The following is a 72,089-nucleotide window of genomic DNA, read 5'->3' as shown; positions in this document are numbered from 1 at the left end:
ATATGGATCATTGATCCCTATGAAGAGAGGACAACCAATCAGATGAAGGGGTTAAAGGGAAAACATCTAGAAGACTCTACATATGTCTTTAAATAGGCATATCCAAACCATATTTTAATATAGAGACAAAGAGGAGAAGTGTATGCAAAAAGTGAAGCAAAGTATTATGTGAAGGAGTTATGTTTTGGATGTTGCAAGAGAGAATTGTGAAGTAACAAAGTTTAGCGACCTAATGAAGCAGTGAATTTCAAAGCAAGATTATATTAGAGATTGGAAGGAGGAGATCCATAATCAACATTATAAGTATAGACTAAAGTATCAATTAATGAATCAGTTTTGACAGATTGAATCAGGGAAAATCTCTTAACAAAGTGGTTTTAACAGACCTTTGTAAATCTCTTAACCGAGTCCTCACTTCAATGTAATTATAAAATGCTTTTTAATCAAGGTAAGACCTAACAGTCTTGTAAATATTTTAAAAGAGTAGACCCCTCATAGGGTAGATCATCAGAAGTGATCAAAATTGTAGTCCTAATAGGCTAGCTTTGTTACTATAGTAGTGAATATTTGTGGGTGTAATCTCCACCCCAATTTTACCTTCACCTTGAAGGGTTTTTGGGTTACCAAATTTTTGTGTTATGTGTTTACATTGCATGGACGTGATACTTGGCTAGATTTATTTCAACATTTAATATTTCAAGTTATGTTATGCATAAACTAGATATGAGATGGTTAATATGGTGAATACAGTCAAGTTTTTTTGAAGTATGCAAGTTTTATAGATCCTTATTTACCTACCCCCCCCTCAATATCTCAGTTTCCTAATAAACTTCCAACACCTACCTCGAGCTTTATGCTATGAAAATGGGGGCTTTAAAGAGAATCTATTATGTTTTACCACAATTACACCTAAGAGGAAGGCCTGAAAAGGGAAGAAGGAATGAAAAACATAAGGAGATTCATGATCTCGCATTAAATAGGTGCTAAAAATTCATTAAAATGAAGTGCATCCAATTTAAAATGGTAGAGGATTTGACCACTTAGGTTTGCCTTTTCCTTCATCTAATTACTTGGAATCTCTTATTTACACTAAAATGGCTATATCTTGGATTTCATACCTAATTTCTAGAATCTAGGACCTATTTTAGGATCTTGAAGGAATCGTGGAGGTTCTAGACCCTAGTTGACAGAGACAGAGTGTACCCCTGTCCATTCAGGGACACATTGGACCCCTAATGGGCCAATCAAGGACACAGTGCATGCCTTTTTTGGCCCTATTTTGGGTCCTCTGCTTGGATCTCGTGTCTGGATAGTTTTGAGGTGTTAGCTTCCAAGTGGGTTGGCTTGCAAGAATTAATCAATTTTGTTCCCATTATAAACCCATCTCTTTCCTCATTTTCACATCATGAATCTACAAGATCAAGAACTCACGCTCAAGCACTTAAGTCTTCAAATCTTCAAGAATTCAAAGTGTTCAAGCATTCAAGTTTTCCAACATCCTTCAAGAAACATTCATTGAAGATCAAGGATTCAAGAATTCAAGCAATTGAAGGAGTTTATCTAGAAATATATTCTTCAAGGTCATTTTTCGCATCTTCTACACCCATTCATCTTCATCTTCTTGATCCAAATCAATTGGTGAAGTAAGCACATTACATTTGATTCGAGAAATCCTACTATTGTAAAGTGAATTTGCATATTTAATTTATATTTATTCAGTTCAATTATTTCAATTCAAGGTTAATTCCTAAATTGGTGTTTGACCAAGGTAAACCCCCCATCAATAACAAAAACTCTTTTATTGCAGGTTGAGGATCTCAGATTGGCAAATAGGTTGTAAATCAAGACACCCTTTTTTACTTTCTTCAGAATTGTGAAATCAAAATCAATGTTGCGCACAGTTTGACAGGGTTAAAAGAGGTCACACTTGAATTCAGTGTCAATGGAAGTCACCCCTATTTGATCGTCAAATGATTTCTAGGTTTCAAAGATTTTTGCATTTCAAACCTAGATTCGACATTATTTATTAGTTTTGGGCGACACAACAATCATAAAATTGGGTCTAAAAGGTGTCTCTTTTACCTTCTTTATCATTTCAGCATATCTACTTATTTCATTTACATATCCAGCCCTAGCTCTTATTATCTCTAGGTTTTCCAAGGACTTTTATATCTTTTCCCTATTTTTCCTCCACTAGATCTAGCTTACATTGGTGCTCCTTTATCGCTTGGCTACCACTAATCTTTCTAGATCTAGACCTTTAGAATTGGGATTGAAAGGATCAATTTCCTTGATTCCCTCTTTGAGTTGTGTAAAGTATGGTTATGTAATGAACTTAGGGCTTTATATCCTTGATTCACATTTCCCCCTTAATAAGCACAAGTCCAAATTCCACAGCCTAAACCAAAATGAGATCAATGGAACATTTTATGAACATTCATCAAAACATTGAAATTAGAGTATCTTTTGTCAATTGTTGTAGATGGTGTCTCTTTAGTAGAGAGATTTTGTACAATGTGAAAGCATAGACAAGGAATGTGAGTTGTTGGCAGCAGTCAAAGTAAACTACAAATTCAAGAGATCTTTATAAAGTCGGAGAAATTGGCTCGACAATGATTCAAGATATTTAGTTATGCTTTAGAAGAGGAAGAAAATATTATTTAGTCATCACACGATCATTATTTCCTCAAGTGAAAATATTTTACCTAAAATTATGAATAAATTTCACAAAAGATCTTAGTAAAAAAAATGAAGATTAAAGCACACTTAAAAGGAGGAAATCATTTTTCACATTTAACTAAGTAGAGAGTGTAGACACCTAAAAATCCTTTAGAAAATAAAGTATTTTTATTTTCTGAAAAATTCCCGATGACATCATCATTTATTAATTAATTAATTATTTAATTAATTAATTAATTAATTTTTATGCCATTAAATCCTTTTATCTTAATTAAAAATATTTAATTAAGGAATCCCTCCCAAAAATGTTTAAATCTTATTTAAACATTATTTCCTTATTTATTAATTATTTAATTAATAAATTGACCAAAAATCCTAAAATAAATAAAAAATTTATTTTTTTCCCAAAAGTTGGCCAATTTCCTTATGACCAATAACCTCTTCCAAAATCTTCTAATCCTTCTTTAATTTTGATTAAAGGCTAATCCCATCATTTCCTACCCCTAATCCCAACTCAAAATATTTAATTAAAATTAAATATTAATCCTCATGTTTATTAAAAAAGTTTTAATAAATATCTCCTCAACCCAAACCCTTGAAATAAATAAAACTTTATTTATTTCCTAAAAATCTAATTTATCCTCATCCTAAGAAGTTCTAGACTCTTCTAAAAAGTCTTCATCCTCATCCTAGGAAATTCTAGACTATTCTAGAAAGTCTTTATCCTCCTCCAAAATCTAGACTCTTCTAGAAGATGTCTTTAAACCTAATCCTAATCCCCTCCTAACCTTGTCACATTCCCTAAACATGGGTTAAGACTTACTAACCCAAGCCAAAGTTAACAAATATCTCCTCCTTCACCCACCCTCATTAAATGCCATCCACTTGCCTATCCCTAAGCTAATCCTAAACCATCCTAATCCATCCTCTAATCATTTGCACAAGCCTAAGCAAGCTTAAAACCTTCCTAATCAAGTCCAAGTCGAATTTGCTCTCATCACCCTCAAAATATCTCAACCATAAAACTTTATGAAGTCCACTAGGTCATAAATGACTCTTACAAGCCCTTTTATTGCTCTTACAAGTCATTATGAGGGTCTTTATGAAGATTTTATCTCTTGAGCCTCCTTTGTTGACTCATCCTTGCCCTTTCCTCCATCCTCTCACCATGTGACATGTGTCACTCCTTGATTGGCTATAAGGAAGCACAATCCATGTGCTCTCCTCTCATGCAATTTGAGCCTTCCATAAGCTTTTTCCCATCCTTGCATCTTAGCCCTCAATCCCTCAAGCCTCTTGCCTATAAATTGGATCCTTCCCCTTTGCAAAATAACACAATCCATGAAGTAAAGTTATAATGCTATTTTGAGAGCCAAATCCATACTAAAGCCATCTATCCACACCAAAAATCCACAATCATCCATTGAAGCCTTTGGAAGCATATTGAGCATACATCTTATCTATTTAGACAAAGCTACTCAACAAGAGAGCTTCTTATTGAGAGAGTCCATTAATGGCTCATATTCTCAATTGAGAGCTCATCTTAGTCTATCTTGAAGTTTATGAATTTTGTTTAGTTTGTAGAAGCTTTATTTAAATTTGGTTTCTATTAGCATACTAACATTGCTCATATACATTTTGGCACGCCCGGTGGGACCCCGCATGGGTCATCTTCATTAGCTTTTTTAGTCAAGTTTTGTATGTCATTTGCTGATTTTGGCTAATTTTTCTTGTTTTTGTGATTGGTAGGATTGTATAAATTGGTTTTGTAGGTCCACATGAGCATGAAGAAGACAAAGGAACTCATAATCTATCTCATAGTGTTTGCAGATTTTTCAAGCTTATAGGTGGACAAAGAACTTGAAATTTTTCTTCTTCTTCTTGTCTATATTCTTCTTATTCCATCTACTTCTTCTTCTTCTTCTTGTGGGAGATCTTGGCCATTTTTTTTAAGAAAGCAAAATCATACACACTTCTTTTTAGTGCTTAAAATGAACCCCCAAATCATACTTAAATCCATTGAAAAATTAAAAATTTGCAAAAAAGAAAAAATCTTTTAACAAGTGAAACTAAACCAATCTAATCATTTGCATCCTTGCAACATCAAGGTTTTAGATACATTCATGCAAAATTAGGAACACTTCATTTTTGGGAATTTAAAAAGAACTTCAAGTTTCCATTTCAAAAGGTTCAAAATCAACACTAAGTGCACACTAAAGTTTTTTTTAAAAATCTCATAAAAACTAAGAGTCCTAAATGGTTGCCAAAAATTGTCCTAAAAGCTTTGTTATTTTTTCCAAACAAATGTCTTATTGCAAAATCTTGAATGTTTCTTAGGATTTTCATGCATCAAAACAATCTAAGAATATCATTTTTGGGCTTAAAATATGAAAACTAGAACACAAAATCTTGAATGAAAACCAAAGTCCAAAGAGTCATTTTCACTTTTGAGTCCAAAAAAATCTTGAATGATCTAAGGTTAAAACAAAGCACTTCAAAGTTCTTAAAACAACACACAAAATCTCAATCTTGAATGCTCAAAAGAAAACACTTGAATGTTTAACCACTTTTCTTTGAATGCATGTTGCTAAAATCACTCTTGAATGCCATGGATTAAAATCAAATTTTCCTTGAATGCATGGTTAAAACAACAAATCCAATCTTGAATTCTAAGGATCAATTAACTATTGCAATATCAAACACTTCATTTGGAGCTTCTAAAAATTGAACAAAACAAATCTCTTTTCCACATGCAATCTAGGTAAAGTTTGATTTTTGGACATTTAAGAAACCTTGTTAAGTTAAAATACAAATTTGCAAAAATCAATTTGAGTAGTTCCTTGGACTCACCTCTTTTCTAATCACCCATCAAATATTAACCATTGGTTGCAATCTCAGCGCCATTTATGGGGATGGGTCTACTTGAAAAAGGTGTTAAATGTTCCACAATCTAACTCACTCACTTGGTCTTTGAATTTTTGCTTTAACTTTATCAAAATTCTTAAATGATCAAAACTCTAGATTAAATCGATCACACTTCAAGTTTGGGCACTAAAATTGAACAACAACTGACGTGGAGAGCCTCCGGGCGCGCGCTTGAAATCGAATCTCACACACTTTTGTTTTGGGCTTAAAACAAACTCACACTCAATCTTGAATGCCTTAAAGAAAATTAATCGATACTTGACGTGGAGGGCCTCTGGGCGCGCGAGTTTTCTTTTGTTGACCCTAACTCTTCTTATTGTTTTCATTCTTCGATCGATTTACTTTTGTTGGCGCTTCAAGTTGGAATAAACATTGTATCTTAAACATGAGTGCTTGCAAAGTCTAGATTAGAAAACTTAAGCGTCAGTTGGTAAAAGAACAAATGTGTTTTTTAGCCCAAGGTCATCCAAGTCTTCTCTCCCCTTGTCGTCTTTCGAGGCCATCTTGGGTGCATAAGATTAGGATCCAAAACCTTGTTTCTTTTTAGGAGGCCTGCTTGGGGATTTCATCACCCCTTGGACGACCTCAACTCCAGCGTTCTGGTGGAGTATAAGAATCGGAAGGTGAATCGAAAGACACCTCTCTTGGGATCAAGATTTTGTCACTCGGGCTAAGCCTCAAGGAACTTTATACCCTTGAGAAGTGAAAGAGGAGAAGTGGGTTACCGCTCCTCTCTGCTGTGTGACATCTTTTTGGTCTCATCTACGGATTTGGGCCTCACGTACCTTGGGTATATCGAGGACTCCTTAGCTAAACCAACTGTCAGCCTTGTAGACAACCATCTAGGATGTTAATGTGTTTGAGGTGACTGATCGAAACATTTGTAGAACATACACACTCCTTGGCGCAAGTATCACTTTCTGAGAATCAAAAACTTCTATCTGGTTGTTTCTATCTATTGCTTGATCTTTTATTTGTTGAATGAATGTTTGCCAAACTTGGTCAATCCTAGCTTAGGGCATACTTAGTGTAGTCACTGCCTATTCCAGAAGTTGAATGAGTTGAAGCAAAACAACCAAGATCTCTCAAAGCCAAGCAAATTCAAAAATTGATGTCAGAGCAACCCAAACCCAAACAGAAGTTCCACAAAGTTAAACTCAAACCATCTCTAGCATACCAAGAACTTTCAGCCAAGAGAAAAGAAATAACACCAAGCCCACGAATTGCCAAACTCCACAAAGTAGAGGCAAAAGCTACCGACGAAGCACTTCAAGAGGCCTGGTTAGAGCGCACCATCAAATTTAGCCAACATCCAGGAGTTAATCCTGCTTATGCCTTACCAACTAGGCATGATTTCTATGATTAGACACCCTTGTTTCTCCACATCTTCTTGGATAAGCTTCACTTTAGAGTCATTTTTGTAGAAAAGCCAGCCATCTTAGGTTATCCCCTTAAGCATTATTAGCTCATCCATCTCATTTAGAATCAAACCATCTAGCCAGCAACCAAAACCTCACATCCAAGCCTTCACAATTGTTGTCACTTTTGCCAAAAGTTTGCCACTCCTAAAATCTTCCAAATCCATCAATCTCACCAAGGTTATCCCTTTGACAGAGCTTTGTCTAGGGTGATCCAGCTTTGTCACTTGTTATCCCTCATCACCTTGAGCTAAAGGTTGGGATCCACAAGTGGTCAATCTCGTGTTCTTCCTAAAGGATCATCAGTCTATCCTTAAGTTGACACAATCACCACCAAGCTTACACATAGGAAAGCAGACCTTTCGTGCTTTGGCAACATATCTTTGAAGTTAGAATCTCCAACCCAATCCTCCTTAGGTTTTGTCGTATAGCTTTGCCTTAACCTAGGAAATCATTTGCATAGAGAAGCCTTCCCCCTTTTGCATCCATCAGCATTATTGCATCTCATCCCTAAGAGCATTTTTCATGCCACCCGTCACTCGCTTAGCCAAGAAGAAAGAAACAATGGAGCCCTATCATTTGGATCGAACAGCCTCACCCCCCTTGAGCACTCAACCATCCTTTAGCACAGAGAAAGCTATGCCATCACGTACTGACATTGAAGCTTTCATGAACCAACCAGGAAATGCAGTATTGGTAAATGCCATTATAGACAAGAACAAAGAGACAATCATGGCTAATTTTCGAAGGGAAAATGTAGGAACCTTTGACTTTGGAAGACCCCCTCCATTATCAGATCCATCTCACCCATTGTTTGGGCAGCTACCACCACCCATAGGCTCTTATGATCCAAATTATCCTCAATATATGCCAAAAGAAGAGCCTCCAGCCAATCCATATGATCCAACAGACCCAAACATACCATCATCCACCCAAGTTGAAATCTCCATGCCGCAAGCCAACCCAGCCACCACCACTCCATCCTTGGTTCATACCTCTCCGCTCCAAACCCCCTTTACCCAAAACAGCTCACCGTTCACCCCCTTCACTATTGCTGCTGCTGCTCCCCAACCCAGCCTTCCAAATCCACCCATCTCCCAAATCAGTGCTAGCATCTTTGGCCAACCTCAGCAATATACAACAGGGATGCCACCCATGGGGCCAAGTAATCAACCTTTCATCACCCCCAGCTTGTTCACTGCAGCCCAACACACAATCCCATCATTTCCATTAGGTCTTGGGAGCTCAATACCATTAGCCACAAATCTACAAGCTACTACCCTCACTCCACAAAGCTATCAAATCCCACAAGGTACTACCAATTTTCTACCAAGCTCCCAAGTGACCCCAGCCCCTGCCACCACTCTACCAAGCTTCCAAATCCAACCACAAAGCTATCAAACCCCATCAGTTCCATTCCCAAGCTTTCAATTCCCACCACCTCCACCACCAACTAATCCATTACCTCCAATTACCAACTACTTTTCAATGCCACTTCTAGGAGGTAATCCACCACCCCAGCCAACCACCAATTATTTGCAGATACCATCCCAAATGGGGGCACAACCCACATATATTGGTCAAACCCCACAAGCCCCCCGATCCTTTCCCCAAGCCTCTCAACCATCTTATACCTTACCTCCACAAAGCAATCCATTTATCCCACAGCCAGCTTATGTTCCTCAATCCCAACCTCAAATCCCATATCAACAGCAAGCCTCGCAGCACATGCAGCAATATGCGCCACCTCCCCCTCAGCAACCTGTCATCCACCATGCAGCTGCCCAAACAATGTACAATCCCTATCAGCAAATCCCTCATAGCCATCCATATTCAGTGGCCTCATCCAGCACATACCTACCTCAAGGCACTCCTACATTGGGGGCACCCCAACCATCACCTATCAATTCAAAATGGGAGCAAATGAAGATAGCTCTGAAAGCCATCCAAGAAGGGAATGATCCGAAGACATTCAAGTTTGAGAATGTGTGTCCTTACCCATTTGACAGAGCCATTACCATGACACCATTTCCCAAACACTTTGAGGTACCCAAATTTGACAAATTCAGAGGAAAAGGAGACCTTGTCACACATATCAAAGAATTTTACATGCACTGCCAGGATGTAGCATACAATGATGTCTTCCTCTTGCGCCTTTTTCCCAAAAGCTTAGCTGGACCAGCTCTTGAATGGTTTTATCGAATCCCCTATGGTACAATTAAAAACTTTGCTGAATTATCTGAGGCATTTGTAGCCCAATATGCCCATCTTGTTGAAACAGAGCTATCAATAGTTGATCTTGTCCACACCAAGCAAAAAGGTGGAGAAAGCCTTGCCGAATACCTGCAAAGATGGCAAACCCTTACCACCCGCATATCCTGCACCTTGCCAAAACGCCATGTTGTGAAAATGTTTATTGATAATGCCCATCCTAGCTTGGTTCACCACATGACCATGAACTGTTTGCAAACCTACAAAGATATCAAAGAGAAAGGAATGATCCTTGAGCAAGGACTCATTAAAGATGGTGTGGTCAAGCTTTACAAGGAAGCCAACCAAAATCAATCACATTCCAATGACAAGTCTAGGTATTGGAACAAAAACAAGCACGTTGCAACAGATGGCGTCACTGACACCAGACATGTGAATATTGTTGGTCCTTCTCACAACCAGTCCAACCCACCATATCAACCAAAAAATCAACACGCTATCAACTACCAACAACAGAATAACCAAAGCTATCAAAACCACACTCCAAGAACCAACTTTCAAGGGTCTAGCAATCAAGCTAATGCCATCAATGTAGCTGCAGGACAAAAGCCTAGATTCCAACCTACACCTAGAAACTATACACCCCTTGGTGAGCCATTGGATGTCATTTTTGAGAAATTAGTCAAAGAAAACCTCATCAAATTTCCTCCTACCCAACAAATTGACCCAAGCCAATCCAAAGCTGCATGGTACAAAGATAATGAGTACTGCAAATTTCATAGGGTAAAAGGTCACACTACCCTCAGATGCATGAAACTGAAAGACTATGTGCAGGACCTCATTGATCGGAAGGAAATCACTGTTGGTGCCCAAACCTCTCCCAATGCAGGCTTACAGATCTATCAAAATGCTTTTCCTCCACACCACAACCAAAATCCTGGAAAAGCACCTATCCAAACCAACAACAGCAACACCAACAACCGTCAGCCAAACCAACAGCATGGGAAGAACAATGACCACACTTCATCCTATATAGACTATGGTAGCCTTATAGGTTGTATATCCGAGAAAGAGCCTTCCGTCAATGTTATCAATATCCAAGGACCAAACAATGAGTGTGCAGTCACCACTCGAAGAGCGCGATTTAACATCGCAGGCCCACCTGTTACACCAACACCATTAGCTCCATCAAAAAGCCAGTACAATATCTTGGAACACCTTGGGAACATGCCAGCCCAAATCTCCATTTTAGACCTTCTTCGCACTAGTCCTGTGTACAAGAACATCCTTGACAGTGCTCTCATAGAATCTCGTGTCCCTTCTGATATCAATGCTACTGATTTTCGTAATCTTGTTGGACACCTCTCATCCTCATGTGCCCTATCGTTCAAATCCACCGACATACCCGTGGTCGACCCAGATCACACCCTTCCGCTTCGCATAGCCATCATGGTATCCAACTTTGCTGTAAAAAGAGTAATGATAGATAATGGATCAGCCTTGAATATTTGCACCCTAAAATTCATAAAACAAGCTGGGTATACTGAGGCAGATATCATCAGTGAGGTTATCACCATCAAAGCTTATGACAACTTGGAAAGAACCACAGAAGGAACTATTTTGCTGCCAATCAAGGTTGGGCCAGTCATCCAAGAGACACTCTGCCATGTTATTGATCTAAACCTACCATTTAACATCCTCCTCAGTCGCCCATGGATTCATGCCATGAAAGCCGTTCCATCCACTTACCATCAGTGCATCAAATTTCCGCATCAAGGCACTGAGGTAACCATCCATGCCGATCCAGAACCCTTTGCTTACTGCAATGCGGTTGAAGCTTCATATACAAACCATTGCCCTGGAATTGATATCGGCACATCCATCGCCAGCTCATCCCACACTTATAATGACCCAGAAACCATCCTTGCCTCTACCCTGTCTACCGTGAAGATCAATAACAAAGGTTGTGGAGAGTATAGTCTGTCAGATGCATTTGTTGTCGGGGCACTCCCACTTGATCCACATGCCCATGGACGACCGACATATCACAAAGCTAAGGAAATTCCACCTCCTCGATACAAACAGTTTGGCCCAACAACCTTTGTATCCTCGAAAATCCCTCTTCATGAGGAGCTCACTCCAGATATCAACAAATGGTTACATAAGGATGCACCTCAAAGAAATCAAGCACGCCTTGATCACTTCAGCCAAAAGTATCCCCAAGAACATAAGCTCATCACTGACAAATGGAACTATCAAGGTGGTGGTCTAGGACCAGAAGAAAGAGGCATGCATTGCCCCATCGACGCACACAAGTGGGAATCAAAGTCAGGTCTTGGCTTTGGCATACCCACAACTGGGGGCACCAATGAGAACGGTCACGCTTTTTCAAACATTCACCGTGACCTTGTTGAAATTGAAGACATTCCTGAGGAAGTTGAAAAGAGAGCCTACGACGATATCCTAGACCAAATCTCCCTCAGAGACTCTGTTCTCCAAGAACTATCCATCCACCTCATTGACCTACCACTCGCCCATCCACAACTCATAGATTGGGACCAACCAAGTGTCATACACATCGATGAGTTCACATCAGAGGAGGCACTTCTAAGATTCATGGGAGCTAAAACTTCTCACAAGAAAACAAAGCCAGATTCTGCCTATATCTACAAGCTAGATCCCAAGGGGTATTTTGGAGAAAATCCCCAACCTAGTTCCGATACACCCAAAACTGGAACTAAGGTGAATCTGAGACTAGCTAAGGCAACGAAGAGAACCCCTCAGCAAGAAAATCCAGAGCCACAAGAAGAACATGAGGATTTAGCATTGCCTCCTCAAGATAATCGACCAGAGCTGTCTTCTATTCTAATTGAGGATACTCGAGAAGTCAACATTGGTTCTTCAGAGATCCCCAGACTTGTTCACATTGCTGCATCCCTATCACAAGACCAAGCTGACCTCCTCTTTGAGGTCTTAAGAGAGAATATTGGCCGATTTGCATGGTCATATCAGGACATGCCAGGACTTGATCCAAAGCTTGTAGTTCATCATCTTGCAGTTGATCCAAAGATCAAGCCCGTCAGACAAAAGCTTAGAAAAATGCACCCCAAGGTGGCATTATTGGTCAAAGCTGAATTAGAAAGAATGTTAGCTGCTAAGGTTATCCGACCTATCGACTACTCAGAGTGGATCTCCAACATGGTCCCTGTCACTAAACCTTCCGGTGACATCAGAATCTGCACTGATTTTAGAGATCTTAACAAAGCTTGTCCAAAAGATGATTTTCCCTTGCCCAACATAGATATGATTGTAGATCTTACAGCTGGACATGAAATTTTGTCCCTCATGGATGGATTTTCTGGGTATAATCAAATCAAGATTGCAGAAGAGGATCAGCATAAGACAGCATTCACTACCCCTTGGGGAACCTTTTGCTACAACATGATGCCTTTTGGCCTAAAGGATGCTGGGGCTACCTATCAAAGAGCTATGACAGCCATTTTTCATGATCTCATCCATAGCATTTTGGAGGATTATGTGGATGATATCTTGGTCAAGTCTCATACCTTCATGGATCATCTTGCTGACTTGGAGAAAGTCTTTGATAGGTTAGCCAAATATCATCTCATGCTGAATCCCAAGAAATGTGTCTTTGGGGTCACATCTGGCAAGCTTCTAGGCTTCATAGTTTCTAAACGAGGTATAGAGATCAACCCCAAGAAGGTCAAGGCTATCTTAGACATGCCTCCTCCCCAGACACTGCGACAACTTCGCTCTCTTCAAGGAAAGCTCCAATCTGTTCGGCGCTTCATCTCCCAGCTTGCAGATAAGTGTACACCATTTTCACATTTACTAAAGAAGGATGAGAACTTCAAGTGGGATCCTTTATGTCAGCGCAGCTTCGACCATCTCAAGCAGTATCTCGTCAATCCCCCTATCTTGGTTCCACCAATTCCTGGTCGTCCCCTAATTTTGTACATATCAGCAACACCTACTGCTCTAGGGGCACTTCTAGCACAGCTTGATGACTACAAAAGAGAAAGAGCCATCTACTACATTAGTAGAACCCTAGTTGGTTATGAACTCAATTACACTCCTATGGAAAAAGCTTGTTTGGCAGTTGTCTTCTCAACTCAAAAGCTTCGCCATTACATGCTAAGTCATACCATCCAACTAGTCTCCAAGATTGACCCTCTCAAGTATATGCTCTCTAGAACAGCACTTACAGGCCGTTTGGCCAAATGGGTTATGCTCCTTAGTGAATTTGACATCCAGTATGTGGATAGAAAGGCAATCAAAGGGCAAGCTATAGCAGATCACCTAGCTGATGCACCTCTAATAGATGCTTATCCGTTGATCACAGAATTTCCAGATGAGCATATCTATCTAATTGAAGAACAACCCCCATGGAAACTTTATTTTGATGGCTCATACACATCTCATGGATCAGGGGCAGGAATATTGTTGGTCACACCTCAAGGAGATTACATTCCAAAAGCCTTCAAGCTACAATTCCCTAGCACCAACAATATAGCTGAATATGAGGCCCTCATAGCAGGATTAAAGATAGCTGTAGAATGGAACATTGTTGAGCTACAAATCTTTGGCGATTCTCAGCTCATCATCAAGCAAGCCCTAAATGAATATCAAACCAAAGATGACAAGCTATTACCCTACAAAGAGCTAGTTGATCAGCTAACCCAACATTTTACAAAGCTTCAGTTTACACAAGTGCCTCGAATACAGAACATATCAGCAGATGCTATGGCTACTATAGGCTCGCTCTTGGAAATTCCCCAAGCAGCTACACAGTATGAGTTTTTAGTGGAGCAGCTCCTCACACCCGCCTATGCGAATGAGGATTCAAACCATGTTTGTATCTTGGTTGGTTCCCAATCCCCTTGGTACCATGAGATTCATGCTTACCTTAACGATGGTATCATATCCCCTCACCTCACACGTACCCAACGCCAGAACCTCATCCGAAAATCATCCCGCTATGTTATCATAGCCAATACCCTATATCGTCGGGGTTATCACGATACTCTCTCTCGATGTTTAGACCAAAATGAGGCCGCGATGGTGTTAAAGGAAGTACACTCTGGACTTTGCGGTGCCCACACGAGTGGTATTGTCCTAGCGCGACAAATCCTTAGAGCAGGCTACTATTGGCCTACCATTGAAGAAGACTCCTGTGACTTTGTCAAAAAGTGTCTCCCATGTCAGCAACATGCAAATCTTGTGCACGCTCCAGCACAGGATCTACAACCTATTGCACCACCTTGGCCTTTCGCTTGTTGGGGCCTTGATCTAGTTGGAACTATCACACCCCTCTCATCTGATGGACATAAATGGATAATAACAGCTACAGACTATTTCACTAAATGGGTGGAAGCAGTCCCCCTAGTCTCAGCTACAGGAGTTCAGGTCTCCAAGTTCATCTTGTACCACATTGTTTGCCGCTTCGACATCCCATCCACCATCTTCACTGACCACGGAGGTAACTTTGAAAATCTCAACATGGAAGAATTATGCACTTCCCTCCGCATCCATCACCGCTTTTCTAGCCCATATTTCCCACAAGGTAACGGCCAGGCAGAGGCAACTAACAAAACCCTCCTCAAAATTCTAAAGAAAGTTGTCAATGATTTCGGCCGTGATTGGCACCTACAAATAAATCCAGCCCTATGGGCCTATCGAACTTCCTTCCGTACATCCACAGGAACAACTCCATACTCCCTAGTCTATGGTGTCGAAGCAGTACTACCTATAGAGGTTGAACTTCCCTCCTTGCACATATCTTTGCAAGGGCAAATATCAGATGAAGAATATAGAGTAGCTCGGCTCACCCAGCTAGATCTCTTAGACGAGAAGCGACAACAAGCCTATGATCATCTCACAGTCTATCAAACTCGTCTCAAAAGGAATTTCAACAAGAAGGTGCTTCCACGAAACTTTCAGCCAGGTGACATGGTCCTTAAAGAAAACATGAAAGTCCAAGCAGATCGAGAAAAGAAAGGCAAGTTTGAACCTACATGGCTTGGTCCTTATGTTGTCACTGCTTCCTTTGGCTCTGGAGCTTATCAGCTATCTACACCAGAAGGAGAACTCTTGAATGATCCTACTAACATCATTCATCTCAAGAAGTTCTATGCTTGAAGATCCTTGGTATACCAGGCTTTTGAAAAATACAAAAGAAAAAAATAGTAAAAAGAAATAAGCGTCCAATGGTGAAAACTTGGCAATTCAAGCACCTTGGATAGGTACCTTGGTGAAAACCTGGTAATTCAGGCGCCTTGTGTACTAAAGACTAATCCATTATCTATCACTATCCTATCCCTCATCCATTTACCCACCATCCCATAAGACACACTTGCTTGTTCCCTTGGTGTTCCAACCAAATATCCAAAATCTGATGAAGCTTGTAAATACCTCCTGTACAGCTTGTAAATCTTGTACCAAAGCTTGTATTATACCTTGTAAATCTTGTACCATACCTTGTCTATCCGAATCTTGTCCAAGGTTTGTACCATATTCTAGCCTATAAATAATCTTGTATCCTAGCTTGTATACTATCATGTGCACACACAAAACCCCATTTTCACTTAATCTTTTCGCAAACCATCTACCTATCCACCTATCACCTATTATAGACATCCCATCCTTCACAAACATTTCCATCTCACAAAAACCAAAACATGAAAAAACTTGTAGATTTGTAACATATCTTGGTCCATCAGCTTGTACATCCTCTTTAGCTTAGTACCATTGTATCTATCCAGCGTTCCTGTCAGTTCATCCTTGATCAGCATCTTGCACCCATCACACATCTTGGTTAGCTATTCCAACGCATCCTTTAGCTAGATTTCCTATCACCAAAGTGTTATCTTTCTTAGTTCAGCTTGCCAGATGCATCACTCATCCAAATCCACCAGCTTCGGTGCTCTCCAATAGGTCCTTGCAGGCTATAGCTTTCCTCATGTCTGATCTTGGTCCGTTAGTGCCTTGTCCTACCCATCTCGTTGGCAAACGGCTCTCTTTTGGATTTTCACTTTCTTTTGATTTGGGATCTTCCCTTTTGGGTCTTGAAGTATCTTTTCCAAGCAATCTCCTTGTTCCCTCCTCAAGGTTGCCACGATCTTCCATATCATGGTATGCTGCGAATGGGGCAATTAGAGCGTAAGGTCTTGATCAGGTCTTTTGTTTGTTTTTCTTTTCTGCTTGTGGGTTCTCCAATGTCGTTTCCACGCTACTTCCTCTAGGATTCATGTGTGATGCTGGGGCAATCCTTGTGTGTTTGTTTTGAGTTAGTTTTTCAGTCCTTTGGACGGTTGGTGAAAAGGCCTTGATGTTCTTGGTAACCTTGGCAATTAACCAATAGTCCTATAGCAAATCTAGTGCTCAACTACATGGTGGTACTTCTCTTTGAAGTATCCCCCCGCTCAAAAAGCTTCAATGGTTTTCCTTCATCTCCATTATCCCCCATCCATATCCAGCATCCGTCTCTCCTACCCCAGCTGATGCATCAGTATCTCTTTGAATCACTCATCACTCTTAGCTTTATTGATCCACAATCCTAGTCTTAGGGATCCACCAATCCAAATCAACCCACCAAGCCTCATCTTTCGAGATCCACAATCCTAGTCCTAGGGATCTCCGAAACCCATCTTCCGCCAATCTAACTCTTTGAAATCCTGTTGCATCAGCTTTATAATCCCCTCATCCATCTCCCTATCCTGGATTCTTTTTTATAGCGCTCCGCTCCTTCATCCTCTACAATCCCTAAGATCTTAAGCTTGCTTCCTCTTGTGCCTCTGATTCTCCCTTTATCATTCTCTCATAGTAAGAGTTTGAGCTAACTAAACCTCTTCTCTTAATCCAATTTGAGTCTCCTTGCTCATCCCAGATTCTTGTATTTTTCAAGAAGCCACCAAGCCTTGCTTTCTCTCCCCGCTGCCTTCTTGAGGGGGCATCTCATAGTCCATTCTCTCCTCTTCTGCTCTAGCCTTGGGCATCTTATTTTCTTATCTTTGATGTCATGCCACTTGCGGCATCACATCAAAGAGGGGCAAAATGTAGACACCTAAAAATCCTTTACAAAATAAAGTATTTTTATTTTCTGAAAAATTCCTGATGACATCATCATTTATTAATTAATTAATTAATTAATTTTTATGCCATTAAATCTTTTTATCTTAATTAAAAATATTTAATTAAGGAATCCCTCCCAAAAATGTTTAAATCTTATTTAAACATTATTTCCTTATTTATTAATTATTTAATTAATAAATTGACCAAAAATCCTAAAATAAATAAAAAATTTATTTTTTTCCCAAAAGTTGGCCAATTTCCTTATGACCAATAACCTCTTCCAAAATCTTCTAATCCTTCTTTAATTTTGATTAAAGGCTAATCCCATCATTTCCTACCCCTAATCCCAACTCAAAATATTTAATTAAAATTAAATATTAATCCTCATGTTTATTAAAAAAGTTTTAATAAATATCTCCTCAACCCAAACCCTTGAAATAAATAAAACTTTATTTATTTCCTAAAAATCTAATTTATCCTCATCCTAAGAAGTTCCAGACTCTTCTAGAAAGTCTTCATCCTCATCCTAGGAAATTCTAGACTATTCTAGAAAGTCTTTATCCTCCTCCAAAATCTAGACTCTTCTAGAAGATGTCTTTAAACCTAATCCTAATCCCCTCCTAACCTTGTCACATTCCCTAAACATGGGTTAAGACTTACTAACCCAAGCCAAAGTTAACAAATATCTCCTCCTTCACCCACCCTCATTAAATGCCATCCACTTGCCTATCCCTAAGCTAATCCTAAACCATCCTAATCCATCCTCTAATCATTTGCACAAGCCTAAGCAAGCTTAAAACCTTCCTAATCAAGTCCAAGTCGAATTTGCTCTCATCACCCTCAAAATATCTCAACCATAAAACTTTATGAAGTCCACTAGGTCATAAATGACTCTTACAAGCCCTTTTATTGCTCTTACAAGTCATTATGAGGGTCTTTATGAAGATTTTATCTCTTGAGCCTCCTTTGTTGACTCATCCTTGCCCTTTCCTCCATCCTCTCACCATGTGACATGTGTCACTCCTTGATTGGCTATAAGGAAGCACAATCCATGTGCTCTCCTCTCATGCAATCTGAGCCTTCCATAAGCTTTTTCCCATCCTTGCATCTTAGCCCTCAATCCCTCAAGCCTCTTGCCTATAAATTGGATCCTTCCCCTTTGCAAAATAACACAATCCATGAAGTAAAGTTATAATGCTATTTTGAGAGCCAAATCCATACTAAAGCCATCTATCCACACCAAAAATCCACAATCATCCATTGAAGCCTTTGGAAGCATATTGAGCATACATCTTATCTATTTAGACAAAGCTACTCAACAAGAGAGCTTCTTATTGAGAGAGTCCATTAATGGCTCATATTCTCAATTGAGAGCTCATCTTAGTCTATCTTGAAGTTTATGAATTTTGTTTAGTTTGTAGAAGCTTTATTTAAATTTGGTTTCTATTAGCATACTAACATTGCTCATATACAGAGAGGATGACTTATAATGTACCAATGGATTGATTATTTCCATGAAGGATATAGATGCAATTCAAGTGAAGATGGTTTTTCAAGAAAGAAAGGCAAGGGAGGTAAAAAAAAAAAAAAATCCAAACAAATGGATGACAAGGTGAAATATTTGTCAAATATGGCAAAGTATTGCAATGAAGCACGTGAACCAAAAATAATTTTATTTTCAGCGGAATGATAAAGGGAAAAATAAAATAGAAAAATATTTATGAGTTGAAGACCAAAGGTTTATTGATGCAACAATTAATTGTTTTCACTTTTAATTTTGGGTAGTAAGTGAATAGTTTTGTAACCAAAAGTTTTTAACAGTATGAAGTGCTCCCTTATACTTATAAAAGGAAAATCATGACCGCAAGGGAAAAGAACACCAATAATTGTAATAACACTATTATAGAAATCTTGTGTATAATATCAATCTACTTCCTAATATTGTCTTTGATTAACTGTCTCTAAATTGGTTGCACCTCTTATATTGGCTAAAATAGCCAAAGTTATTTGATGATTCTTGTATGCAAAGATTTTCTTTATTATATTACTCTAGATACCAAGGGCATGTCAGATTAATTAGAGACTTTCAAAAAATATGTGTGATCTATTTTCTTTGTTCAAGAAGAGATTAAATTCATCTAGATAAGTCATAATAATAAGATTAATTCATTCAATCAATGAGGAGTCAAATAATTGACATATTCATATAAGATGCGGAGGGAAGCAATAGGATATTTTCTCTCCTATTGCAAAATTGGTTTTCGTTGAATTCTTATTATCACTTGCAAAAACTTATGACTTAGAATTCAATTAGATGGATTTGTAGACAAAATTCCTTCATGGTGATTTGGAGAAAGAGATTTGCATGACACAACCAAAGAATTTTATTGAAAAGGGTAAAAAAATCTCATTTGTAAGTTAAAGAAATATGTGTATAATTTGAAATTATCGCCTAGAATGTAGTATTAAAAAAATTGGCACCCATGTGCTATTTTTGGAATTTTTTATATCTAAATCTAACCATTATGTCTGTTACAAATTTGAAAAATAGTGACATTCTCATAGTAGTCTTGTATGTTGATGATATATTATTTACTAGGGATACCAAAAGAATGATTTCAAGTTTGAGGTTTGAGTTAGCATCAAAGTTTGAGAAGAAATATATAGGTGCAGCTAGGTATGTTCTTAGGATTGAGATTATTAGGGGTAGAGTTAGGAGTAATATTTGAATGATCCAATGTAATTATGTTAAGTCTATGTTAGATAGTTTCAAAATACAAGCAATTGGTTTCTCTTGTATTAAATGGGCAAAACTTAATGTGAAGGATTGTCCAAAATCTCTTATGGGGCTAAAGATCATGTCTAATGTTCTTTATGTGAGTTATTTTGGCACCTAGATGTACATTGGGGTTTGTATGAAGTTGGGCATTGCCCAAAGAGTGGGAGTCCTTAGTTAGTTTATTGAAAATCTTAGAAAGGTCCATTAAGATGTGGTTAAGATAGTTTTTTTGGTATTTACAAAGAAATTTTGAATATTTTGTATTCTTTCATGGAAACCATACTAGACCTTAGCACTTAGTATCTATAATAATGTGGATTTGAGTTGGGCAAGTGGTATTAACAATAGAATATCTACTGATGTATATGTGTTTACGATATTTGTTGATGTTATAAGTTAGATGAGTAAGCATAAGGTTTTAGTTTCTTTGTCCACTACAAAAGTAGATTACATGGCATTTACTCGTGTTTGTAAAGAAGCCATTTTGTTTAAGAGATTATACTCGTGTATTGATTTTTATATGAGATAGATTACTATCTATTGTGACAGTTAGAGTGCCATTTTCTTAGCCAAGAATCCTACATTGTATTTAATAACAAAGCATGTTGATGTACAATTTCATTTCATTTATGATATGGTTGATGTGGGGAAGGTTGATACTTTGGTGAATGTTGATGCACTGATGTCAATGAGCACTAAGAAGTTCAAATATTATGTCAATCCTATAGGCCTTGGGGCCTAATTAAAGCCTATCAAAAGATAGAGTTTTGATTCTTGTAGGTTTTCAACAAGAGGAGAATGTTGAGATTATTGAATCTCAACTTTAGAATAATTGTAGCAGCTATTTAATTAATTAATTTAAACCCACGATGCACACTTTATACATTATATCCTAAGAGTTATGTTTCTCAATTGCTTACTACTTTGTGAGGCCCATTTTAGTGTTTTTTTTTACTACATGTGTAATGTGAAGCATATAATTGTGCCACTTGACACTTTGACACACTTTTGGAGAGAGTTATAAAAAACTCTTGAGGGTGTGCTTGGGTGCATCTATCCTCGTTATTTGAGATAACTCTTGGCTTGATGTAGAGTTGTTATTATAAGACTTGGGAGCTAAGAGGCATTAGTATAGGGCAAAATATACTTATGGTGAGTTCTTTTCTTCTTGGAAAGTAGCTTTACACATGTTGGTTTGGCAAGTTTCAGCCAGACATGACAAAAACTATTGCCAAGGCTTATGCATTAAATTGTGATTAAACCAAATAAGACTAGTCAAACAAATTTCAAATTTTCTCAACATTCATATTTGAGCTTGCTTCTGTTTTAATGAAGTTGCATGTTTTTAAAGGTAAATGTTAATAAAAATACTTTAATTTATATTTTATGTCAATCTCATCGGATTTGAATATGGCAATGTAGATTCTCAGAAAGGAAATACAATTTTTAACACAAGAGAAGGCAAAAATATCGAGGAATCTAAATGTGAGAAGACTTGGGATTACCATTATGCAGAGTATTGACCGAGATTAAACAACCACCTGTATAATAGCAGCCTTGGAAGATTCTCATTGGAAAAATTGGAGGTACTACATATTCTTATCGAAGAGAGCACTGAAATACATAGGAAGGAGGGCTAAAATTAAAGTTTTGGGGTTGCCATTTTGTAGAGGCCTAACAGTTGGCCATTAGGATCTTGCTCGAACATTACCTATTACAATGGACCTTATGGGATTATTAGGGGAAGCATTCTAGTATCCTTGTTTCATTGCAAGATACACCTATTTCTAATCTACAAAAATGCTAGTGCTTAGTGTGTATAATGTTATACCAATTAAAAGTTGATTGTGAAGACAATATTTAAACTGGCTTTGATATTTGTAATCAGATTTGTACTTTTTCCAAATTAAAAAATTATGATAATGCAACTGAAGATGCCAAAAAGAAATTTGGCATTCAACTACATGTTTTTTTTTTTGGCTCCACAAAATTTTTGCAACATGTTTTATTATACAAAAGATCAAAAAAATTATTTGCACATAGAAAGTGTCTTACAAAGTGTTTGTGAGTTGCTAAAGTTGGTATTATGAAATGATAATCCTCCTTAGGTGTAATCTTTGGTGGAAATTTTGAAGGTATCTTATGCTTTATTAGGTGTGCCTCTCAAACATAGAGAGCTTATCAAAGCTCAATACAATTTGTTGATATTCAGTTTTTTCCATCTTGTACTTCAAAATTGAAAAGCATCTGCAGTTTGTCAATCTTTACTGTCAAACATTTTCATTTATTCTTTTGTTTCTTAATATTTTTGACTAGTTAAATTTTAGATTAGATCCCTATATTTTGAATAGGTACAATTTTCTTTACTTCTTGTTGTAAGTGCCGCAAGTGGGTTTCTTCTTCTATTACCTTTATAGTTAAAACATCACAGAGATTCAGTATTTTAATCTATATCTATGCCCTGCTTTTAGTATCCATGATCAAATTATATAATGATAGATCCAAGTAAATTTGCTCCAATCTTAGACCATGGATTTACTCAAATTGTCATTGAGAATAAGACTTTTCATGGATCTTATCAATTAATAGGGATTTCTGTGTGGGGATTTGGAGTGTTTGCCTACACTTGATTTTTAAAAAAATCTAGAAAGTGATTGTTTTTTAATAACATGAGCTATAGTTTTACAAAGGTTGTAATGAGTATAGTTGACCTTATTGGATTAGTAGATACAAGGAAAATAAACCATAAACCTTAGTAGTAGGTGTAACTTGCTTAGCGTGGACTTCTTTAGCAACATTGTTCAAGTAAAGAAGAATAAAATAGAGGCAATTTTTTTTATAATTTTTCAAGATATGAAGCTTACTATGGACAAATATGTATTGCTATATATTTTAACGCTTTGGATATGGATGGGCTTGTTCATGTTTTTAGAATCAAGAATTTTGTTAAGCCATCACTATTGACCAATAGCAGTGTTTTCTAAATTTTTTGATAAGACGTGCTTGTTATGCACATCACATTGTTTCCCACCTCTTAGAAAATTCATATTTATGATAATTTTTAATATCTTTTTAATTTTTGATATAGATCAATTATCCCAAGTTTAAAAATTATGATTCATGTGATGCATGGCATTGAGGTTTTTGGGTCTGGTGTTATGTGTAGGTTGGAGGCCAAGGATTCAATGTAGGGTTGAGAAGAAGAGGTGATCTCATATCCCAAGTAGCCAGAGTAGTAGGAAATTTGGCAAAGTCTTCATTGAATTTCAACCAACCAACTTCTCTTTCTTCAAGAACAAGGGTTTAACTCATATGGACTTGATTGCTCTCTCTGGTAACTAATTACCCCAGCTTCCAACGATTGCTCAACTAAGGATCTATTTTAAACAACACTCCATGTTTTATCTTTTTATTAACTTCTATTGGGTCTCTTTATCTCACCAACTAATTGCAATGAAATCCAGTCCTAATAATGTGAAGAAATCACGTTCTGAGATATTGGAAAGAAAAATAGTAATTAGTTTATTATAATTCTTCAAATCTGCCAAAATTGCATTTAGATGTCAGCAATCAAAAGTGTTTAATGGAATTTTGAAACACAAAACATGCAGAATGGTACCTATATTAATTTTGAAAAAAATATGCTTAAACAAACAACCAAATATTAACTACTTTGTTGATTTGTTAGTAGCCACTTCAATCAAGATATTCTTGTATATTGTGAAAAAGACAATAGAATCATTTGAGGGGCTTTCATACACCATAGCATTCGAAGATGTTTGAAAGCAAATCAATTTCAATTTTCCTAATTGTGAAATAAATGTTAAAAGCAGAATTGCAATGATTGAATTTACATGTCTTGGAAACAACTTTTGGTAGAAATATAATGTTAAATTAACTATAATTGTTATTGATTCATATGAATTTTTTTTTTTTAAAATTATTTTTAGATTGAAAATTTAGATATAATTAAAATAAAATGTTAGCATACATCTCTTGTTTAGAATTCATTCTTGCTAATTATATATGAAATTTTGTTTTCTTGAAATTAAGAATCAAATTCTATGATATACTTTGAGCAAATAGAAAATAAGAGAAGAAATAAAGTAGTATATGTTAATATCATAGACTAAAAAATAGTAAAAAAATAGATTGAACCAAGCAAGTTTGGAATAAATTTACTTCCAAGTGCAATTTTTTCATGTGGCTAGTGGCTCACAACTGCTGTCTTACATGGGATAATCTTTGTAAACGTGGATTTCAGGACCCCTCTTATTGTGTTTTGTGTGGTAATGGGGAAGAGTATGTCTCACATTTGTTCTTCCGTTGCTTCTTTTCTACTCATTTAAGGCACCTTTGGTGGAGTGCTTGGGGTTGCTCTTGTAGGCATGCTTCCTCTTTGTCTGAGTTTTGAGATCGCTTGGGCAGTGCTCCCTCCAAGTCTTCTCCTCTCCATGCTTCTTGGATTGCTGGCCCATCGTTCATTCTTTGGCATATTTGGCTGGAGAGGAATCGTTGAATCTTCCAAGATGTTCAGATTGGTGTTATGCATTTTTGGTGGAAGATCTCACATTCTCTTCAGGAAACTATTCAAGCGAAGTGTGCGCTAGATGGGGTTATGGATCCGATTGATCTCGCTATATGCAATCGTCTCAATTTTCATCTTTGGGATGGGGTTGCAGCTCAATGGTATCAAAGAGTGCCCAAACAACCTCGGCAACAGGGGAAAGGATGGGTGAATTGGGGGGGGGCATTGAACTCCTCCTCCTCATGGAGTTCTGAAAATTAACACTAATGGTTCTTCCCCGGCGAATCCAGGCCCTGCTAGTATTTGGGGAGTGGCTCGTTGCAATTCTAGTGAAGTTAAATTCTTTTTCTCAGTGCATAAGTGTGCCCATACTAACAACCTCATGGAGGCTTAGGCCATTTTATATGTTGTGGAACAATGTTGTTTGCGGGGATGGTGCAAGATAATCTGTCAGTCTGACTCCCACGTGGTGGTGAACTTGTTTACCTCACAAGAGCTTGAGGATGTTAGTTGGTAGTTGGCTATTGTTGTTAATCAGACTCTTCTCTTTTGTAACTCTCTTGAGTTCATCAAGTTTACTTACATTCCTCATGAATGAAACAAAGCTGCTAATTGTTTGGCCAAATGGGTGTCTATTCATGCTTCGGGCTGGAATGTTATGGATATGAGGCAGCTGCCTCTTGATCTGTTACAAGAATTTGATGATCTTGTTGCTCAGGACAAAGCTCCTTGTTGAGCTCTTATTGTTGTAATCCTTTCTGTCTTAATAAATTTTTACCCCTCTTTTTTCAAATTTATAAAATTATTTCTTCATTCACTTTTTAAAAAATTGTCATTTCTATATTGGTATTAAACTATCTAATCTAATATACCCAAAACAAAACTATTATTTTTTTAATGAAATTTCAATGTAAATAGAAATCCAACAATATGACATCTTTCCAGCATTTTTTTAAAAAAATTATATTTTTATTTCACACTCTTAAATTAAAAATTACTCATTTATGTTTTCTTCTAACTTGTTGGGCTTGTACCTGACACGCTGATTAAAAAACACCGATCTTTTAGTTCCATCCTTTTTCGTTATACATTTGGGACCTAATTCGAACTAAAACCTGCTTGTATATAAATAAAACGGTTGCCGTATGAAAGTCACCGTATTCCACATTAACATTAGTCATCTACTCTATTCCCTTTTAGAACAATGCTTTGTTTTTTTCCTTATTGATCATTGTCTTTCATTCTTTAATACTTGTGGCTGAGGATTTAGACCTACAGATTTTGTTATTAATTTTGATTTTACTTATGAAATCTTTACAATCTTTCAATTTCTCTCCCTGTTTTATAACTCTTGAAGTGCTTTCCCATCCCATCATTGGGTGCAATCCACAGTACTTAGCTCAAAATCTTCTCTTCATATAAGAATGAAAAATATTTTGATATCTAAATATTTCAGTACTTTCCAAGCTTATTAGTTTCTGTCAGAAACTATAGGAAAAGCACAATTCATTAAACACTGATAATACTTTCTCCCTCTAACCTGATAACCTGATGCAAGAGTAGAAATTAACGTATTTCCTCACAATCTTTTCTAACTTATCCATTTTCTCCTATTTCCCAAAACCACCTGCCAACTCTTGGCAGGAACTCTGCTGTCCTGCAGGTATTGTTGTATTTGGAAAGTTATAAGTTCGAAAGGTGTCTTGGTGGTTAAGAATGTTATGTTTGCAATGTGTCAAGAACACGGAAAGTTTGTTTTAAACACCACTAGTCTTCCTAAGTGTAAAATGTGGTTTTGGTCTCTATAATATGTGTGTGCCTTAGTTGTTTTGATAAGATACTTTGCTTTTTTGTTCGAGATGTTATATTGTTGAAATCACTCAAGTGATCCATATTGTTGTAACTACACGTGGAGTATAAACACTAAACACTAAACACTGTATTATAATCTTATTATTATTGATAATTAAATTTAGTTGTGCTTTGGTGTGTGGGTTTTTTTGCTAGAGTTTCATATGTAAATTGGATACTCATCGTTTTGTGTGTTTTATTTTGAAGCCACTTTGACTGTGCATCTAAATCTATTAACTAAACAAAGATTTGTAAGAACTTTTGCTAGTATTTTTTGTATTCACTCTCGTATAAGGTTTCATTAAGAAGGTTGTTTCCACACTTTGCTCTCCTTTCAAAAGGATAAGACAATTAAAATGTGTATATAAAATGATATACTATTTACTTGGCACCTCTATTTGTCAAAATTTAACTTTTCTTTTAGCCCATAGCTTGAAATGGAAAGTTCCCTTAGATCGTGAATTAATTAACTTAGTTTAAAACATTGACAAATAATTACACCATTAAAATCTATACCGAATGACCTCAAATATATAAAATACCCATATTTTTTGACAATCTACCTAAACTCTCAATTGGAGATGTTATCCAAATCATTGTAGCTAACTGCTGTTTTTGTTTTAATATAAACATGGTATGTTGAATGAGAGTTATAGCCTAATTACTATTGTTGCAACTAAATTCTTTCTATTTTTTATAAAGTTATAAAATTAAATTTATGTATTGCAAAAGATTTTAATAGTTAATACAAATATCAGAGACATTAATTGTTTATCTTTGTTATACTTTGCCATCTCCTATCATTGGATGGAAAGAATTTGCAGATGTAAATTTCCAAATTATGAAAGAACGCTTAATAAGAATAATAGAGTTTTAACAATCGTTTAACCATGCTATTGTAAAATCACTAATGTTTGTTTTTAATTCTTGATAGCACGAGTGAAGATCATTATGCACAGTAATAACCCGATTCTATTGGCCATTAAAATTCCGAGAGGTTGAACTTTATTGATCTTTGGATTTCATTATTGATTAGCAATGTCGATTCATCCTTGCATTCTCTTACGAGTCATTTCAAAAAAAATATATCGTTTTTGAAAAACGTTTCTCCACTTATTTGATATGATGTTATTGTTCCATGAAATGATCATTAATTGTTGCCAATCTCAGGAAAAATAATTTATTTCTTTAAAAAACACAACTGAAATTGTCATCTTTCAAAACGATGCCATAAAGCTAAGTCACAATTTTGGCTAATGCAATTCTAATATTTGTGCAAAGTGGTTCCGAATAGAAATTTATAAAAATGACAAGCACTTATAACCATCACTGAAATTGGACATAAACTTTTCAAACCCCACATATTGTAACAGGGATTTTCGTAAAGCAAAAGCTATACGACAATTTCAAATCAAATCTCAGTGCAATTGTAGAATTGTTGTACCCCTTGTGTTCTTTTACATTGTTGCAAATGTGTTCTTTCCGATAGTACGCATTGATAGACTTTTGATTCCTCTTCTAGATGATTGATGAGCAATTGGGATGCACATTTTAGATGCATCTCTATAACCTTCAATATTCCCTCTCGACAAAAATCAACTGCTCAAGATTGTTTCGGTCTAACCAGAGGTAGTGTAGATACTCTACATAGCCATATTTCACAAAATGATTAAGCCATGGCCACCCCACACTAGCTCATTGCTCTTTCTGAATGGTATGGAGCATCTGTCAAAAGTTCTGCAATTGGTTCAGGCATCTGTTCTTAACATGCCATCTAGACATTTTCACCCCACTTATTGTAGATTTGAGGTGTCTTTAAGTTAATCGGGCACCCAAGTCAACCTGTTTACATCATTCATAAAGAATTTGAAGTCCTGGCATTGTCTTTCAGAAAGTCACCATCAGAAAGATTCAACTACAATTTAATATCAATTTAACTGCACGTCTATGCCAGAAGATACTAAAACTCAATAAACAAGGCAATCATTCACAGCACTGTTTGTTTCATTAACTTGAAGCTCATTCAGAGAATGATTCTCCCAAAAACAAAGGACAATGTTAAGAAAGAAAAATGTAAGGATAATTTCAGAAATGATCAAGAGTTGTCAAATGAAGATCATTTGAAAATTATAAAATTTCGGATCCAATTAATTTCTTAAAAAGACATACCATGTAACACTCATTCCCAAATGAAATAACAGGAAAAAAGAGTTGTTCACAGATGTCAGAATGTGCATGCCTTTTCCTATTAGTATTAAATGCCTTAATAGGTTTTAATCAAATCTTCATCTGTGAGTATCCTTCTAATACTTCCCTATGAATTTGGCATATCCATATGTCTGTATTAAGAGTCACATGATAGAAACAATAAATACACATCATATATACAAAGAGGACCTGAAAAAATGTCCCCCTTTTGTGGATTTAGTTCACTGTATTATCCATGGTAAACTGCCGTGTAGAGGAGGCTTCAAGAGACTTATGCAGATGTACCAAACGGAATCAAAACGCTACACTGTTTCTCACAGAGCCCTTAGAACAACTCTACCTGATTTGACTACAGCCTTTGTTGCTGCTTTTACAATATGACGCTGTGTATATAAACTGCAAAAAAAGATAACTTGAATTAGAAACATCTACACTGTAGAATATCAACCAATCCCCAAAAAGAGACACAATATCCTTCCTCAAAAAGGAATAGATATAAATTCATAACCAAAACTTACCCATACAAGGCAAGACCCCATGATGCAACAGTGTATGTGACCTTGCTAGCGGCCAATAATTTGTGGATTATGCTTGTTTCCTTCATGTTAGCAAATGTACTAGAAATGGCTGCAAAAAGAATCAAATATAATAAATTGGTAAGCAATCTTCTACAGCTGTGCCTCTCATATCCACATGTCAACATGAGAAGAGAAATAGATAGGAAAAAGACTACACACTACACCTACTTGAACGCAGCTGCTCTGGTGACAAGTTCTGCAAATGCAGACAAAAATTCAAAGTTTTAAATAGGGCACCTGAGTGACATTTGCAAACATAGAATAAAAATCCATGCAGGCAATATTATCTAATAACAGATAACAATAATAGTATAGATTTTTGAAGTCATAAAAAGGCTTAAGGAGTAAAAATGAAACCTTTGACTCTGGATTTGTTGCAACAATCTCAGCCATGAACAGTGCAATGCCCTCCACTACATCCTCCTCAGTTACAATGATATAGCTTTCAGCATCTAGTTTAGACTTCTCTTCTGTTTTGGTTGGTGCGGCATCTTCCGTAATCCAAAGCCAACGACATGTATCATCAAGGTTTGAATTCACCAAAATGTCCCCTAATTACATTATTGCCCCAACAAATATGCTCAATACACCAAATACATTTCCTAATTAAACATTTGCATACATTTACCCCCTTATATTACTGTTAGTATTATTCTAAGGAACTCTTTTTTCTTCTAAGCCATAAATATATGTTGTGCTAAATAAAGTCCAACGTGCTATATATTCTTGAGATAAAACATGTACAAACCTTTCATCTCTGTGGTTGTAGGTTCCTCCTTTTTAAGATTCTGCTGAAGAACTTGCATCTTTTCTAAAAATGCTGGAGAATCAACAGTCTTCATCAATCTTTCATACAGCTGTAGAAAAAAAATCAAGATTCAAATGGCTACCAATTTCTCAAAAAAACAAAAAATTCTTATCAGCTCCAAAAGAACAAAGATTAGAGCAAGAATACATGCCAATTGTACTATCCACATCTGTCATCATATATTACAGTCTCAGTCACATCTCCAGAAGGAACATGAGTTGGGCCAGATGAACAAACAACATTTCAACTCCTCCACCACTGGCTCTTGGTTACAGTTCACAGATTATAAGAACTTGCCCAAGAGATGCTTTTTATATAACCAGATTGGACACAAACTCGACTTCTACTTGGAGGATGCATCATAACTTATAAGAGCTCATTGCAGAAATGAGTTTCTAAATAGAAGAAGCCTAACAAGGATTTCATTTGAGAAATCCTCGAAGCTTCTTGTCTGAAAGGAAAGATATATCCTTTGGAGGCCTTCTGAGGAACCTGAGTAACCTCCGGGTTGGAAAAAGAATAATGATCCTGCTGCTTTTGGATGTGCTTCTTGGAGGTGCGGCTCCATTAGGTAGAGCTTGTGTTCTAGTTCCTCAAGGTTTTCTGCTTCTCCCTTGTGATTTCTAGCTTTTCTAAGTTGAACTGTTCATTATGAATCTTTTGTTTGGATCAGGGTCCATGGATCATAATAGATCCCTAACAGATTACTCATATATATTTAATCAGTGTAATATGTATATTGATTAATAAATATTATTAAATATTAAATATTTAAAATATATTATACAAATATTCTAGTGATTACTATTAGTTTATTAAAGAAATAGATGTATATAAAGAAACCTCAGTGAGTCGACAATTAATCATGATTGGATTTTGAATGGAGGAATTCCAAATACCCATCAAGTGGGGCTTGGTGCTCAAGAGTTGGTAGAAAGCCTAGCTTTGAATATGGGAAGATCTTTCACAAGCATTCTTGGCTTAGTTCTAATCTTGCCAAGGCTCTCCAAATGCACCTCTATTCAAAAAGGTTTTGGGCTGGCTTTTGGAATCCCAACAGTCATCCCTGTGTAAGATGGCCTCTTGTGCCAATGCAGTTCCTTAAGGCATCTAAAGGACTTTTTATCCTATCCCTAAGGCAATCAAGGTGCACCATAAAGTCCTCTTGGGAAGAGATTTGAATGCTAGAGTGGGTCACTCAAATAAAAGAAGCGTTATTTCTAAAAAATTGGTCCCAGTTGGATTTCCAGGAGTATTTGGAGATGCGAGCTTTTAGATCTTATCCTGAAACAGAGTTCCTTTACCTTGAACAACAGAATGAAGGGTTTTTCACTAGATTTTGGAGAGGCTGGACAGGTTTTTAAGTAGGCTACGTTAGCTTCAACATCATTGGCTTTCAGAAAATATCATTCTCTCTGCAGCAAGCTTTGATAGCTTACCCTTTAAATAAAGGTTCTTTTGGATTTTCAACTTGGCAGAGAAGGTAAGGTACGTAAAACACTGTTTCTTTCAATGAAATAAGAAAGTTTCAAGGAACGTTTTTAAATAGGATTGCAATTAAAGCATTTTTAGAACAAGTGACTAAGTATATCCAAGAATTGGGCTTAACTGATGCTTTCCCTGAAAAAAAATCTCGAAGAAGAATCTAGATTGATAGTTCGGCAGGGTCTATGCCATTAGAAAGAGGAAGATTTTTGACTTGAAAAGTTTCAGGACCATTGATCCATGAGGGAGACCACAACTCCAAACACTTTCCTGCGGTAACACTAGCATGATAGCACGGCAAAAGGATTGCAGCAATTGATGATGCCCAAGGCATCCATCTTCAAGCCCTAAAGGATATTGACAAGGAAGTGGTGTCCTTTTCTCCTTCAAGGCAGAACTGAAACTGGACTTAACAGCAAATTAACATGCTCCTGAAGAGTATCCATCTCCTTATATATCTTTCTGTCAATGATAGGCTTCTCAATGCCTTTTCTGCTCATTACGTAAGTACTGCAGTATTTGGTCTTAAGGCGGATAAAAAATCTCTATGCTGGATGGACTTCATGTAGCATTCTTCCAATTCTTCTTGGAGATTCTTGCGAGATTTAGTGGCAGTGGCTGATGACTCTACTTGTAGAAATCTATAAAAATCTTGAATGTTTTCAAGAGTACCTTTCTAATTCCTGTGGCAGCAATTCATCCTCCTTTCCAGGATTTTCACCCTATTGCCCTTTGTAACATCCCTATAAATATTAAAAAATGATTGCAAAGCACCCTAAGCTGAAACTCCCATATCTTATTGATAAGGAGCAAGGCCAATTTGCATGTAACCATCAAATTCAGATGATGTCTTGATCACCCATGAAATCCAGCACTTGATCTCTAAAAGTAAACAGGGGTAATCACAATAAAGTTGGATATAGCTAAAGCCCACCACCAAGTCTCACAATTTTTTGCAAATGTTCCACTTGCTTTTGGCTTCTCAGCTCAATGGGAGGATTTGATTCTCAAGCTGTCACAATTGCCGCCCTGCGGGTTTCTCCCAACATTCCAAGGGTCTCGCAGGGTGATCTCCTAGCTCCACAGCTTTTTATTCTTCTGGCTGAATCTGCTATTGCTTCACCAAAAAGAACTTCAAAAATAGTGTGCTTATTGAGGATTGGTGTTTCTCCTCGGTTAGTGGTGGTCATGACTCATTACAGGCCTGTCGTAGAATATATATGGAGCTGCCAGAGGTGATGGCTTGGGAAGAAATCCTATCTCGTTTTTATGGTAGGTTTGGATCAGCATAAGATGAAATTTATTTATTTTTAAATTGTGATGTGGGTCCACATCCGCAACATAAGATTGCATCCTCCTTAGGTTTGAATTGGCTACCCTCCCTTGCAATAGTTGGGTATCCCTCTCTTTCTCAAAAAATAATGCATATCAGTCGGAGGAAGTGGTCCAAAAGATCATGAAGCACTTGATATCCTAGGGTTGCAGTTGGTTCAGCCTGGCAAGAAGAATCGTAAAATTATAATTCTTCAAGCTATCCCCATTAATTTTGTATCTGTTGTGCCTATTCCAAAAGCCACTCTTACAAGATAAAAGGGCTATGCAGAAGGTCTGTATGGCAAGGAAATTATGAGGGTAAAAGTTTCCCTCTTCTAAATTGGGAAAATGTCTCCCTTAAGCACTAGTGAAATGGTACCAAGGATCTGGATTCCCATAGCTTTGAGGGTTAACTTGTCCTATTGCTTCCTAGATGACCCCCAATACAAGTTGTTGCTTGCTAATCAGAGAAAAGTATCTTGGAAGCAATGATCCTCGGTCTTCTTTGGGGAAGATGACATCCTAGGCAGCTCCTCAAATAGGACCTTTTGCATAAAAGCTCAAGATCTGTAAGGTTCACAACTCACGTGGTATCTTCTAAATTTTGCCAGTGCAGACTTTTGCTGTGAATCATGGCTAGGTAGTAGCCTCTTTGCAACATCCCACAGGACCACAACTAAATATGTCTTGTACGGTGCTTCCTGCTCTTTAGTGTAGAAGAGTTTGTGACAATTGGCAAGAAAATCAAATGAATGGATGCCTCCTACACATTTGGAGGAGCTTTGAAGGAATTCACTTTCCAACCAGCCAGAAAATGGTCCTCTCTTCTATTTCTTAACCAATTTATCATTGCCAGTTTCTAAAGGCCAAATAGGCATTCGTTGGAAAAGTTCACCTTCAACTCTTATCTCTCATAGCTACTCCTTGCTCTAAAATAATCACCTTCTTCCTACTGGGGTATGACTGCATAGATTGTGATGCTGCAAAGAGATTCCCCCACGGTGTAAATGCTTTTGGTTGGCTTGCTTCTTTAAAAGATCCTAAAGTTGAACAACCTGATTAAGAGAAGTTTTCACAGTCCCTCTGCAGCAAAGCTGAGGAGATGGTAGATCGTATTCTTCTGTATGGCCCTTTCTCCTCAAATTTATAGCACTGGATCTTGAATTTCATGGATGCTTTCTCAGGTAATATGTGCTACAGATTATCCTCTATTTGCAATTGGTTGATTGATTCCAATAATCTGGAAAATGTTATGGAACATCTGTGGTGAGCACCTTATGGGTTATGTTTAGACAGAAATGCTCATATCTCAACCAATATTGCCTTGGGAGCATTGTTGGTATAGCATAAGAACTGTCATTTTCCTTATTCCCCGCCTGCAATCAAGATGAACAAAGGCCCTTATCCAGGTCTGATATTTGGATTCTTCAAAATTGAGGCATGGTTGTCCCTCCCTCCATTCATGGGGTCAGACGATTATTGAAAGAAATTGAAGGGTTTCCAATAGCTCTGATGAGAACAAGATTTTGCACTGGTAAAATTAGTTTTTGATGGTACATTTCTTGGTGGTCCTGGTAATGGTAGTGTAGGCTCCCTTGTCAGAGATGCAGGAGGTAATTTTTTGCATGATAGGGTTGAGAACTAATAATGAAGCAAACTGGGAAGGAATGGTAGCTAGAGTGGCAGAAGTAGCTTGCAAGATTAAAAAGTGGGAGAGCGCTTTTAAATCATAATCAGCACATTGAAGAAAAACAAAAATCCTAATTACCATCTTAGGCATTATATAGAAGAAGCATTAACTCGAGAATCCAAGTACTGTGAAGTTAGATACCAAAATTTTAAGTGGAAAGCTAATTCTGCAGAGATTTTCTTAACTAATATGGTGTGGGTTGGGATCCATAACCATGCCATATAGCCACATTTCTTCATCTTGAGAAGAAGTAGACACTTGTTTTCAGTTTAAGACCGCATAAATCATGTTGCCCATCTAGTTTTTAGACCCTAAGGTCTTCGGGTGCAAACAAAATGCTTTAATTTAAAGAATGTCTTCTACTTGTTTAAGAATGGTAACTTACCCACATGATTGATTTCTCTGTAAGATGCAGAGATCCCATTAATGTGGAGCATGTAAAGAGTTTATTGTACCTTGTGCAGGAATTATGTTGATAATAACAGTTGCATCCTTAGTCTAATACCATGATTAAGCTGGATTTCATATTGAAATTTGCTTCCTATGTCCCAAAACATTCACAGTTGTATCAATTTTTTAGATCTGGAAGTTTCTTTCTGCACAATGGTTTCCAGCAATGCTGGTCATGGGTTGTGTTGATGGTGTTAGTCGTGGTGGTCTCTCATGGTTAGCAGCTCTGATGGTCCTTTATTATTACCTTCATTTGTAGTAGTTCTCTAGTTTGGGCTCTACAAAACATCTATTTCTATATCTTGGGCGAACAAAATGCTTTAATTTAAAGAATGTCTTCTATTTGTTTAAGAATGGTAACTTACCCACATGATTGATTTTCTCTGTAAGATGCACAGATCCCATTAATGTGGAGCATTTAAAGAGTTTAATTGTACCTTGTGCAGGAATTATGTTGATAATAACAGTTGCCTCCTTAGTCTAATACCATGATTAAGCTGAATTTCATATTGAAATTGGCTTCCTATGTCCCAAAACGTTCACAGTTGTATCATTTTTAAGATTTGGAAGTTTCTTTCTGCACAATGGTTTCCAGCAGTGCTGGTCATGGGTTGTGTTGATGGTATTAGTCATGGTGGTCTCTCATGGTTAGCAGCTCTGATGGTCTTTTATTATTACCTCCATTGAAGTAGTTCTCTAGTTTGGGCTTTACAAAACATCTATTTCTAAATTTTTGTTTTGTACTTATCTTATGCTTTTCAAGTGGGGGTCCCAATAGATTCCCCTATCTAATTTATCTCACAGATATATAAATATATTTTTTCAATCAGTGTTTCTTGAATTTCTTCTTCTACCAGTCTATCAGACGCATCCAAAAAAGGTACAACTGCCAATAGAAGATATGCCCGACTAGACAAATCTTCTTACAATTGTATCATGTTTTCAAACTTATCTCAATATTTTTTGCTCTTCCTCCCTACTTTGCCTCTTTCCAAGTATCACTAATGAATTCAGATACTAACATTAAGAAAAGAAAAATTACAGAGCTTTAGAGCAGGATTTTCAGGTTTTAAAAATACATCATTTTAGGGCGGGATGCATCTCTATAGACCACTTAGTAATATCTAATAACCCCCTGACTAAACCAAATACAATCCCAATTTTATTGGTGTTTAGGAGCAGCTGCAGAATTTTAAAACAATGAGGACATCCAGGTGTAGCAGGGAATATCTACCACCATCTCCCTTTGTTATCACACCTAAAGGAGCTCATCCCTAGGAAGGCCCTACAAAGAAGAGGGACTTTCCCTCCAGGGAACCCCTAGGGACACCATCTGCAACTGTCCCAGTGACGGCAGGGCATTGCCAAAGCCATAAAATAATTCAATCACTTAAAACTTGGGTGTTGGAGGAGAAAACTAAAACCATTAATCTAAACCTAAGGGCCACCAAGACCAGCACCCCTGAAAAATTATGAAAATTGCTCATTTAAAATGGCCAATGGGAAGAGGAGGGGGTATGTTATGACCCATGCGTCTTCCATAGCTATCCCATTCCTCCTTTCCACAACTCCATTTTGTGTGGAGTGCACAAATCGGCATATAATCTACGAATACCATAGATTTCTTATAGAATTACTGAAAATAATTCTATGTGAACTTGCCTCCATATTAGATACAAGTGCCTTGATATATTTACTTGCATACTTCTCCACCAATGCTTGGAGAAAAGCACTATAACTTATTTGCTAAAAAATACACATTTTCCTAGAAAAGTCATTGACCAGACGCAAAAAATAAGTTGCCCCAAACACAATGTGTTATCTTTGTTAGACTACAAATCAATATTGCTAGGTTCAACAACTGCTTTGCCATCCTTTATCTATATCAAAAAGGTGATAGTTCTACTTATACTATTCTACATTATGTAGGTCCATCTCAACTTTCTTGAATGGATGGTATTCCATTAATGATTTTAGCCTTACTAAGTACAAATAGATACTGATAAATGGCATGCCCATACCTCTCATGTGGTTTATGATTCTCCTCCACTGCTAGTGTGTGTGAATTTTCTGATTGATGATTAACAAGTTTGGACAACGCCTTCTAACTACTTGCGACCTTGTTATAATAAAAGTTGTGACAATACATTTCATGCCTTGAAACATAAGTTAACAAAAAAGAGAATTCTTTGTTATTTTGCTAAATGACAAAAGGTTATTGTTTGTGTCAAGAACATGAAACAAAAAATGTTAAGTCGTTCAAGTACAACTATAACCTAATGAAACAAATTCACTTCTACTTGTCTTCAACAAAAGTTGCCAACCAACCTCTATGGCAAGCATAGCATCAAGATTTCCAAATCAAACTACCATGTCATTGATCAGATGACTACTCATCTGTAGACTGTTGCAACAATTGCAAACTCTCTTGTCTCCTTTGACTCGTCACTCTCAACCACATTAGTCTGGTTTGATCCCCATTAGATTGTTACATCATTCTTCTCTTTCTGGCATAATGTCTTGATTTGTCCAAGCACATGTCAGCAATTTGTTCTAATGTCAAGTTGAGCATGTAATTGACTGTTCCTTGGTTACAAAAATTTGTCAGCTTTAATCCCATTGGCATGCCAAGTCACTCTTTCTTTTTTGGCAGTTTGTCTCAATATGTCCCAAGAACATGACACCAATTACATTTAACAATAATAGATTTCCACAATTGTATTACTATTTATGCTTCTGGATAGGATTGTTTTTTTATCATCAACATTTCGGATCATACTCAATGATCCATCATCAGGATGACAGAGCTTAAGAATGCCAAATGATACAAGGAAGACTAATAACATTTATTTTTTTATTTCTTGGAGGTATTACCAACTTTGAAGGAGTTATGCAAAGGATTGCTGGTACTTTGCTCGCCTTTGGCTTTGGAACTGGTACTGAATGCACTTTCTATATTGGTTGAGGCTGTCCCATCCATTTGGTATTGTCTCCAATCCTTTTGAAAAAGAATACATTGACAACTTCTCAAAGTAATATGTCTTTGTCTTCACAATCAAATGCAAGGGTTCTTCAAATGATCCTTTGGATGGTGGTAAGGTCACAAAATTGAAGCAACCATATTATCGGCATCCACTGGTTTTTGAATAGTTTACTGATCACTTGTATCGTTGGACTGCAAAAGATTCTTAAAAGCAAACCATCATTTCTCAACTTAGTCGAAAACATAAGATTCTTTACATACAATGCCATGCTTGCCACTTGCTTTTTAAACTTTTCCCACAGTGTTGGTCCCCAAGTGACATTCTACACTTACGTACTAATGAATTTGCAATAATAACTTTCTAAGCATAAAAGCTTTCTTTTTACATCCAGCAAAATCCACGGAATCATTGACTGGTCACTCTTCGTTTGTTTAACAAAATTTCATCAAGTTCATGGTACTCACTAAATGCAAGCATTTTGTGACACCATTAGCTATGGTTTTTCCAAATTAACTTTTACAATGGGCAAAACTAAAGATTATACAGGGCAAAATTTTAACCCCTAGAAACAGACACTAATGATGTACATCTTTTTCACAATCTAGGGGCATGGACAATCCTTTTAAAAGTTTCAACTGCATAAAGACTTAGCAGGGCAAAGTTTTAACCCCTAGCAACAGACACTAATGATATACATCTTTTTCACAATCTAGGGGCATGGACAAATCCTTTTACAAGTTTCAACTGCATAAAGACTTCACATAAATTTGAATGAAAATAACCAACTTAAGTCGTAGAATTTTAACATGCACCAAGATTACACTTTTTTCAATTTTTGCTAGTTGCATATGACCAATCTTACGGGTACATTTAAATTTGTTATGAATATACTCACTTGGCTAAAAAGGGAGAAAAGAAACACTTAAGCTTACAACATAATTGCAAGTCAATTATTTGTACAATCATACTAAGAAGTAACTAACAACATTTTCGAAGAGAGTTTCTCCCCATGGCAGACCTTAATTCTGCCCAAATTAGCAAGATTAAAATGCTCTAGATAAAGGCAACAAAGAAGAGCCAAATGAAACTCAAACTATTAGCATTCGATTTACAATGTGCTCATCATCTACTTGCCATTTCAGATTGGTAACTCTGTAAGCAAGCTGCCTCATACTGTCTTAATCATTCAATCAAGGAATGCAACTGATAATGTCATTTATTTCAGCTTGATTCAGCACTGACTGTGGCATCTACCTCCTACAGTGTTCTTCCGAGGGCCCAGTCACAACCCAGAATTATTTCAAGAGCACATAACACATGAATGCAATATTTCATGGACCTCCACTCTCAATTTACATGTTATTAATGTTGACTAGAGATAAGAAAGCATTATAATGCCTCTTGAAACCAAATAATGTGGAAACTGATGTTCACAAGCTATTCCAGACCACACTGCTTGCCCAACTCATCCCATAACAGCCTGTGCTCAACATAAAACGCAGAACTAGTCTGCAAAGACAAGAGTTGTGCAACTAAAGTAGCAACACAAAAACTAATTCTATAGCTCTAATGCCATGTCAATATCATTCACAGACCATACCTTAAACTGAAATACTGCCTGTCTCTATAATCAAGCAATGGAATAACAAATCCACAACCAAACACTCTCAGTGGGTGCAACAATCCTCCTATTTTAGAATGATTTATACCAGAATTGAGAAAATCAAATCCGGCAGTAACCTAGCATGCCCCAAAGTAATTTAAAAACTCAGGTCTTGGAGAAAAATAGGGGAAACTTTAAAGGAGGAACACAAAAAAATCAGCTTGTTATTTTTTCTCCATATCTAATCTTTGTCCTGTCTAGGATGCTCAGTGTTTAGGGGTGTGATTGCAGTATGGGAAGGAGTGTGCAAAAGTGAGGTCAAGAACAAAGGCCTTTGTTGGAAAGAGCTTGTGATTGGGTGCACAGGGTGAGTTATGACGACCTAAATTGCCAAATCCTAGCTCATTTTTGGCAGATTTTTTGACTTGCAAAATAAAAAAAAATTAAGGAGGCTTTGCGGCTAGGGTGTAAAACAGTTCATGGGAGACGTGAGGGCATTTCCAATTCAAAGAGTCTCCTCAAAAGCAGAGCAGCTGCTTGGCGGGGCTCTCATTTATCAGTTTGCTCATCCTCAACAACTCTTGAGGTTAGTCTGGATGAACTAGTCTTGGACTAAAACGATTTGTGTAAGATAGTGCCCTGATCTGCTGCTTCACAAAAACCTGGCAAAAATTGTGTGACCTGCGTTCATGGATCATAGAGAAATGGAAAAAATACATGGAGAGAGGAATATATATTTACCCCTATGCAAAGGAGTTTTTGTCCTAGAATTTGATTCTCAAAAGTTGAGGATTTGGTGATGCAAAATTTTGTGTATGAACCCTGGTTTCAAGATTTTAATCCAGGCACAAAAATCTTCACAACTGCCTTTTCATGGGTGCGGCTGTTATATCTTCCTATTCAGTTCTGGAAATTACACTTCTTGTGGACCATTGGGAATGGCTTAGGGAAGTATCATTGCGCCTCCAAAGAAACTATGAACTACCAAAATTCAACTTGTGCTCGGATATGTGTAGAAATGGATTATCAAATAGCTTTCCTGCAAAGATATTGCTCAAGTTGGGGAACAGATGCTGGAGGCAACCTGTTGATTATGAAAAAGTTGCTTTCAAATGCAAGAAATGTTTCTCCACAGAACATTCTACATCCTACTGTCATAAACAACAAGATTTGAGACTCTGGCTTCAGGGAAAACGTCTTGGTACATTGGGGTTGAGCCTCAGCACCATGTTGTACCGCCCAATACACTCATGGATGGTGAACAACTTCAAGCTTCTACAGTGGATAAAATGGTTGGCATACCAGTTGCTCCTAATGCTCATCCATCATCTATTGCAGTCTGCCAGAGAAAGACAATTTGGTGGATTCCCTGCTCATGCAGGATACAACTATCTTGAAGAGCACACAACAAAAGTGTACTCCTGAGCTCTTTGCGGCATCCATATTGACAGGTATAGAGAGGTTTCTGAAGGAGAGGGCGACCATCTAGAAGATCAAGGATGGACATAAGTGAAGAGGAGGAAACATAACTCACAACATCAAATGCATTTGAGGTCCTCTAAGAAGGGGAATAATATGGAAACATAGCACATGGCCATAAGGGCTGATTTTGAAAAAGTAGCCTCTTACTAAGAGGCAAGAGGGATGGGTAGAATAGATTATATTGTACCCTTATCTGTTGGGTGTGTAATCCTTTGGTCATGTGTGGCTTGCTTTGGTAGGCAATAGATGGGTTGAGCTTGTCTGCCGCAGTAGCAGCACTTGTCATTTGTACTACGTTTTATCAATATAATCACCTCCTACATATCAGAATAGCGGTGGGGGGTGCCTTGGCAATTATATAAAATATTTTAAACACAGAAATGTTTAAGATATTTCTTCAAAGTCACTCATATTACTATATTTGTAGAGCATATTATGGATTTCCATCATAAGTCAAAGTTACAGTTTAATACATATAGACCAGAAAAATAATTCAATCTCTCAATGAGTTACAAAGTCATATTCACTAGCTCCGTCATATGTAGAAGTTGCCTCATCTGAAGAGACTTTTGACAAGTTGTACGATAATAAATGATAATGTCTAAGTTAACACACTCAGTTATATCCCAACTCCTTGTCACTCTAATTGTAATAAATTTTATAATCTGATAAAAGATCCCAATAACTAATGGAGATTGGGAGTGGATCCCAATGACGTTAATAGGCAGTGCCCTTTACAGGGGTCTGAGTGCAACACGCCTGGCGGGATCAAGCGGCAGCGCCCATTAAGGGGATTTGAGGGGCAACACTCCCCACAGAGTCAAGGGGTAGCACCACTATGGTCAGACACAAACCTTCTGAAAATAAAAGTAACACAATCAATATTGTATGTCCTGCAATCCCAACAGTCAGTCATATTATTATCAGATTCTGACACTGATATGAGCCACCCATCAATTTCAGACTGTACTATAATGAATTCAACCTTTAATAATAAACCAAAGTATCACACTATATCATAATTCAGCTTCAGAATGATTTTACCATGAATTTTGATTGCCTGACAATTTGAAGCTCATATGCAATGTGGATGAGATCACCTCAATTCTATGATGGGAAGTAGCTCCTCAAAATCCATACCTCTGGAGCTTTTGCCCTCAGATTAATTAAAACAAAGCTCCATGCTCCAACAAGGAGTGAAAAATAGATAATAGAGTGGTCAATCAAAACACCTCCTTCCCAAAACCCATAACTCTTCAAATGTCCTTCATGACCCTTCATTAATAAAGTTCCTAATCTGATAAGAGATCCTAATAACTAATCAAGATTTGGGAGTGGATCCCAATGAAGTTGAGAGGCAGCGTCTCTTACAGCGGTCTGAGGGCAACACTCCCGCCGGCCGGGGGCAGCACCCATTTTGGGGATTTGAGGCCAACACTCCCCATGAGGTCAAGGGGTAGCACCACTAAGGTCAGACACAAACCTTCTGAAACTAATGCAACACAAACAATATTGTATATCCTGCAATCCCAACAGTCAGCCCTATCATTATCACAATCTAGCACTGATGAGCCGCCCATCAATTTCAGACTGTTCAATAGTGAATTCAACCCTTGGGCTTTAATTATAAGCCACAGAATCAGATTGTATATAATTCAGCTCCAGAATGATTTCCCATGAAGTATGATTGCCTGTCAATTTGAAGCTCAAATGCAATCTCTGGATGAGAACACACCAAATCTATGATGGAAATCAGCTCCTCAAATTCCAGACCTCCAGGGCTCTTGTCCTCAAGTTAATTAAACCAAAGTTTAATGCTCCAACAAGGAGTGCGAACTAGATAATACAGTGGTTGATCAAAATGCCTCCTCCGAAATCCATATTCTTCAAATTTCCTTCATGACCCTTAATTAATATTTGAGTGGAATTATTTTAAAATAAAGTTCAATTATAAGAGACCACCGTATTTTATATTTCAACTTTACATTAGGCTCTCTTTATTCTAATTTTCTTAGTGCAAAATTCCCAAGGGCCAAAACCCATGGGAGATACACGATGGATATTTTGGATTTCAAGTTGGTTTAATTTTTAGAAAAAAAGGACATCACCTTCTCCAATGTCTGTTAACTTTATATTGGACAAAAGATTCTCTTGATGCAAAGCAATGAGAACGAGTTTTCCAATTTAGAAAGCATCGCTATGAAGTCTGCTTGCAGATTTTCTGGAACAAGAGCTGCTATTGAGCCATACAATTTATAACAGCAGCTAAGCAAACTTGAAGTATCATGATTTGCACAGAATTTCAGGCAACTGGTGTGAGAACTGTGGTATATGATGTTGAAAGCAACTGCAAGCCTTTATGAACAAACAAAGCATCCAATCTTATAGGCTTGGAAAAGAACTATAAACATGAAGTTCCACCTTAGTTGCTTATAGAAATATTTTTTTGTTTTAGAACTCAACAAATTGTTACCTTTATTTTAAATGTAGCATAAATGCTTAAAATGGTGGAATTAAACTTTTGAACTTTATAAAGTTTCCAAACATGAAAAATTCAGAGTTCACTATTGGAAAATGTTGCCAACATTTCTGAACATGTAAGAAAATACAATACTCTTTCATTTTATAACTCGATAAACTGTTCACTTCTTTGTAAATAAAACCTCTAAAATGTTTCAAGAAGCAGAATTAGACTTTAAACTTTTAAGTTCTCAACATATCTTAAAATTTAGAGTTCAACAGTAGACAATATTTGTAAACATTCACAAACTTTTAAAATGTATAGTTCTGTGATACCTTCCTGCAGAAGTAGAAATTAATTATATATAATTAAATAAGAAGCAAAAAAGGAAGAAGATTTTATAATATATATATATATATATATTGTGATTAGTGACTAATAAGAACTAATCGTTGTTATGAAGAGGGTTATTTCACAAGAGTCGTGTCCCATCTATTACCAAGGATTACAATCCTTTCTAATAGCAAGATATAAGAAGACATTCTCCATCATTGGACACTTCTTCAAATTCACATATCCAGTATTGCATCTGCTCTTTCGAGAACATTGCCTCTTGACAAATCAACGGCATATGTTACTCAGATTGTAATCAAACACAGCCATCATATGCAGATCCTTCAAGACTAGATCACGGACAGCAATACTCTTGCTATAACCAATAATTGAAGAAACTGCAGATACATAAATTATTAATCAGATATAGCAGTAAGAAAGAAATATAAAAGGAAGATGATTGGATATCTTCAGACTATCAATTTGGAGATGATAAAATATATGCATTACTCTTCATAACGAAGAGATTAGAAAGAAAGAAATCATCTGCAATGCTAGTAAGCTTTGTGTGACAGCAAACTATGCTGTAACACATATATGAGATTATTCATGATTTACGGAAGGATATAGCTGAATCCTAGTAATGATAAGGAACCTTAAAGGGTCTAATATATATCAAATATGTATCTATTTATAAGAATAATAAGAATTGTATCAGTTATATTATATACTCAAGACCCTTTTACTATTTGGCTTAACCAGGGAAGATTATAATGTTTCCAAGGAGGGGCTTGTATAAATTCCAAGCAATGGATCTCTGTCCCAAGATAGGGTGAGGATCAGCAACCCAGAGCGCCTTGTACACATCAACCCAAGAAAAGTTCAAGGGCTTGGATTTGTGAACTTTGAGGGAAACCATTGATGGTGTCTAAGCAACTTAGATTACACTACTCCTTCAGTCTTTGAGTTGAAATAGTAATAAAGTTGGATGTAAGTGTTAAAGAAAACGTAAATCTAATGAGATGCATGACTAATCCTATCATGGACATTACAATCCAAACCCTAATAGAGAAATATAAGATAAATTATGCAAGGGCCCAACAGGAGACATTACAAGTTCTCCAAAAATTTCACTAGAAAGGGCCACCAAATGCTGCTAAAGGAAAATGTTCCAAACGTTTACAGTAAACTTATAACTACCCAAAGATGTCAACTGCTAAATCTAGCTCAAGAAAAAAAGCATGTGACTAAGAAATGTAGGTGGATGAGTGACCTAACCATGTCATTGTAAATGATTGCTCTGATTATTTTTTGGTTTTACATCTGCAATTACTCTCAATGCCAAATGAGTATCTAATTCATGGTTATGAGGCCCGGACTCGACCAGCCAATATGCAACAAAATGACTTGGACCCTAAAAAATCTTGATTCCTTAAAGTGAAACTTTTAATTTGATGAGGGTTTTCCTTTTTCTATGTTTCTATCTTTTTGCAGCCTTAGAATCCAAACCCGGCAAGAATAACTTCAAATAATTTTCAGAGAGTTGATATATTTTGACCTATTTTGGGATCAGTAATCACTGGGATTACAGGAATTTATAACTAACTCTCGGAATCTCACATCCATCGTCAAACACAGGGAATTTAAGGCTTAAGCTATTGACAGGTAACCTACCTGAGCAATCAAGTCTTCTTTAAAGGCATAAGGAATACAGTTTAAGTTCCAATATAGTACTGAACCAAAAAAAGATAGTTCGTAGAGAGTTATCGTATGGAATGCCATACCTTGCAGAAATGGTATTAAGAATTAGATTAAGGAATCACAAATTCCAATACACTAGAGGCTTCAACTAGATTGAGGCTACACAGATTTTGGGACGATCGCACATTATTTGGAAAAAGAAATTACACAAAATGAATAAGGGAAAGCCAAACAAAATTGACCCTAGATGACTATTCTAAAGATAGCATAGCACTCAGAAGAAAGAATATCCTGAGGTAGGTAAACTTCTAACTGGGTGTTCAGAAATGGTGTTCTAATAATGGATAAGGGGCTCACATGTTCCAAAAGCATATAGTAAACGACAAGATTAATCTAACAAATTCATTTCAAAAATGGCATACGATACACAACAAGAAGCAGCATAAAAAAGAAATCTTTTTCACCGATTGGATCTGCATATATGAGTTCAAACAAGGGCAAGAAAAGGACCAGATAGAGCCAACCCCAAAGAAGAATTTCTGGATGACCATCTAAAAGTGTTATTTTTATAGCCCATTGAAATTCAACAAAGAAAAAGTATAGAAATGCAATCCGAACTCACATCTGAAGGGCAAGGGTGTGAATTAGACATGTCGGCAGAGGAATCTTGAGCGGAAAGAGCCCGAATCTCATCGATGACGTTTTCATATTCTTCCAAAGCGGCTCGCAGTCGTTGATTCTCAGAGTGCTGCTGATCCACAGCTTCTTTTAATTCGAGGCAGCGCTGTTTATGATCTGGGATTGAGTTTGATTCCTCTTTTCGTCGGTGACGGAATTCGTACGCATCCCAAGCTAGATCTGCAAGCTCTACCGCTGTCCCGATTACATGATGATGGGCCATTATTCACAAAATGCAAGCAATATTTCCTACCGAATTGATTTCCCTTCTCTGTTAAACAGAATTAAGATAGGATGAAGGCCAGGCATATCGTTTCTCCTTCTGTACTCAAATCGTACTGTGTCTTGGAGCCCATCCCGATTATATGACGTGTCCATCTTGGGTAAGTGCGTGTTTTCCAATTTGTTTTTTCCTCGAGTTTTGAGATTGCCAGTATAATACTTTGTTTGTGACAGGCGGTATTTTGTCAAAGGCGGTTTGGCAGATTTCAATTTTTTTAGTAATTTTTTCCATGGATTTGATTTTTAGTTTTTTTTTCCAGGAATTTTGATGGATCTCATAATATTTAATGAAATATTCCCTCTTTTATATTGAACTTTATAATAGTATGGTCATTTTCTATTTATTTTGTTTCTTCACATCATTGTTCTAAGTTTTTAAATATTTTATTCATATTGTTTTTGTTTATTTTGTCTTTAATAGTTTCCGCCTCAGGCAAGATATTTGTGTAATTGTTCAATGCCAATTTTGTTATTTGATTAAGTTAAACAACCAATCAAAAGCAAAATATTATATAATAATTCAATATTAATATTTATTTTTGTTAATTTTAAAATATGGTTCTTGTGAATTTTTATTGGTTGGGACAAGCTTTAAAATAATTTAATTTTGCTAAAAAATAAAATTTATAGTTTGAAGCTTTCCAGAGGCTTCCATTCTAAATTAAGTCTTCCAGAAAAATTCAACTGATTATCACACATCAAAACAAAATTATTGTATTTATGTGTATGCCCTTGAGAGGTTGCAGTCATTGCATCGCAGAGTGCTTCAACATGATTGCAGCCATGACTACGGAAAAGGGTGCCTAATTGCATGATTTTGCTTAGTAAAAAAAGTCAAGTTTTTGAGGCGCATGTAACAGTCATCAACAAGGATTTGTCCTTCTTTAGTGTGGGACAAATTGGGCTAGTTGGTTTTGTGCTTCTTCAAAACATAGGGTGCAGAGAGAAAGGGTAAATCGGCTTTGTAGTGTGCAAGGCCATAAACTTGACTGTTAGAATCCCCTACTATAAAGGTTCCAAATCGAGATGCTTTTGTTTAGTGATTCCAAAATTGTGTCAAGATTGCTATGGAAGAAAGCCTTATACACAGGGACCATTGAATTCAATACTATGAAATGCAACTACATAGAATATGAGGCAAGCCCTCAAAATCTATAGATTTTGCAAAATTTAATAGAGAATTTATATAGTTATCAAAAATTAGATTCCTCCACCATCAGGAGCTCTGAAGTTCCTAACTAGGAAAACCCCAAAGGATTTTCTAGGGAACAAGTCAAAGTAGATTGACAACATACTACAGAAAAAAAAGATAAATTTGTAGGACTTAAGTTGTTGCAAAGTTGGCATTGGTTTGTTAAGCTTTTGTCAAAATGAAGTTGATGATGGGTGTGTATTGCATAAATTTGGTAGAATGGACACAACACATCATTTGGGATAAATTTCTTAACCACAATTTTGCCAAAATGAAATTAAGTATTTAAAGTTTCAATGTTCTAAAATTTCCAGTCCAAGTTTCACCATGACAAAATATGAAGACAAATAGGGCAATAAATTTGTAGGACTCAAGTTGTTGCAAAGTTGGCATTGGTTTGTTAAGATTTTGTCAGAATGAAGTTGATGATGGGTGTGTATTGCATAAATTTGGTAGAATGGACACAACACATCATTTGGGATAAATTTCTTAACCACAATTTTGTCAAAATGAAATTAAATATTTAAAGTTTCAATGTTCTAAAATTTCCAGTCCAAGTTTCACCATGACAAAATATGAAGAAAAATAGGGCAATGCATTATAATCATAGTGAATCAACTAAACAAATTTATCCTTAAAATGTGTATAAAAGTATCCAGCCCACTGGGTTAGATCATACAAACCAATCTTAATATTTATATAGAACTGAGAACATCACCATACCTCTTTAATATTGAAAGGATTACAACCCAAAAAAGAGCTATATATTTTTCTGTACTTCTTATTTTTATTTTTTATAGTTGTTTGAGTTTGGTCAATTTATAATTTTAGTTTTTAATTTAGTTTTTGGTTTTATTTGTCTTTATGTTTTGTAGTGTGTTGGCCTAGTCTAGAGGATTTGTACTTTTTAGTCCTTTTAGTTTTTAGATATTTTATTTTCTTCTATCTCTTATTTCTTCTCCTCGTTTGTTGTGCTTCCCTTCCCCCCTTTGTTTTCCTTATATCCCCTTGGTGGAGACTTGATCTACATAATTCACTATTCTTGCATTCTCTCATCCTGATGATGGATCACAGAGTATGATCTGAAACATTGATGTTAAAAAATAGACACAATCAAATCCAAAAACATAAATTACATATCAAATGGATTGTGAAAATCTGATACTTGATTAAGAGGGAGTGAAGCTGATAGAAAAAATATAAAAACTATCATGCATCTGATTAAAATTAGGTCTCCCTCATTCATTTTTTCTCATTGGAATGGAACTCCTTCATTTGCGTTCATGTGTTGTATGATATACTCTAGAGGAGTGCCCAAATGGATCTTGTCTCACAATATTGTTGTTGAACAAGAATCTAAAGCATAATGAGGCATGTTAATTGGCTTGTAAAGTGCCACATTTTAGTTATATATCCACTAGCATTTATTGTTTTACTTGAAATGAGTGATCCTTTTACTTGGCATACCTATAGTATGCTTCAAGTGAGTCACAACATAGAGATTCATAGATAATTACATGCAATAATTATATGTTCATTTACTAGTGATAAAGCACATTTTAACAGTTGAGGTGGATATGGAAGCTCTCCATTTTTTAATTCAATTGGTATATATTAATTTTTGGTAATAGATAAATGTATTTGTATTCAATAGTTTTACAAAAGAGCAAATATCAATTGAGACATGCACAAAATAATTGGGAATGTGAGGACTACATATTGTTAATGTTATAGTAAAGGATTTATTTTATTTTATTTATTAAATTACCTTTACTCCCTAATTAAGATTTCACTTTATGCACATGCATTTCCATTTAATAATTAAATATTAATTATTAAATGTTCTTTACCTCTTAGGATTTCCCTTTGAGGGTTTTATGATCTCCTTTAGTAGGATTTATCTATTGTATTTTCATTCATTCTTTCAGTTTGATAATATATTCTTGCATATTTTTAGAGCCAAACCATTGCCTTCTCTTGTCTTTTTCTTCTCTGTGACAGGTTCTTGCATGCAAATGTTCTACTAGATCTGTTGATTTATTCTCATCAAATCCTTTATGGTATCAGAACCAAATCTATTGTAGCTTGTTCTTGTTTGGAGAAAAAGAGGAGCAAGGGTTTGACAAAAGAAATTTGGGATTTTTCAACAAATTTGAGAGTTTTTTGTTGTAGTTTTCAGATTTGGTATTCTTTGCAAAATGTTATTTTTTGTTTCCTTTTTGCATGCAAAAAAGAAAGAAAAAATGAGCACTTTTTTATAGGTGCATGCATGTGAAAGGGCAATTTTTTTGGGGAAGGAAAGCTTTTTTACCTGTGAGGGCACATTGAAGATGGTCATACCTACAAGTCACAATGGTGTCCTTCCTGGTGCCATTTACCAGACCTGCACTTTATTCCTCTAACTGTCATGCATGAGACAATGTTTATGTTGGCAAATCTGAAAGGGCTGAACTTCAAACCCCATGTAGGCACTGTACTTTAACTTGCAAGCTTTTTTACCTATGATTGCTATCTAGATCTATGGTTATTTTCATCAATATTTCTCAAAAGGTATGCGTGATACTAAATTGAAGTGTTTATGCTCTTTTCTTATATACACATTCTTTTTGGCATCTAGGGTTCAATTTCTTGCATTGTGGGGGTTGTTTTCTATTATTGTTTTTGTCATTTACATCAATAAAACATAACTATTTAGAAACAAACACCTTCTTTAAAAATGGCTAAGACCTCTTCTTGTCTACTTCCTCTAAACCCACATAACTATCATACGTGGATGGCTTCTATGACATGGCTTCTCCATTCAAAGGGTTTGCGGTCTTGTTTAGATGACATACAACTAGTTTTACAAAGCCCTTTTGAGGTCATGCAACAAAGGAATAAGATGGATGAGGCCATGGGTTTTATTTCTTTGAATGTTTCAGATAGGTTGCAATTTCATCTTGGTAGGTTAAATTTCCCTTGAGAAATGTGGGCCAAGTTAAAGGGCTTGTTTAGTACCATCAATGAGTTTAGGGGACTTCATATTGAGGCAGAGCTTACATCACTTGTACCAGACACTTTTCCCTCTATTAAGGACTTTTGATGAGGTTTAAACAACAAAGATCTTTGTTACATGATTGTGGGAAAGTGAAGACTAATAAAGAGTGCATTTATCTTATTCTATCAAAGGTTCACAAAAACTTTCAAATTTTCTCTTCTACCTTCCATTCCACTATGGATGCTTTAGGTCCTAGATTTACCATGCCCACCTTTGAGGTATTATGTGATCGTTTGACTAGAGAGCAATCCAAGCTTACATAGTTGGATACTCTTACAGAATCAAAGAACCAAGCATTGGTTGCTCAGACATCTACAAGGAAGCCGAAGTAGAAACTGAAGCCCAAAACAGATTTAGCACACAGTGAGAGTTCCTCCAAGCCTTCTCCTAAATCATGTGCTTGAAAATCCACTCGGAAGGATAAACCTTATAATTTTGGTGAGTCTTCCTCCAAGACTAAGAAGTTTATAGGTGATCCTTGTAGTTTTGGTGGCAAGGAAGGACATCCAATTTCCAAGTGTTGGAAGCATCTTGAGGCTTTAGAGGAGGCCATGCAACATCATAGTATTGCTTCTTTGAAGCCACCACCTCCTCCTTCGGTAAAAGAACATGTTATTTCTATACAAGCATCATCTTCTTTAGCTACTTGGATTATTGATTTAGGTGCTTCCCACCATTCGACACACTCACCTGATTTGGTTACCTCACTTGCTCATAGTGTTACTATAAAAATTGCATTGGTGACTCCACACATCTTTCAGTTTCAGGTTTAGGTACTATCTCTTTAGAGGGTAGTTCCCTACAGGATGTTCTCTTAGTTCCGACCATTTCTATGAAGCTCCTATCTGTCTTTCAAAATTTTCATTTTGGCTTTAGTAAGATAGTTGAGTTCTCACCACATGATGTGGTTATTCAAGATCTCCATGATCCTGACTTGGTTGTTACTATTGGGAGTGTTGATTTACAGTCTCACTTATATCAGTTTGACGGCTTCAAGAGCTTTGATTCTATAGGTGTTTCTCTTGTTGCACATGCAGGCACAATGAGCAAGCTTTGGCATGAGCATTTTTGCCATGTCAACTATAGATATCTACCACATATGCTTACACAAGAGCTAGTAATTGGGGTACCTCAGATCTCTTATACTGATGGTGTTTGTCAAGGTTGTGCACTTGGAAAAAATGATTGAGATTCATTTCCAATAGGTAGATCCACACGTGCTAAGGCACCATTGGAGTTGATACAAAGTGATCTTATGTCATTCCCCACTCCATCTTTTTTAGGTGCTTGATATGTGCTTGCCTTCATAGATGACTTCTCTAGACGTGCATGCGTGTACTTTTTGAAGTACATGTCTAATGTCTTTGATTCATTTTGAATCTTTAAGAAATTTGTGGAGAAGCAGTTTGGTCTTTTTGTCAAGTGTAAATGCACTAATAATGGTAGGGAATACGTGTTAGGAGAAACCACGAACAGAAATAAAAAACTACATGCAAATATAACCAATAACAAAAATAATAGATCACACAGAAATGAACAGAAGGCACCAAGATTTAACGTGGTTCACCCAATCCCTGGGCTACGTCCACCAAACAGCAAGTCCGATCTTATTACAATCTGTAATCCCTTACAGCTCAATACCGCCAAGAACCAACTTTGCATCACAACATAATAAAAAATACCTAACCCTAAACCCTTTTATACAAGTATTTTATTCATTTTAGGGTTACAAGATGTCAGCCATAATATGTCGGCTTCCATGTCGGCCACGGCCCAAAATTTTTTTATAGAGATTTTATGAAGTATGTACAGTACTTTCCTGATTAGTCACCATAATCTAACAATCTCCCACTTAGGGACTGATCAGGCTCCACATGAAACAACAATATGTGAATCAATCTTTCAGAGATTTTTTCACTAAGCATGGTTTACAACATCAGTTCATAGTTCCCCATACCCCTTAGTAGAATGGGGTTGCTAATAGAAAGAATGAGACATTACGAGAGATGACCAATTGTATGATACCGTCTCGAGCTATCAGTTCTTCATTTTGGGATGAGGCCATCAATTGTGCCAACTATATCCAAAATTAGATGCCTCACAAGGCATTGCGACATTTGACTCCTAAGGAGGCTTGGACTCATGTCAAGCCCGATGTTTCTACATTATGCATTTTTGGTAGTGAGGCTTGGGAATTTATTCCACATGCTCAGAGGAAAGCCATGGAGAGGAAGAGCCAACCACTCATCTTTGTTGGCTACTATGAGGATGTGAAGACATACAGGTTGTTTGATCCTAATTCCAGAGAGGTCATGTTTTGGTAAGATGTTAAGTTTGTGAGTATTATCCTCAGATGGAGCCACCATCACCAACTTCTCCCTCACTACCTAGTACTTCTTCTTCTCCTCTATAGGATTATGTATTCTTTGAGGAAGATCTAAATGTTGATCCACCTTCTCCACCTCCACCAAATGTTTATAGATTTTCCAAGTGGGCTCATGATACCGTTGATGCAGTTGGACCTAAGCCAGGAGATCCTTCAAATTCTCGTTGCACTCGTGCTTAGACATCTGGTAGTGGACTATTGAGTCATATCTTTTCAGATATCCACAGAGTTTTTCATAGGTGATAGGAAACTAAGAGTGGGATAGGGCTGTGGATGATGAGTACTCTTCTTTGATAAAGAACCACACTTGGGATTTTCGTCCTCTTCCAAAAGGAAGAAAGTTGGTTAGGTGGCGGTGGGTGTACCATACCAAGTATGTTGCAGATGGTTCTATTGATAGGTAAAAGGCATGTCTTGTTGCAAAGGGTTTTTCACAAGTCGAGGGTATTGATTACTCTAAAACATTTTTCTCTTGTTGCCAAGATGAATTATATTCGCCTTGTACTCTATCTTGTAGCTTCTTAAAGATGAATAGTATTTCAAATGGATATGAAGAGTTCCTTTTTGCATTGAGACCTACATGAGGAGATCTATATGAAGTAACCTCATGGTTTTCTACATGACTCTTTTATGGTATGCAGACTTTAGAGGTCTTTATATGGTCTCAAACAAGCTCCTTGGGCTTGGTATTAGAAGATGGATTCCTTCTTGCATGCAGGTGTTCTACTGGATCTATGGATTTGTTCTCATCAAATCCTTCAATTATTCTATAAGTAGCTGTAAACTGTAGTTATTTATTAATAGATGGGAAAAAATAAGTTTGTTCCTATGTTTTATATGTTAGTCTATGATACAAAATCCTTTAATCATGCTTAACGACATAAAAATATAAAAATCTACAATTTGCTTCTAGTTTATATCCATGTTGGTATGTTTTTTTTTTTAATTAACAAATATTAATATTGTGTTTAACTCCGAAGGAGAAAATATTTGATGTAATCAATTTAATGTCAACTATACTTCTTAAATGCTTTTAAATGTTAATTATTTCACCTTCAATAAATAATTTTAAACATTTATTTAAGTCTTACATCATCAATTAACTCTTTAATCCCCTCCTTGTGCATGCCTAAGTCTTATTATCTTGTTCAAAACTTGCACTTCCTTCCAAAGTATACATGTTTTCACAAACAAAATAAGTATGCATCTTGATATGGATTAAATGTTTTCTCATAATGCTAAGATATTAGATTAGCTGAATATGTTCACAACATACACAATGCATAGTCTTTTTTAACTTGACATACAAGTAGCTTGTATTAACCATTTGAATGATTATGCTTGGAAGATTTATAATAATGTACTTTTTAATCTATTAAGTGTGATCATCAACATGACAAGAAGCTTTAATATCACTTCACTATAAAGCTTGATCATTTTAATTTTTATCCTCTCTCCACATCTCTCTTCTATTATTATAAAGCTTGATAATTTCAAATATAATATTGTATTCACATCTCTCTTCTATCATTATGCTTGATAAAAATGTATTAGGTTTTAATTAAAGGAGAGTTTTAGTGAGGGGAATGTATTTATTCATAATTTTGAATTTTGACTTTAATGAAAATTAATGACATAATACACTATTCTTTATTTTAAAACTAGCAACCAAATCTAACTTTAACACTATGGTGCTATAAAAAAATGGTAGACAAAGCAAAAATGCAAAAATTGTGAACTGTAAAAAGTTTCAAGGAAATCATAATAAAAGTAACCCTAGGTCTTGATGGTCATGCTCTCCAAGAAAACCAAGATATAATGCTAATCCAACAAATATCCCAACACTGAAGAAATTTAAGGCTGAACAACTTCCCCTTAAAAATCAATTTGATATTTTAGTTGAGTGACATGAAGAATGAATTAGAGAAATAGTTGAACATAGTCAAAAGCTATGCAGGAAACCTACATGGAACCCTAATCTTTGGACGCTTGAAATTGCAAATAATCAAAGAAACATTGAGGAAAAAGGGTGGAAGAAAGTTCGCCCATGGAAGGAAGCCCAAAAATAAATAGATCTACAGCAAAAAATCAATAGGGGCCTCCAAGGTAGAAGTTTATAGAATCATAGCGAAAGAGAGAAAGATAGACAAAACATACAAGCCAATTTATTTGAGAAAACCAAGTATGCATGTAATACACAATCAAAGTATATCTCAACAATAAAACCATCTACAGAGAAGACATACAACACAAAACTAAGCAATGACACTAAGGATATGCAAACCCTAAATAGCTTAGTCTCTCAAATCCATCCTAAACCTTTCAAAATTTTAGAAGCTAATATCATCCCTATTAATCCTAACTTTGGCATCCCATCAAAGTACTCATCAAATTTTATCCCTTCACAAAAATTGACATCACCTTATCAACCCCTATTTCAATTTGGACAATTTCATTGCCCTAAGCTAGGTATAGATCTAATATAGTCACACATGAACCAAAAAACAAAAGCAAAGGTAGATACTACAATAATCATTAGTAATAAGACTAGAAAAGACAAATTGTTTAATTGCGAAGAAAAGGCTCTATACATTGTATGGACAGGGCCAAAATCAAAACAGTCTAAAATGGTGAAATGGTTTAAAGCCATGGACTCTAATTAGGTAAGTATTTCTTTCCTCTCAGATTCTTTAGTTTTTTTACATAGCATAGATTTAAGTTTTAGGTATTTTTTGCTTAAAAATTCTCTCAAATTCACAAATCGATATAGTCTAAACTTTCTGAAATAGAAACTCAACTTTAATGAAATCACAATCAATTCACTCAATCTCCCAGTATGGGTATCATTAGATAACATCCTAGCTAAATTATGTGACATCAGTATCTTCATCCAAATTGGAGAGTTACTAGGAGAAATTAAGGGTTACGAACCCCATCATTCTAAATCATCAACAATAAAACTCTTAATTAACTTAAAACTAGAACTCTGTGATCAAGATCAAATTAAAATTATCACAAATAGAACACTGTATAAAATCAACTTCACCATATATCAAGGGAAAATCAGACATATAAAATATATAAAAGAAGGGAGAAGGGTGGTTACAAACAATTTAGATTTTGAAGAAATTAGTTTTGATATAGACATAGAAGATCAACATCCATAGATGATTACAAAAGAATATGACAACAATAGAGGAGAGATTAGGCTGTAGAACAAAATAGATAGTCTTATTTTAACAACAGATAAGGAGTTTGAAGAAGGTGGGATAACATAACCAGAGATCATACAGAGTGTACTCAGGAGTATTGAAAAGAAATCTAAAAAACTAGAGAAAGAAGACATTAATCAGATTACATAGTGGAGATATAGGGAAGGAGTTGATCTACTCAACTTATTAAGTGAAAAAGTTGCAAGTTTAAAAGAAGACTCAGAGCAACCAGAAATAGAAGTGATGGAACTAGAGGAGAATATTAGAAGCATTAAACATCTTAATGAAGAAATCACTCTAAAAATCAATGATGTCATCAATCAAATTGATATCCTAAAACAAAAAGAGGCTCTGGAAAACTCAACGAAAGAAAAGTCTATATCAGAATTAACAAAGGAACAAAAGAAAGTTCTCAAAAAGAACAAAGAAAAGGAAAAGTAGTAGTTGGAAAAGATTTAGAACCAGGAGAAAGATAATATGATAGTTTAGAGCAAACATACAGAGGCCCTTGAATAGGAGAGGACAAGTATAAAAGCTATTGAGGATATAGAAAATTCTTGGCTTTTTCTTCATATAGGAACATTAGAGACTGGACAATAATACTGCAAACCCGAATAAGGGGATTTCTAGAACAATATCAATCTTAGAGGAAATCATAAACAATAAGTGGGAATCAAATGTAACAAATATTGAAGAACATAACATAGAAGGATTAGTTCCATCAACATCATCAACACAATGGAGTAATATCACCATAAGGAAAAGAGCCAAAAAAATAGAGCGACAAATTTTGGGAAACCCCAGCTGATGGATCATATCCTTTTGAAGTACAACCCAACAAAGAAATGCATGAGTCAAAAGAACCTAAATTCAAAAGTAGTTCCTATTCTAGCAAAAGAAGATACTATCTTAAGAACTCTGAATACTAAAGATCAGAGCACTTACAAGGAACAAGTAGAACACAATGAGAAAGGAATATGGCATAATTGGGAGGAATATGGCATAATATGGAATTCTAATGGATCTAGAATAGATGAATGTAAATGGAAAAGCAGATGAAGAGAGAACACAGTTTGAGGAAAAACATAGAACAATATGAGAATTAGTATGATCTAGTAGAATAGATAATCAAAGAACTAGAAGGAGAAAAAGAAAATGAGGAAGGAGAAAACCATACAACAAATATCAATAATGCTTAGTAGAATCTAGAATACTTGGGCATTTCAATAAATAAGGAAGCCACCAAAACTTTGAAATGTGGTAAGCAAAAGTTAAAAAGAGGGAGGAAATCACTTAAAGAACTAACAGAGGTAGATGGTCAGGCTAAAGAACAAAGAAAGATTGTGCAAGTTCTAAAAGCGGGGAAGGGGAAGAGCCTTCCCATGACAGCATGAGGATTACAACTTGGAATGCTAGAGGCATAAATGCCCCTAGCAAAAAATGCTTACTAAAGCAAAACATATCTCTATTTGAATATGAAATCATATTAATACAAGAAACAAAACTTAATAAAGAAGAAGGAATTAATTTAGGAAGGAAACTAGGTAGTTGGAGTATAATCCTACATGAATAAAAGGAGCATCATGAGGGATAGGCATGATATGGAACCTGGGGAAGATAACCCTAGATTTGATAGCCTTGAATCATAACTGGATGGGATGTAGAATCAAGAGTATCAAGAACAATCTCCAAATCATCCTAATAAATATATATGGATCAACACAAACTATAGATAAGAACTACTTATGGGAAGAAACAGGCACATTCATTAGAGACTATCACAATGAATGCATACTTATAGGTGGGGACTTTATTGTCATTTTAAATCTGGATGAAAAATATGGGGGCATGTAGCATATCCCATAGGCTACTATTGTTTTCAATAAGTGGATAGAGAAAAATAACTTACTAGATATACCTACCAATAATAGAACTTACACATGGAATAATAGAAGGAAAATTTTCACCTACATAGCAAAAAAATTAGATAGACTTTTCTTCAAAGGGGAATTAAGAGATATAGACATGGTGCTTCAATCAATAATCTTACCAATAATAGGATCAGACCATTATCCAATAAGAACTGAACTAATTGAACCCAAAAGACCCTTAAGAAACCCCTTTAAATGTGAAAAAATATGGTTTTTAGACAACAACTTCATGTAACACATTAAACTATGGTGGTCACAAGGAAACTTCCAAGCATAAAAAATGTATTGCTTTGTTTCTAAGATGAAATGATCAAAGAAAACATTCTAAAATGGAACAGTACACATTTTGATAATATATTTAAAGAAAAATTAGATAATGAAGAAAACCTAACAATACTAAACAATGAAGTTATAAAAAAGGGAATGGACACTAAGAAATACCTAAAAGAAAAAGAATTATTTACTAAACAAGAGGAAATATTGGTAAAATAAGAGATCTTCTAGAGACAAAAATCAAGAGAAATGTGGTTAGCAGAAGGGGATTGTAATACAATTTTTTTTCATGACAACACTATTTTTAATAGAACTAGAAACAAAATCATGAAGATCAAGGATAGAGAAGGAAACATCATCAAAAACCTAATGAATATCGTAGAAGTATTTGTGGATTATTTTAAAAACATACTAAACAACTTTGACTACTCTAATAGGAATGCACAAGACAATATGTTAGCATTGAAAACAATTGATTAATTGTATATTATTTTTGATGTTACACAAAATGTCATATCTTTACCAGTTAGTGTATGTCGAGCTCACTTAGGCGATGAAGACAATTTCCTATGTTTGTTGAGCATTCCAGTGTTTGCCAAGTTCAGAAGATAGTGTCTGTCGAGTTCACTCAGGCACCTAAGAGAAGTTCACATACGTTTAGTGTTAACTAAGCTCACTCGGTTAACAAAGGAAAGTTGGATGGAACCAATGTTAACTGAACTCACTCAGTTAACAAAGGAAAAGTTGTAGTGTTAACCGAGTTCACTTGGTTAACACAAGAAAATCATGTTAGTGTTAGTATCTACCGAGCTAGGTCGGCTGAGAAAGGATTTTCTTGTTTTGGCATATTGAGTTTAATGGATTTGTTTGTTGGTTCTAGCCAATTGAAGAGATGAAGAATTATTGTTATAAGTTGGATTCAAGCCGACTTGACAATGCATATGATGTAAGTATAAGGTCAAGTTGAGGATTGAATAAGTGATAATGTGTGGAAGATAAGAAGATGCTTGGGTAAGTGCACCAAGTTGTGGTGCCAAAAGGGGGGTATAAGTGGACACCTTTTTTCTGAAATCAACAATTTCTGAACTTCAAAAAGAATTTGAAGATAGTTACGCTCAAAATTTTAAGATATGACAAAAACAAAAGTAGTAGTCCTTTGAATCTAGTTTCTAAACTACTAATTTTTTTTTCAAAATGGTTTAGTTTTAGGTCCTCAAAAAAGGGGGCCACAGAAAGTGGTACTGTTTATTCCAAAAAAACATAACACGGCACAAAGTGTGGGCCCCCATAAATTTTAACTTTTTTTTGAAATTTTTTAATCACTCCGGTCAAAAGTTACTTAACACTATGTAGTTTATTCCATATTTTTTGTGTAATTTTATAATATGTATTTTTTTAATGAATTTTTTAACTAGACACATCCAAAAAACATGAAATATCTATGTGCTCCCCCTAGAAATGATTGAAAACTAATCTAAAATCAAAACTTATTTTTTTCAAAGTGTGTAGAATGGAGTCTAGTTTCTAAGAAACTAAGTTGTTGCAAAATTTGATGAACGAGCTAAAATCTACAGCCCAATTAGTAAATGTTGGTTCTTGACAAAAAATGGACATACATTCAAAAGAAATTATAGATGAAAGGCTTGAGATAGTTCAAATAAAAAATAAATTATATGTTTATATAGCTAACACAGAGACCTACAATGTCATGTAACCTGATCTTATCGATGCTCAACCACGAGGAATCTTGAAGGAGAGCACACAAGATAAATCAATCATTTTTTGTATGTTTGCAACAAAACATGTCTCAGACTAGTTTATAGACTCCAAACCTTTGGGTTGGATCCCCAAGGCAAAACCAAGCCTTAGGCTTGGTAGAATGCAAAAGTTTGAATAGTGTATGTGCACTATAGCATGCACACACTATTTAAAGCTTTTTAAATTTGGGTCTCAATAGCGTGTGTGCCCTATAGTGTGCACACACTATTGAGATCTAAATAGTGCATAGAGAGGGAAGAAGAGAGGCAAAGTAAGAGCGAGAGAAGGGGGGATGGGTGGGTATGTGTGTGTGTGTGTGTGTGTGTGTGTGTGTGTGTGTGTGTGTGTGTGTGTGTGTGTGAGAGAGAGAGAGAGAGAGAGAGAGAGAGAGAGAGAGAGTAGGAGATGGGAGAGAGAGGAAGTGAGAGAGAGTAGGGGTGGTAGAGAGAGTATATGATGGGAGAGAGAGTAGGGGTGATAAAGAGAGAGTATGAGATGGGAGAGAGAGATTGAGAGTAGGGGATGGGAGAGAGAAGAAGTGTGAGAGAGTGAGTAGAGGTGGCAAAGAGAGTATAGAATGGGATAGAGAGATTGAGAGTAGGGGATGGTAGAGAGAGAGTAGGCAATGGGAGAGGGAGCGAGAGAGGGAGAGAGAGAGAGGAGGATGGGAGTGTGAGAGAGAGAGAGAGTAGGGCATGGAAGAGAGTGTGAGAGTGTGAGAGAGAGTAGGGGTGATAGAGAGAAAAATTAGGGGAAGGGAGAGGGGAGAGAGAGTAGGGGATGGGAGAGGGGAGAGAGAGTAGGGGATGGGGGAGATAGAGTAGAGAGGGGGAGAGAGAGGGGGAGAGAGAGAGAGAGAGAGAGAGAGAGAGAGAGAGAGAGAGAGGGAGGGAGAGAGAAGGCAAAGAGAGAGAGAGAGGGAGAGGGGGGAGATGGGAGTGTGTGTGAGAGATCTAGAGAGTAGGGGATGGGAGAGGAGAGAGGGGGGGGATGGGAGTGTGTGGGCGTGTGAAAGAGAGTAAGGGATGGGAGAGGGGAGAGAGAGAGAGTAAGGGATGGGAGAGAGAAAGAAGGTGGTGGGAGAAGGAGTGGGAGAGAGAGAGAGAGGGGGGAATGAGAATGTGTGTAAGAGAGAGAGAGAGAGAATAGGGGATGGGAGAGAGAGGAAGTGTGAGAGAGAGTAGGGGTGACAGAGAGAGTACAAGATGGGAGAGAGAGATTGAGAGTAGGGGATGGGGGAGAGAGAGAGTAGGTGGTGGGAGACAGAGTGGGAGAGGGAGAGCGAGAGAGAGAGAGAGGATGGGAGTGCATGTGCGTGAAAGAGAGAAAGTAGGGAATGGGAGAGGGGGGAGAGAGAGTAGAGGATGGGAGAGAGAGAGAGAGAGAGAGAGAGAGAGAGTAGGTGGTGGGAGAGGGAGTGGGAGAGGGAGAGAGAGGGGGGATGGAAATATGTGTAAGAGAGAGAGAGAGAGAAGGGGATGGGAGAGAGTTTGAATATGTGAGAGAGAGTGGGGGTGGCAGAGAGAGTGAGAGAGAGAGAGAGAGAGTGAGAGAGTGAGAGTAAGAGAGAGTAGGTGGTGGGAGAGGGAGTGGGAGAGGGAGAGGGAGTGAGAGACATATTAGGGGATAGAAGAGGAGAGAGAGGGGGGATGGGTGTGTGTGTGTGTGTTGAAAGAGAGAGAGTAGGGGATGGGAGAGGGGATAGAGAGATAGAGAGAGAGTAGGGGATGGGAGAGAGAGAGAGAGTAGGTGGTGGGAGAGGGAGTGGGAGAGGGAGAGGGGGAGAGAGAGAGAGAGAGAGAGAGAGAGAGAGAGAGAGAGAGAGAGAGAGAGAGAGAGAGAGAGAGAGAGAGGATGGGAGTGTGTGTAAGAGAGAGAGAGTAGGGGATGGGAGAGAGTGTGAGAGTGTGAGAGAGAGTAGGTCGAGTGGCAGAGAGAGAGTAGGGGATGAGAGAGAGTGAGATTAGGGGATGGGAGAGAGAGAGTAGAGAGGGAGAGAGTAAGAGAGAGAGACAATAGGTAGTGGGAGAGGGAGTGGGAGAAGGAGAGAGAGGGGGGGGATGGGAGTGTGTGTGAGAGATCTAGAGAGTAGGGGATGGGAGAGGAGAGAGAGAGGGGGATGGGAGTGTGTTGGTGTGTGAAAGAGAGAGTAGGGGATGGGGGAGAGAGAGTAGGTGGTGGGAGAGGGATTGGGAGAGGGAGAGAGGGGGGAATGAGAATGTGTGTAAGAGAGAGAGAGAGAGTAGGGGATGGAGTGAGTGTGAGAGTGTGAGAGAGAGTAGGGGGTGGCAAAGAGAGAGTATGGGATGGGAGAGAGAGAGAGAGTAGGGGATGGGAGAGAGTGTGTGAGAGAGTAGGGGATGGGAGAGAGACTAGAGTAGAAAGGGGGAGGGAGAGAGAGAGAGAGAGAGAGAGAGAGAGAGAGAGAGAGAGAGAGAGAGAGAGAGAGAGAGAGAGAGAGAGAGAGAGAGTAAGCGGTGGGAGAGGGAGTGGGAGAGGGAGAGAGAGGGGGGATGGGAGTGTGTGTCTATGAAAGAGAAAGAGTAGGGGATGGGAGAGGTGAGAGAGAGAGAATAGGGGATGGAGGAGAGAGTAGGCGGTGGGAGAGGGAGTGGGAGAGGGAATGGGAATATGTGTAAGAGAGAGAGAGAGTAGGGGATGGGAGAGAGTGTGAGAGTGAGAGAGAGTAGGGGTAGCAGAGAGTACGAGATGGGAGGGAGAGTGTGAGATTAGGGGATGGGAGAGAGTGTGAGAGAGAGTAGGGGATGGGAGAGAGAGCGTGAGAGTAGGGGATGGGAGAGAGAGTAGAGAGGGAGAGAGAGAGAGGGGGATGGGAGTGTGTGTGAGAGATCTAGAGAGTAGGGGATGGGAGAAGAGAGAGAGAGAGGGGAGATGGGAGTGTGTGTCTATGAAAGAGAGAGAGTAGGGGATGGGAGAGGGGAGAGAGAGTAACATGAGAGAGAGAGAGAGAAGCAAATGGGAGAGAGAGAGAGAGAGTAGGTGGTGGGAGAGGGAGTGGGAGAGGGAGGGAGAGTAGGTGGTGGGAGAGGGAGTGAGAGAGGGAGAGAGAGGGGGAATGTGAGTGTTTGTAAGAGAGAGAGAGAGAGAGTAGGGTATGGGAGAGAGTGTGAGAGAGTGTAGGGAGATGGGAGAGAGAGAGTGAGAGTAGGGGATGGGAGAGAGAGAGTAGAGAGGGAGAGAGAGAGAGAGATAGAGAGATAGTAGGCGATGGGAGAGGGGGAGAGAGGGGGGATGAGAGTGTGTGTGAGAGATCTAGAGAGTAGGGGATGAGAGAGGAGAGAGAGAGTGAGAGAGAGTAGGGGATGGGAGACCTGATAGAGAGAGAGAGTAGGGGATGCGAGAGAGAGAGTAACGGTGGGAGAGGGAGAGTGAGAGATAGTAGGGGATGGGAGAGAGAGAGAGTAGGTGGTGGGAGAGGGGGAGAGGAGAGGGGGGATGGGAGTGTGTGTGAGAGAGAGTAGGGGATAGGAGAGGAGAGAGGGTGAGAGAGAGTAGGGGATGGGAGAGGGGAGAGAGTAGGGGGAGAGAGAGAGAGAGAGTAGGTGATGGGAAGGGGGAGAGAGAGTAGGGAGAGAGTAGAGAGAGAGAGAGAGAGAGAGAGAGAGAGAAGGGGATGGGAGAGGGGAGAGAGAGAAAGGGGGGATGGAAGTGTGTGAGACAAAGAGAGTAGGGGATGGGAGAGGAGAGAGAGTACGGGATGGGAGAGAGAGTAGGGGATGGAAGAGGAGAGAGAGTAAGAGAGACAGTAGGGGATGGGAGAGGATAGAGAGTGAGAGAGCAGGGATGAGAGAGAGAGAGTGAGAGAGAGTAGGCGATGGGAGAGTGAGAGATAGAGTAGGGGATGGGAGAGGAGAGAGAGAGTAGGGAGAGAGAAAGAGAGTAAGGGATGGGGGATGGTGGGATAGGGAGAGATGTGTTTTGATGTAGTGCATATAGTGCGTACACGCTTTATAGTGCGTATGCACCATAGTGCATATGCACTATGTGAAATCACCAAAAAATGGTCACAAAACAAGTTTGGGTCCCTTTTGATCCATAGTCTGCTTTTTGTCTGTTGTGCATTCTATTGTTCCAACAAAAAACACGGGTTTCAAGCTATTGGAAGTTAGCAAACACTATTTGAAGACTTTTTGAAGCTACAAACACCAAATTCAATCATTGGATCGACTTTTTGAATATTCTTTCTATAGAAAAGGTTAGTGTAATCTTTTTAAATATTGTTTGTTGATATATAGAGACAAATTTGATTATAATTTGACATGTTGTTTAATATATAGTGAATTCATTAAAATTTGTATGTTTGAATAAATTGTTATTTGGAAATGGTTAGAAATTTGACAAGTTGTTTGATATATATTGTGTATTCATTGAAATAATTATAATTTTTATATGTATTTGAATGATTTGTAATTTAAAAATTGTAAGTTATTCAGATGTTTGAATAATTTGACATGTAGAAATCATCATCATCCCAAGGAAGAAACCAAAAACTCAAACAAATGGAGATAGGGAGAGAGATTTGGCAATTAAAAGAGATAAAATGAAACTGCTACGTGAACAAAGAAAATTACAAAGCAATATTGAAGAATTGAATTTCAAAGAGGATCAAGAACCACTAATACAAAGAAACAAAGAGGAAGAATTGGAAAGACAAAGAGAATGAATGAGACTGTTACACTCAAGAAGACAATTGAATTGTGAAGCTACACCATCTTCTAATGTTGGAGTCATATCATCCTCTCATGTTGAAGAGACACTAATTTGTAGATCTGATGATGTACACACTCCATCATGTCATGTTGAAGGCACAACATCAACATATCAAGTAGGTGGTATTCCATCTTTTGCATCTTATTGCCAAGGCACATTATTTTGGTTCAAGGTACACAAAACACTCAACCTTATGTTGATGTTCAAAATGTTGAGGGAATGGAAGAGATTATAACACCTTCTAGAATTCATTTTAGAAGATCAAAATATTTGATTGATATTAATACTAACATTTTGAAATCAATGCCTGACAAGATTGGCAAGTGTACTTGTCAAAGAAAAGTTAATTGTATGTGGAGATTATTCTTTGAAGAATTAAATATTATAGATCAATGCCAATTATTTGTTGAAATGATGAGAAATTTGAAATTTAGGCCTATCATGAAGATTCTTGGGCTAAGAATGATGGACGATTCAAATAAAAAAAGTATTGTGAAGAATCTAATGAGTGCTTATGACAAAGTGGGTTCTAAATCATGCACCAAAGATAGTAATATCACAAGGCAAGTACTTACATCAACAATAGTAAGTACCCAAATGAAGAAAGCTCAACTCATGAGAAAGACAAAAAAAATATTAAAAATTGGTAGAGGTACTCTAAAAAGAGCCATGCTAAGGCATGGGAGATTGGAAGATCCAATAAAAAATGAGTTATGGACATTTAGCGGTAGACTACCACGAAAGGATAAAGAAATTAGTGAAGTTTTGAAATCATTGATCAAAGATTTTTGGAAAAATAACACACGTGTTTTCCTTAATCAAAGAGATGTTGTAAGAAGGAGGATTGGTAGCCAAAATCATGACCCATATGCGAAACATTTTTTGGACTCAACTTAGACACAATTTTTTGCAAAATTTATTGGTATGTATCCTCAAATTCGAATAAGTCAATTTTTTTTTGAGATGGGTAAACTTTTTTATGTGAAGATAAATCACACATGCACAACTTCTTGTTGTAGGATACATATTAAATTTTCTAACCATTTTGATGTTTTTAGGCATATATGTGTGTTTTTGCATTCTAAGTTTGTTTTGCAGAACTGTGACTTGAATGAGCCACCAAGATCTTCAAGGGAATTCATATCCAACATTTTATGTGAAATAGGGGACAACCAAAAATTTTAGAAGACATCATGCTTGGATGGTACATGTTTATTTTGTGGTTCTTTGCAACTTTTATCAACTTGTGAACATAAAGATAGTACACATGCAATTGAAAATGAAATAGTAGATTACAAAAAATTTAAGATAGTGACATATGCTCTAAAAGATGGGAAACAAGGTAAAAGATGTGATTTAGTCATTGAAAAGATTCCGGTGTATGAGTTCATGGAGATTTTTTGTGAAAACATTATTTACAAGTATGTAAGGCATACACATAGAGCTCAATGGCTGGATTTGCAATTCAAGTTGTGCAAAGATACATTTCCACTAGATACTATTGTTTTGGTTGTAAACTTCGCAATAAACTACACACTAAAACTACAAAATGAGGTGCAAGAAAAGTATTATACTTCTCAAAAAGTTTCCATATTTGTTCACATAACATTCATGCATTCATTTACAAGTACAGAGGATGATAGGAAGATTTTGAGGGAGTACAATTTTTACATTAGCGATGATCGATCACATTCTACGAAGTTTGTACATGGTTGTTTTCAACTATTTTATGGAGATTTGGCTAATAGGGGCATAACAGATTGTTAGCACATTATTTGGTTAGACAATTGTGTATCTCAATTCAAGAATGCATGGATGTTCTATTGGTTGAGCATGCTGCAAAAGTTGTGTAGAATTCAATATATGTGGAATTTTATAGAGGCTGGTCATGGAAAGGGAGAGCATGATGGTGCAGGTACATGCATCAAAAGAGCCTTAGCTCATGAAGAACTAAAGTACAAAGATGAAACAATATTGACAGATGCAAAATCCATCGTCTAGTGGTGTAATGCTACAATGGGTCCAAATAAGGAAGGTGAGTCTATGGTTCATAGATTTTTTTGGTTGATAGATAATACTAACATTGCACCATATGAAGATTGTTACACACTAACAGGATTCAGTGAGTTGCACTCTTTTAGAAGCTCTGATGCAGGTTCATGGAGTATCCACACACAAAAAATGGCATGCTATTGTCCATCATGTGCAGAGAGAAATTGGGATAACTATGAGTTAACTGAATGGGTGGACAAATGGGATATACGGGTTTTGGACCCAATTGACACCTATCATCCCCCACAAGCATTAGAAATGGTAGAGATGGATTCTTCTATTGACTTTGACTACTTGTCTGATCTAGTGTAACCTGGTAATATATATATATCTTTGTAATTTCAATATGTAACTTTATAACTTAAGTATTTTCTGAATTAATGACCGCATTTTGTACATTTGTCACTGTAGGCCATGTTTTTTCTATTATTGCACCTAAAGACAATGAAGAAGGGACAAATTATTATTTGTATCGTTATGTCCAAGCCAAACAAAAATTGGATCACTCGGTTATAGATGGTGAAAGTTTAGAGTACCATATCGGTGCAGTGGTTGTAACTAGCACATGACTTAGACGATATTCTATGAAGAACCCTAACTTGTGATTATTTGAGCATTGGCAAATAGAGAAGAAGATTCTTCATTATTCAAACCTTGTTGTCACATCAAATGTCCACTTGATAAAATATGGTGGAAAACCACATAATAAGATTCTTTAGAAAGTTCGTGAGTCAGACCATGAGGCAATACTTGAGACATTAAAATGTAGAGTAGATCTAGTTGGTTCATTAGATTGAATAGGGAGAGAGGGAGAGAGAGAAAGAGTGATCAACTGGATCCAAACACAATGTTGCAACCTCTCCCCCAAGACTGTCCACATGACAAGGTGGGTATTGTTATTATGTGTAAGTGATAAGATAAATTTAAATCATAGATTTTATGCTTTGATTTGTTTAGAATCTAGATACATTATTTGAATTTATATTAGATTCTTTAATAGGACCCATTTTCAAATTAGTCATTTGAATAAGTGAAAGTTTAGAATTTTTTGTTTAGATCAAAATGTAATGAAAGAACATGAAAATTGTTAGAATGTGAAAGCTTTGTGATATAACGTCATGATTGTGTGCATGTAACCAGAAACTTGAAACTAGCGAAAACAAGGACATAATGGGAGAAGTTTCCAACACTCATCAAGCTATTCAGTAAACCGCTTGATCATTGCTAGAAGCTCAAACAAATAAGTCTTTGCATTTGGAACATTGTTACCAATAATGATATTATGACTAACATGCTTTTATCTTTTATTTGTTTTGTCATCTATAATTATTTTAGATAAACTCCAAAACAAATTTATTTTTGAATCATAAACTTATAAAACCCATCTCATAATTTTTTTATATGTTGTCTATTTGGAAGCATTAAGACCAAAGTGTATGATCTTTGGTTCACTGCTAGTCACAAGATTCAAGTTTTTAGCATATGCATAGGTTTGGGTGTCAAATCCTTTAAGGATGACCATAGGTTGTTATGTTTGTTCGCTCTTAATCTCAAGATTGTAAGGTTGTGGTTGTGTGGAAGAATCCACACCCTTAAGGATAATCATAGGTGGTTCATCAATGTTTGATTTGTAGCCTTCCTTTTTCCCTTTAGACCTAATCATGTTTATGTTCTCACAAGTTGGCTCAATCATATGTCGTTGATCTTTGTATCCTATTTTTCTTCATAAAACTTTCTTCTTGTTCATGCTTGGGTACCTGCACTCATTGAAAATGTTATGATCAGTATTAGTCATGAGTCCATCCACCCCAACCTTCTTATCATCAATGAGATCTTGAATGAGGTATTTAAGTTTCATATAATTTGATGTAGAGTGCAACAATGGAAGCACAACCTTAAGACCAAACCCCAAAACCAACACTCAAGATGTTCAAAGGCTTGAACAATTGGTTTGTTTCACTTCAACAAGTGTATACCTCTGCAAGGAACTACTATGAGGGTTTTAAGACTCACCATACACAAGTATGACACAAAGCAATTTGACCCAAATCAAGCCTTTAAGGACAAGTTCCCTTAATTTGGGTAAACTAGGGATTTTATGGTTATAGGATTCACAACTTCCAAAAAAGGCTATAAACTACTTAGTCAGAACCCAAGTAAGAAAAATCCACCACTAGTTGCACTCCCAACAACCCACAACACAAATTGCAAGGAAGGACCTAAAATCCTATTAGGTCTCCAATCCTTGATTTTTGCCACTAACTTCAAAACTTCCCAAAAGACTTAAGGAAAAAATCACACTTTTAGATACCCTTTTTCAAGTTATCTCAAACTCCAAAATTGTAGAGATTGACTCCACTCTAGCATATCATAACCCTGACTAAGTCCACAGGTCTAATTAGCTAGGTTAGGCTTGGGTTTCAAAGCAAGAAGTTAGGAATGGGTGCATAGAACCAAAAATACACTTCTAGGGTGTTCTACTAACTTAGAAAAGAATAATTTGTTTTTATCACCAAGTCCTCAAAGTCTCTCCATCTCTTTATCTAATCCAGTCTCCTTAAAACTGGTCAAATACATGGTGATATTTGACCTAGGGCTTGCTCCCAAAATTCAATGCCTTCAATTCCTATTCCAAAACAACAAAAATATTATAGTACACATCCCTAATTTTCTTCATACAAGTGGAGAAGAAATTTCATTGGTGGATCAACAAGTTAGGGCCATTTGAATGCCAAAACCCTGAAATTGAGGGTTTCTCAGACCAACAAGCTTATAAATTCAATTAATTTTGAAAGAAAAAGGATAAAAACTTCAAACTACTGCCAAAAGCCTTCAGACACTTAGCATCAACTTTCAAATCAGAAAGGTCATCATCCACCCCTCATTCTTTCGTACTATACTTGCAAAATGTCAAGCAATTGTATTGAAATAGGTATATTTTATTGATTTGAAAGCAAGTTTACAATTAGATCTTCCCTCTTTATCCATTTTCAAATTTCTCAATCCTAAATAGGTTGTTTCCAACCATTCCACTCAACCATCAAATAGTTTGAGCCATTGGAACTCCTAAACCAAAAAGTTGCTTAGCAAATTGTAAAAGTTGTTGACAACTTTTAAGCAACTTTTGTCGCTATAGCAAAAACTGTTGCATTTAAACTTGATTAACACTTAAAAACCTTGTTAGGCTTCCAAACCCCTAAGACACATCTAGAAAAATATGAAATGACTAACATATCATCCATTAGGATCAAATGATGCCCAAGGTTTATAAATACACCAAGGGGTCTTGTGTTGCTAACAAAATAGATGGGTCATAGGGAGATCATGAGATATATCCTTTAACCTTATTACAAACATACTGATCAATGAAAATTAGGTGCGCTACACCATAATTTTTAGTCTTATGACCCTTATTCCTATCATAGATGCAATAGTGATTGGCATTCCAAAATTTAGGCTTAACATTGGGTTCATAAGGTTTATAGTTATATAGTAGTGTAATGATCTTATTCGATATCAAAGTATTCAACACCAGTTCAAGTGAGTCTCCTAGAGGTGTACAGGTGTGCTTAGATTTGGAAACCCATGATGGTTTACCTCTACTAGAGTGATTAGATTTGTTTGAGTCAATATTCTTGGAGAAGCGTATTATTTTATAGTTTGAATGTCATTGGTCAAGTTGATCACATTAGGCTCCCTAGGAATTGGAACATAGTTGTAAGGAGTTGGAAAATAGTTATTTCCTAAGTTCATGCTGCAATTAAGGCACAAGGTTGTTGATAAATATATCAATCTTTTCAGCTTTAGGGATTTTCCTTGGATATCATGAATAAAGCTTCCTCCATCACTGAAGAAAGGAAATAGAATATTTGCCTTGGTGTTGTTTGATGTTTCATAAGTCTAGCATAGTGATTGCATGTTGAATACTGTAGGAATAATGTTGGAAATACCTTTTTCCATTTTATCAAATGACATAAGTGGAGGACATAATTTTGTGAACCATTCCATACCTTGCCCACTAAGACTTCTAGAAAAAAAAGGCTTATGAGATAAGTGAATTCATGTAAGAATTTCATATTTAGTGCACAAAAATTCCTAATGTGATTATGAGGATCTCCACTACCATCATATTTTTCATACTTAAAAAATTCAACCTTACAAGTAAAATGATACATTTATAAGTATTTGTCAAAAGGAAATAGACATATAGACTCAAGTGAAAAAGATGGTTTAGGTTTCTCTTGCTCATTTTTCATGTATAACATATCCTTCCTCATTTCTTCCATTTGTTTCATAACAACTTCTAAAGGTGAACATTCCTTCTTTTGAATCAAGTTGTCAACATTAAGAATGTGTGAAAATTTTACTCTTTGAGAGAATAAGTGCATGAAGCATTTATCTTTTTCTTGATCCAAGTTCAATTTCATGAGCTTTTGTTAATATTTATCTTGTTGAAATTATAAGATCTCTTCCTTAGTGATTTATGGATTTGGATCATTATCTTGTAAACCATGTCTAGTATGTTTTGACTTTTGGGGTGAAAGTGAACAAAGTCTAAAAATTTAATTGGTAAATTCTTGAGAAAATTGTCATGCTTCTTCCATATAGGCTTGTTTTCCTCATTCTGTACATTGTAACCATTTGTCTACCATCCTAGATAGGAGTTTGTCGATCCCCTTTTCATGCTCCTCCCTAGATAATGTCAATGAGACACTATTTTCAAATCTAGGTAAAGACACTTACTAGTATAGACCAAAAATTAGAAGCACCAAGTATAGGTTGCCCTAAAAAACCAAGAACAAGTTTGAAGTTTTAGAGGCTTGGAACAACTGTCATTCGATGATAGTTACACTATGGGCCACTTTTTAGGCATAAAATGTTGTTCTCTTGCATTTTGATCCACATTTTTTAATAACATCAAGAAAATAAATTGAAGATTAGGATACCCATTTGGCTTCTCTATAACATATCAAAAGAT

The 72,089-nt window shown here is 36.7% G+C and overlaps 1 protein-coding gene across 2 annotated transcripts; it reads right to left on the bottom strand.

Annotated features, from left to right (window-relative positions):
- Positions 1 to 28,704: 28,704 nt before the first annotated feature.
- Positions 28,705 to 46,594, bottom strand: LOC149531234 (uncharacterized). Of its 2 annotated transcripts, none has more exons than XM_089811300.1 (6): positions 46,202 to 46,594; positions 30,017 to 30,125; positions 29,626 to 29,819; positions 29,437 to 29,464; positions 29,209 to 29,317; positions 28,705 to 29,086 (listed from the first exon to the last, which is right to left on the bottom strand). In XM_089811300.1, the coding sequence occupies exons 1-6, from the start codon at positions 46,478 to 46,480 to the stop codon at positions 29,005 to 29,007; spliced, it is 801 nt and encodes a 266-aa protein (XP_089667426.1). In that variant the 5' UTR covers positions 46,481 to 46,594; the 3' UTR covers positions 28,705 to 29,004. The 2 variants fall into 2 exon arrangements, with proteins under 2 accessions (XP_089667426.1, XP_089667427.1); XM_089811301.1 differs by having other exon boundaries at positions 29,626 to 29,759.
- Positions 46,595 to 72,089: the final 25,495 nt, after the last annotated feature.

Source organism: Cupressus sempervirens, chromosome 11 (assembly GCF_028749045.1).
Source record: "Cupressus sempervirens isolate cs-2001-9-10 chromosome 11, ASM2874904v1, whole genome shotgun sequence".
Classification (NCBI taxonomy): Eukaryota; Viridiplantae; Streptophyta; class Pinopsida; order Cupressales; family Cupressaceae; genus Cupressus; species Cupressus sempervirens.
This window is presented reverse-complemented; position numbering and strand designations above follow the sequence as displayed.

Bases quoted from the DNA above. Each gene is read 5' to 3' on its own strand.
- LOC149531234 (XM_089811300.1), bottom strand. From the start codon at position 46,480: ATGGCCCATCATCATGTAATCGGGACAGCGGTAGAGCTTGCAGATCTA. The intron at 29,318-29,436 runs GTAGGTGTAGTG...TTCTTTTTGCAG, and splicing joins ACCAGAGCAGCTGCGTTCAA to CCATTTCTAGTACATTTGCT. The intron at 29,087-29,208 runs GTAAGTTTTGGT...CTTTTTTTGCAG, and splicing joins TGGGGTCTTGCCTTGTATGG to TTTATATACACAGCGTCATA.